The sequence below is a fragment of the Corvus cornix genome, unplaced genomic scaffold (assembly GCF_000738735.6).
Source record: "Corvus cornix cornix isolate S_Up_H32 unplaced genomic scaffold, ASM73873v5 scaffold17, whole genome shotgun sequence".
Lineage (NCBI taxonomy): Eukaryota > Metazoa > Chordata > Aves > Passeriformes > Corvidae > Corvus > Corvus cornix.
This window is the reverse complement of record NW_024108685.1, coordinates 56,151-124,291: the sequence shown is the minus strand read 5'-3', so window position 1 is coordinate 124,291 and position 68,141 is coordinate 56,151. Positions and strand designations below refer to the sequence as shown.

General features: G+C 56.7%; 5 protein-coding genes across 5 annotated transcripts; all 5 read right to left on the bottom strand.

Annotated features, from left to right (window-relative positions):
* Window positions 1–7,437: 7,437 nt before the first annotated feature.
* LOC120412184 (H-2 class II histocompatibility antigen, I-E beta chain-like) lies at window positions 7,438–9,962 on the bottom strand. The gene is made up of 3 exons (XM_039572518.1): window positions 8,958–9,962; window positions 8,168–8,437; window positions 7,438–7,848 (listed from the first exon to the last, which is right to left on the bottom strand). The coding sequence occupies exons 1-3, from the start codon at window positions 9,166–9,168 to the stop codon at window positions 7,625–7,627; spliced, it is 705 nt and encodes a 234-aa protein (XP_039428452.1). The 5' UTR covers window positions 9,169–9,962; the 3' UTR covers window positions 7,438–7,624.
* A 4,562-nt stretch (window positions 9,963–14,524) lies between these two features.
* LOC120412178 (zinc finger protein with KRAB and SCAN domains 7-like) lies at window positions 14,525–23,506 on the bottom strand. The gene is made up of 3 exons (XM_039572513.1): window positions 22,965–23,506; window positions 16,085–16,172; window positions 14,525–15,904 (listed from the first exon to the last, which is right to left on the bottom strand). Exons 2-3 carry the CDS (start codon window positions 16,134–16,136, stop codon window positions 14,982–14,984), a joined length of 975 nt encoding a protein of 324 aa, XP_039428447.1. The 5' UTR covers window positions 16,137–16,172; window positions 22,965–23,506; the 3' UTR covers window positions 14,525–14,981.
* Window positions 23,507–28,351: 4,845 nt separating this feature from the next.
* On the bottom strand, window positions 28,352–51,220 carry LOC120412169 (zinc finger protein 850-like). Its single transcript, XM_039572507.1, is given in 8 exon segments — window positions 28,352–30,018; window positions 30,505–30,957; window positions 31,630–31,745; window positions 32,339–32,582; window positions 32,922–33,431; window positions 44,897–44,917; window positions 45,426–46,838; window positions 50,999–51,220. Coding segments are annotated over 7 exon segments (4,125 nt in total). The 5' UTR covers window positions 46,812–46,838; window positions 50,999–51,220; the 3' UTR covers window positions 28,352–28,623.
* On the bottom strand, window positions 31,439–32,609 carry LOC120412182 (class II histocompatibility antigen, B-L beta chain-like). Its single transcript, XM_039572516.1, is given in 4 exon segments — window positions 31,439–31,530; window positions 31,630–31,736; window positions 32,271–32,336; window positions 32,339–32,609. Coding segments are annotated over 4 exon segments (438 nt in total). The 5' UTR covers window positions 32,595–32,609; the 3' UTR covers window positions 31,439–31,521.
* Window positions 51,221–59,328: 8,108 nt separating the features above from the next.
* LOC120412176 (class I histocompatibility antigen, F10 alpha chain-like) lies at window positions 59,329–66,666 on the bottom strand. Its single transcript, XM_039572512.1, has 8 exons — window positions 66,549–66,666; window positions 61,267–61,530; window positions 60,695–60,970; window positions 60,233–60,568; window positions 60,023–60,130; window positions 59,883–59,918; window positions 59,731–59,763; window positions 59,329–59,478 (listed from the first exon to the last, which is right to left on the bottom strand). The coding sequence occupies exons 1-8, from the start codon at window positions 66,631–66,633 to the stop codon at window positions 59,450–59,452; spliced, it is 1,167 nt and encodes a 388-aa protein (XP_039428446.1). The 5' UTR covers window positions 66,634–66,666; the 3' UTR covers window positions 59,329–59,449.
* Window positions 66,667–68,141: the final 1,475 nt, after the last annotated feature.

Here is a 68,141-nt window from a genome sequence, read left to right as displayed (position 1 = left end):
CTTGCTCCGGGGATTTCTTTACTTTGTCTGGTTCCCATACTGTGCCACCCCCTCCGGGTCGCCTGTATACTGTATAAGTTACTCTTTATAAATTTTCTTGTGCCTTCTGCCAAGCCTGCCTTGCTGCTGCTTGAAATCCCCTTTTTCCACACTCTCTCTCAGTTCTTTCCCAATTTCTTCCCGAAATTCCTAAATCTCAGGTACCAAATGCGACTTCCCACACACAGCCTTTAAAATCTCAGGCTCAAAATCAGCTTAATAGCACTGAGAACACAGGCTCTGCCGTCTGGCAGAAGAACAGTATCATCTCCTCGTACAAACTTCACACTGTATTAATACCCATGCAACCTGCCATCCTCCCGTTGAATAAAAGGTTCTGACACATCCACAAAAACAAGTTATTCCACGTACTCTTTCAAACTCTAAATTCTCTGCCACTAATCCTTCTGCAGAGGTTCTCCCAGCCACGATTCTAAATTCAACAAGCAAGCACTCCCCCAAACAAATGTCTCAATATTACACTCTCAAACGACACACGGCAACACGCACGCTCCCGATTTACAAACGAATAGGTGACCTAATACACATCTACACACATAAAAGCAGTCTGTCAACAACCAATATCCACACAGACATATAAGCAACACAACAACATTCAAACCAGCTACTAGTAGCAAAAATGTTCGCAACACTCGCTTGTAACAGTTTCAGGGTCCCGCTTGTATTTTCCAACACGGTAACAAGTTCCGGTGGGACCCCCCTGGAATCACCCGATCCATTCCCAGGATCGCTAGCGGCCGCCCTATCGGTCGGCGATTCCCCCTTGCCGGCTGCAGTAGCGGGTTGCTTGCAAGTCCCACCTTTACCCTCACAGGGACTGCGCTGAACGCGGGACGTCTCCTCGCGGCTTACCAGCAGCCCTGGCCACGCGTACGACTTACAGGCACCCTAAATGCAAAACATACCGTTTATCCGCAGTTCCAGGTCGTTGTCTGTCCGCCGCAGTGAGCGAGCCGAGGGGCGGAGATCCTCCAGGAAAGCCCTGGGGCGCGCCTAGGACGTCCGCTCCTCAGCCAATCCTGCAGCCGGACAGAGTTTCTCCTGGCTGCTCGCCAAATGAAGAGCGGCCAGAACTCCACTACTAAAGAAGTAGTAAAGTAGGTATGTTTATTTCCAGCTGGGACGCACGGGGGATCACTCCTCCAAAGCCATGCGTGCCGACAGCTGCATTCAGCTCGGTATTTATCGGGTTACAAGTTCCGTATTCATTAAGTTTCGCAACACGCCTATACATATTCATCACCTAGCCCCGCCCAGCCTTGCTTCGTATTATAATGAACCCAAAAGTCATTTACATCCGCGTTGCGCTTGCACAGTGTGGTTTGGTGGCTTTGGTAGGGGTCTTCCAAGGGTCTTTTTGATGAAGTCAGGAGTCTTCCTCATCCTGAACTTTTCACCTTTCTTCCCTACGCATGCTCTTTTGCACCCCTGGCCTGGGTTTAAGCTTCGAGACTGGTTTGAGCTAGTTTTGGGTTGAGCGCAGGATGTCTGTCTGAGACTCCCTGTGCCCTTATCAGTGGTCTCTTATCTTTTCTTCCTGCCCTGGTATGCTGACCAAGCTGGATGCATTGTTCCTAACAAACTAATTCTCCTGCTTCCCATCCCCCTGATTCAGAGGTATTTATTTGAAAGGCCTTCAAAGGTACCCCTTGGGGACTCTGAAGCTATTCTCAAAATGGACCCCAAGATGGACCCCAGGTCACGAGTTCTTCACTCTTTTATAGGTTTGGTTCATTTGCATAGTAGGGTTAGTTCTCCAATTAAAGCTTCAGTTTTCCCCTCAGCTTACCCCCAACCCTTAGCAGCTCTTTGGTTTATACTTTTGGCCTAGGACAGTCTTGGTGTCCTTGGAAAGCAGGCCTGGAAAGGCTTTGTTATGTCTACCTGGCATGAGAGAGCAGAAATTAACAGGCTACAAGAAACTTCAGAGTTACACACTAGGCAGGACACAATTTGAAAAATTTTGGGGAGGTCCGAGTGCTGGAGAGCTGGCCGGATAAACGACACGTACACCAATACAATTCGAGCATCATTCTCCCTTTATTGTTCAACTATGCAAGCTTATATTTACTTTTGCAAAGATTCATGCCCAGTCCCTCTAGACAGCCTCTAATCAGAGGGGGAGACAAACAGTGTATACCTTGTCAAGGACTCTCAGGGCTGCCTGCAGCCAGGGGCCTTCCAGGCCTGCCTGCAGCCAAGGGCCTGTTCAGGGGCTTTTCCTCAGCAACCCTGGGTTGTCCAATCTTTCCAGGGGTATCATATGCCCCTGTTCCACAAGGAATCCCTCTACACATCCCCCATTTTCTTTTTGGGCAACCCAGGCCTGGTCGATGATCTTTCGCAGCCCCGCTTTAATGCAAGAAAAAATGCACCCAAATACTATTAAGCCTATTATAACTACAAATAGCAATGGGCAGCATTCTACTACCAAGGTACGCAGCCATCCGGTGATACCCAGACCCTTAAGCCAATCTCCAATAGGGTCATCTGTCTCCCGAAGGTTGTGCAGACCTCTCTTCCCCACACTGGAAACAGGCTACTCCACCCGTCCGGGGACCAGGAGGTGGGCCAGCGGCCTTCGCCCCCTTTTTCCTTTGCGCCCCTCCCGTCAGAGCTGCGGTGATGATTTGTCCCTGTTGTTGCAGGACATTCTGCAGCGTTGCGGTAAATGCAGCTGTTTGAGACGACTGCTCCACACGGGTAGCACGCACGAGCATCTTGTCTACTCCTGCTCCCTGGGGCAGCGTGGTGAGAATTGTCTTAGTTTGCCTATTAGCATTTTCAAAGGCAAGTGTTCGGAACATTTGCTCTTGGAGCTCTTCAGAGAGCTCAGTTGTGTCCTTTAAGGCTGCTGACAGACGGTCAATGAACTGACCATATGGCTCTGACAGCCCCTGTCGGATTGCTGCATATGGGGGAGACTTCTTCTTTTCGGGTACTGACAACAAGGCTTTGTGGGCAAGAGTCTGTGACAACTGATGAATGATTGCGGGCATGGTCAGCTGTGCCACTGTCGCTCCAAAAGCCCCGCTCCCAGTTAGCATGTCGGCTTGGATCGCATACAGTGGGTCTTGTGTATCACCTTGGTATTTGCTAGCTTCTCCTTGTGCTAGCCGCTTCCACATTCGTTCCCAGAGCAGGAACTGTGAAGAGGTTAATAACAATTGTGCGATGCTGATGCAATCATTTGGACACAGGACATCTGCTGTAAAGATAAACTGCAGAATGCTTCGTGTAGTTTCAGACCGGAGGCCGTGCATGGTGACCGTTTGCTTGGCTTGCTGCAAGATCTTCCAGTCATGGGGTTCCCACTTTGCGGTGTCCCTGTATCAGTACAGGGCAGGCTAGGGCATCTATGGCTTGCCAATCTCCCTCAGTGATTGTGTTACAGACAGCTCTGGTCCATCTCCTTCGCAACGGGTCAGTCCTCCCTGTCAGGGCTGATGGAGGCAATGGCTGCACCTCCTCTTGTGGGAAGGGAGGGGCCGTAGGCCCTGTGCCCGGTTCTCCCAACAGGAACGGAGGAATTCTGGTGGTCATCTTGACCGGTGGGTCCACGGGACGCCATGGTGCTGATGGTGTGGTTTTGCAAGCCTTAGATTCTAGTACGTCCTGACGTATAGACAATTCAGCAAGCTTCTTGATTACTTCATGCATCATCTCTCAGTGCTTCTCCTCCTCTTGGGGCTGATCCCCGGCAGCCCTGGCTGGCTCTGGCTCTGCGGGCGACAAAGCCGTAGAGGCTGCTTCGCAGTTGGACGATGATCCGCTGTCCAGCCGGCGGCTAGGACCACTTGTTTCTCCTCTGCTCGTCTGCGCCCCGCCCCCAGAGTCGGGAGGCTCTGCTTCTGCCTTCGCTTCCAGTTCTCCCTCAGGCGTCTGCAGGGTAACTTCCTTCCCCGCCAGGTCCAGCAGCTCCTGCAGTGAGCATGCAGGCGCTGATGTCCCCTTCACTGGTCAGCCCGAAGAATCGCGCAACCCTGGACTCCACCCTGGCCTCCAGCTGCCGCTTCATGAGACCTCCCTCCCTCTCCTTTCCAGGGCTGCCACCCCCCAGCACCTCCATGGCTGCCGCAGCCACCTTCCTCTCTGCTTTCATTTCTGCGAGGGTATTAGTCACGTTAATCCATGTTAATCTGAGAGCTTTAGCTTCTTTACCTTCCTTTCCACCCTCAATCATGAACAGCCACAGTTTGTTTCCAATTTCTGACCACTCTTCGGTCGAGAACAAAAGCGAAATGCATTTCAAAAACCCTTGTTCCTGGGCCCACATTATTAGGGCATAGAGAGTCTCACCTCTCTTAGAGAGGATACTGGCTAGGAGACGAGTGCCAGCCTCATATTCCATAGCTTCTTACCTGCAGGGGCTCGCTCAGCCGCGCGAGCTCTGGTCTCCGGCTCCGCTCAACTTTTTTGCCGGGACACACCCGCTCCATCTCTCCAGGCTCCTCACCGCTGGTGCGATGATTCAGAGTCTTGCCACATTCAAGCGAAATGCATTTAAGTGAAAAATCACTTGAGTCCCTGCTCAGGCGCCAGGTTCAAGGGATCGAGGCTGGAGAGCTGGCCAGAGTAACAATACATACACCAATACGATTTGAACATCGTTCTCCGCTTTATTGTTTACCTATACAAGCTTATATCTACTTTGCAAAGATTCATGCCCAGTCCCTCTAGACGGCCTCTAATCCGTGGGGGAGCTGACCAGTGTATAACTTTGCCAAGGACTTTCAAGGCTGCCTGCAGCCAGGGGCCTGTTCAGGGGTTTTTCCTCAGCAACCCTGGGTTGTCCAATCTTTCCAGGGGTATCACAGGCCCCTGTTCCACAAGGAATCCCTCTATAGAAAAATATAAAAGTTAAAACCTAAGGCATCAATTGCTGTTCTGTTTGTTAGTAAACTGTTATTTTTTTCACTTTTACTTACGTGTATTTGTTTCTTACTGGTAGAAAGGGATTGGTTGAACTTATAAATGGAGGCAATTCGTTCAGGGGTGTTTTCCTTTAAATTGTCTTAAACCAAAACAAATTTGTAGCCCAATGTGGGTGTGAAAAAAATGACTGGGAGCCCTGTACACAGGTAACTGGGGGTACAATTAGAGGAAATAAGGAGTACTATTCGCACCCTAACAGGAGTTATAACAGTACGGAAATTATAGGGTAAACCACAATCACTGCTCCCTGGATGGAATGTGGTTGGCAGGACATGAAACCTATCCCAGGATGATTCCCCATCCACACACTCCTGCTGAGGGGGATGGAATGGAGGGGGGAACAGAGGAGATACTGTGGCTGGGCTCTGTGGGAATCTTTGCAGGGAAGGGAACTCGATGGTGCTTTCCAGATGATAAACAACATAGGACCTGTCAGCCACGGGAGATAAGGGCAGATATCCTGCTGCTGAGCCAGTAACTGGGGCAAAATCTGCCTCACCAGATGAACTAGGTTCATTGAAGCCTAATAATAATGTTAATTCATGCCTCCATCCCAAAGTTCCCTCCCCCCAAGTTATGCGCCCTCCCCCCCCAGGCACACGCTCTGTGTTCTTTTTGACTGTATCTGTAAAAGCAAGAGAATTTTACACACATCAGTAGCGAAGGTGTATCTGACTCAAGTCACTCAAGCTCCACCTAAACACAAAGAAACAGTAAAAAAAAAGTTGAGAATGGGGAAAAAGTCAAGGAGGACTCCATTGTAACTGCTGGGATCAGTCAAAGGGCTGAACCTGAATTCTCCCCCACAGCAACACCCATTGGGTAAGAATCACACTCTGTGTGTGAACATTTTATTGTGGATTAGAGCTGGTCTGTGCATTCCGTCAAGTTCAGTTTTGCAGTCAGAAACTGTCACCGACAACCTTCGAACCTGAACCTGTCACGATTTTATATTAATAACGAGGGTTATCCCATAAACTGCCGGTGTGAATCCTTCCCAGGCGCTGGCAGTCACCAGCAGTGGGGAACACACTCCAATAAAGGGGAAGAGCTGCTGAGGGCTCTCCCTATGCTGTTGGTGTTTCCCTGCCTGAGTCAGTGGAACACCCCTAATCCAGCAGGATGGCTCAGTGCAGGGTTCCCCTAAGGGGACCCTGACAGACTGGTCAGGCATGAAGGTCTTGGCTTTCCTGGGGCACTGACAGACAAATTAAACACCAAGGGTGGAGTAAATCTCCCCACACTAAGGGTCAAGGAAGCCTCCCCTTCTCATGTGACGCAGGGTAATCCCTGAGTCACGGATTTATCCAGGTTGGGAGAAGAGACCTTCAAATCCCTCAGTTTAGCACTGCCTCCTCAGCTGCTCCCACCACCTCCAGAAGCAGCACTTGGTTGGGCTTTCCCATACCCTTGCCCACTCTGTGGGGCCAGCAGGGCTGGCCAGAGGGGAGCACACGCAGCCTGTGCCTCTCCTCCACAGCCTCTGCGGGCAGTGTGTCCAGCTGCTGTGGGCAGGGAATGTCTTGCCCGTTTCTCCAGCCTGTCCACATCCCTCAGGATGGCAGCACAACCCTCTGGTGTGTCAGCCACATGACCCAGTTTTGTGTCCTAAGCAAACTCGCTGGAGGCACCCTCTGCCCCACCATCCAGAATGGGCATAACGGGATGAGAAGATGCTGCCATGGATGGGCCAAATGGGGAGTTTCCTTAGGGAAAGTGGGGCAGGAGAGACATTCAGGGGCCTGGTGAAGACACCAGGGTCAAACCCAGAGTTTTGATTGGTTTTCATACAACAAAAGGTTTTGCCTTCCCTCCGTGTTAGTGAGGGATTCTGTTTGCACACCAAGCAACAACTGCGAAGTGTCCTGGGAACAGCCCCACACACCTTTCCATGCAATAAAGAACCCTGTTCGTGTCACTGGTGGGCACTGGGGTTTGGCTACAAATGGGCCTGGCTTTCTTCCCAGAAAAGAAGGATTAGAGAATCTTTGTGTCCAGGAGACAGAGGCAGACTCACCTGGCTGGTGGCAGAATTACAAAGCCCAGAGAATAAAATTGCCACGCTGCCCCTCAATACCAAGTGAGCATTCCATGAAGGCAGCCCTTAATGTGACCCTTGGGGGTCTGGGATCAGCCTTCACATCCCTGTGGGAATAGCTGCAGAGATTACAAGACATTTTTCCCCCCCCCTTGCTTCCTGTGGAAGGGTGAACCCCAGCTGCCCTTTTCTTCTGGTGCCTCCTCATCTCCTCAGCTGAGGATGTCAAACTCAACAGGAGGAGGAAAATCCCCATTCTGTGTTTCCTTGTGTCTGCAGCCTGGAATATCCACTCAGAGAAGAGCATTTTCTGAAAACCCTGCTGAAAGATATCAAGAGAAGGTTTGCCACAAAAGGAGAAAATTGTATTTTTGTAGTAAATAAAAGTTTCAGAACTATTTCTTTCTGTCACATTCATTTTCAGTCAGTTCCGGTCTGGTTTCCAGAGTGCCACCTTCTCAGCTGGTTGTATTTGTGCCCTCCTTTCTCTTCTGCCTTCCTTTGCCTGCTCTGTTTCTCTCTCAGTGTCTCTCTGGACCCAGGGCAGCTCCCACCAAGGCCCCTCCCCTGATTTTGTTCCCAATCCATGAGCTAAGACAACCACAGATGAGGTGATGGAGGCTGGCAGTGAAATGTCACTGTAAGATCTTGCTCCACTTGGGTTTCAGCCCCTTCAGAGCTTTGCCTTGAAGGGCAGGAACATCTTTTCCTCACTGGGAACTGGAATTCCAGCTCATTGCAGTGTGTGCCATGGATCCCAGAGGGGCATTCCCGAGGCTCCCAGGCTGCTGGTCCTGCCGTGCCTCCCAAGGGAGCTGTGCAGGGCCAGGGGACAAGGTCCAGCAGCTGGGAGGGCTCCCAGAGCAGACAGCAAAGGTTGGTCTGACTGGGAAGAATACTTGGAGCAAGAGCTGGCCCGAGGATGGGATGTGAGAGACTGGGATGGACTGGGAGAGACTGGGATGGACTGGGAGGACTGGGAGAGGCACGGCAGTCACTGGGAGGGACGAGAGGCGACGGAGATGGGCTCAAGGAGGGCTGAGGGGTCTGGAGTGATTCCCAGGGAGGTTTTGAGGAGCTCCAGGGTCATTCCCAGGGCAGGAACTGATAGGACACGCTCTGCCCCATGCTCACCTCTGCGGCTCACAAGGAACCGGGCGACAATCTCGTAGTTGTAGTGGCAATGCATGTCCACCAGAGCCCATCTGTACTCCGGGTTTTCCAGCTGGCTGTTCCAGTACCAGGCCTGTTTCTCCCCATCTGGGGTGTCCCTGATGCAGACTCCCACATCGCTGTCGAAGTGCGTGTACTGCTCCCGGTTGTAGCTGTGCATCTGCACCAACCTCACCCGCTCGGTGCCCTTAATGAAGTGACACTCGGACTTCATCATCCCCTGGAACACCCCTGTGTGTGCGGGACACAGCTCAGGGGGTGCCCCCCTGCAGCCCCCAGCACGCCCAGAGCTCCGGGAGCCACCCCGGATCCCCGCTCCGCACCCCCTGTGCCCCACGGCCGCCATGGGACCCTCCTGCCCGTGCTCCCACTTCCTCTTTTCCACCCTTCTCCCTATTTCGCCTTTCAAATCACTATGCTGCCTCCCCACCCCCATTGCCAGCCACCCCCCAGACATTTTCACCTTTCTCATCACTTTTCACACAATCCTGCCATTCCCAGCCCCCTCACCCTCAGTTTTGTTGTCCCACCATCCCCTTTTCCCTGTTTTTCTATCCTCTCCAACCCCTTTCTCATCTTTCCCCAGTCCTCAGCCAGTCCTGCTCTTCATTTGGACATCCCACTCGGCTTCCAACCCAGTTTGGTGGGCCCAGCCCCCTCCTTTTCCCCGTTCTCCACGTCTTTTCTCTCTTCTCCCCCCCTTTCCCATCGCGTCCCGCCCGCCCCCCCCCCCCCCCCCCCCGCCGCTCACCCGAGAGCTCCGTGCCCGTAGCCGGGGGGGCTCCCAGCACCACCAGTGCCACCAGCACGGCCCCAGCTGCCGCCACTCGCCCCATGGCCAGCGCTGGGCAGGTGCCGCCAGCCCCAAAGCAGCCGCGCTGCACTGGGAGCTCCAGTCTGGACCAGTGCGGGGTCAGCAGCGCTGCCCGCTCTGATTGGCTGAGGGCATTTTGGGGACCCATTTTCGAAAGGGTCAGCCCGGCAACTGATAAGCCATCAACTCTTCACGCTCTGATTGGCTGTGGAGTGCTCTGGGTGTTTTTTGATTGCCTGAATCTTGTAAGGGTGGGAGGTTTTGAGGGTGTCCTTGGTGTGCTGGGTTAGTGGGAGCTCAGTTGTACCCAAAAATGGGTCCCCAAGTAGCCGGATGTTACAAAAGAGAGATCGCTTAAGAAATCAGTGGCCAGGGTATGAGTAAAAGTCAGATTTAACATTAAGCGACAAAGCACAACAAGTTCATTGTCAGGATTCACTCTACTACCTACAGGACAGCTAGGGCACAACAAGGGAGAACAAACCAACAACAAAACCAAACAAAATCCAGGCAATCAAAACAGAAATGAGCTGAGAACTCTCTAGGGGAGTGTGGGGATGTGGGGTGGGTGTTCAGGTGCATGGGACAAAAGACAGTGCGGGCAAGGATAAAAAGGAACACGGCCTAACCGCTTATAAACACTGAAACTTAACAGTATTTTAACTCATAACTCAACTTATAGCCTAGGCCTAACAATTCGACTAAGGAACAACACTGAACTTATACCTAATTTATAACTTCACCTTAACAATTCAACAGAGGAATAACCCTTAGCAGCATTTAACCTTACTTACAGCTGTAACGTCCAAGTTATACCTAGCAACTTAACAGAGGAACAACACTTAAAAACACTTAGCTTAGACCTTATGTTTCACATCTTAGCCAAAGAACAACACTTAGCAGCGTTTAAGTAAGGGTTGAAGGTTATGATTTTTGCTTTTTCTTTTCTTTTTTTCTTTTCTTTCTCTCAGGGAATTTTATCCCATTTGTTGCCTAAGAGATGGGAACGACTAGTACTTCAGAGACAAAAGATGCAGCTGGGAGGAGGAGGAGGGGGAAGGGTGCAGCTGGCTACTCTCTTGGCTGGGGGGCTTTCTCTTGGGAAGGGCAGAGATACCGCAAGATTTTGGCTGCGGGGTCAGGGGTTGGGGTCAGCTCCTCGCTCTCTCTTGCTCTCGGACCTGACGTGATACAGGCTACAGTTGCTGTGGGAAGAATTTGCTGCCACCACGGAGTTCTGTCCCTTACTGCTTCTCCTACCATGAGTGAGGCTTTGCTCGTAAGAGCGGCCGCTGGACCGGGACCTTATCAACACCCGATCTCACTGGAAAGGACCCTCAGCATCTGCTCGGGTGCCTCAGGGGAAAAACTCAGGACCCCGAATCCCTGCCGCTTCCCAGAGGACGCGTCTCCCAGCAGTGGGCGGCAGCTGCTTACAGAAGCCCGGCTGCCGCTGCCGCTGCCCCGCTGTTTTCTGCGGCTGCCTTGGGCTTTTTCGCTACCCTCTAACCCAGCACCCCGCGTCTGCCCGACCCCCTTGCAGCTCCGGCTGGGGCTGTAGAGTTTCTGTTACATTTTCTTTGCCACCCCCGGGGTGTGCCCGCCCTGCCCTTCCAGCGCTGCTCCGAGGTTCCCGCTGCAGCCCATTTCACCATCCGGAGGGACACCGGGCCCGCCTGCCCCGGGAGGTTGTAAAGGAAGCCCCTTTTCCATCCCTCCCGCCGGCCCGGCCGCCATTACCGCGTGCAGAGGCGGCCGAGCTTGCGCCACAGCGCCCCCTGCAGGCGCGGGGAATCCCCGCAGCCGCCCTGCCCGGCCGGGAGCCGCCAGCGTCACCGAGGGGAACGGGAGAGGCCGGCACTGGGTTTGTGCTTCTGTTTGCTGTTGTTGCTGTTGTGTTTGTCTGGTTGCCTTGGTATTCATTTACAGGCTGGTAAAGAGCTGTTATTCCTTTTCTCATACCTTTGCCTGAAAGCCCCTTAATTTCAAAGTTATAATAATTCAGAGGGAAGGGAGTCATATTCTCCATTCCAAGGGAGGTTCCTGCCTTCCTTGATAGACATCTCTCTTTCAAACCAAGACAGTAAGTTTATAACTACAGCTTAGCCTTACCTACAGGCCTAACGTGTCCAACGTACTTAAACACCTAAGAAAGCAGTATTTCTCCCAGATTTGCTATAGCATATGCACAGGGGCACGCACACAGACAGAAACAGTCAGAGCAAGCAAGGTTCCTGTGAAAAATTCCCCTCAGAGGTCAGTGAAATCCTCACTTTGGAACCTTTTTCCTCTCCCACTGGGCACAGGATCAGGCCTCGAGGACTGAGGGTATCGGCCCAGGACACGTCGTGGTTCGGCGAGCTCCAGGTATAGCAAACCTGAAGGTTTGCTGGCTCTGAGAGGCCCCCTCAGAGGGAGATTGCTGGTCACAGCCCATGGTGGCCCAGGAGAGCTCAAAGGGTCTCCTTTTGGGCCGCTGTTGAGAGGGTCACAAGAGAGTGGGCTTCAGTCATAATGATGTTTCATCCCGGCCACAGTTTGGGTTGGCACTTTCTCTGAAAGTGGGAGAACAGGAATGCTATGCCATTCGGGCAAGAGGAACCTTTTCCAGGGCTGGTCATAAGGAAAGCAGGAGCTCCTCAGCAGTTCCTGGGAGCAGACAGTATTTCTGACAAGCTCGGAAAGAGCTGAGCCCAGGTGCTGTTTTCAAGGCCAAGGCCTAACAAGCATTTCTCAGATCACAGTGCAGCCTGGAAAGGAGGAGAGGGGAATGCACCAGCACAGTGGGATCCCAGGGATGTCCATGGCCTGGGGTGATGCTGGAACAATGCCAGGCACCCACCAAAGCCACTCTGTCCCTGCCCCCTGCAGCCGCACAGGGGAGAGAAAATTTAACCAAGGGTTCTTGGGATGGGATAAGACTGGGAGAGATCCCTCAGCAAACACCAGCACGGGCACAACAGACTCAGCCTGGGCACAGGGAGGGAATTTATTACCAACCAAATCCCAGCAGCACAAGGAGAAGGCAAAGAAATCTCTCCAACACCTTCCCCCCACCCAGCGGGGATCACCCGGAACGGGGGTCACCCGGGCTCTGCCCAACGGGGGTCACTGGGGATCATCCAACGCTGATCCTCCCACGGGGGATGGAGCTGGAGCAGCGCACGAAGCTCTTCCCGCACTCGGGGCACTCGTAGGGCCTCTCCCCGGTGTGCATGCACCAATGGATGATGAGATGGGAGTTGCAATTAAAGAGCTTCCCACATTCAGGGCACTTGTAGGGCCATTCCCCGTGTGGATTCTCTGGTGGTGGAGCTCTGGTTGAAGCTTGGCTTCTACCTGCACACGAAGGTGAGGGGGGGGCCTGGGGGTCCTATCCCGCCTCCCCCGGAGCTCTGTGCTCCCCCAGGGCCCCCCAGCCCGGTGTCACCCCCTTTGCTCTGCCCACAGAGCTCCTGAGCCGCCGGCGGCTGTAGCCCCTCCCCGTGGCCTCGGGCCCGGCCAGGACTCCCCGCTCCATCCCCGCGCTGATTTTGGGGGGGTCGTGTGTCCCCCCCAGCCCCGCTGTCACTCTGTCCCCGCCCGGCTGCTCCCAGTGTTCCCAATAAAGCTTCCCAGCTCACCCTGGCCCATTTACTGGGGATCTGTGGGGAGGGACTCTGGGGAACCCCGCAGGGGAGCCGAGACTGGGGGGGCAAAACCGGCCCTGGGATGGATCAGGAATGGGGACCCCCGTGTGTCCCCCCCGTGTCACCCCGCTCTGGGTGCTGGGAGCCCCCGGCTGCGGGCGAGGAGCTCTTGGGTGAGTGGGGAGGGGCGCAGGGACGATGGGAAAGGTGTCTGAGAGGGGGATAAGGGCCGGGGGGACAGCGGGAAAGGGCTTCCCATGAGAGTCCCTTCGTTTCCCCATCACTTGATCTCTTGAGCTGTTCCCTGGGGCTCTCGGGGGAGCAGAACCTCACGGGGGGGTCCCCAAACCCCTGTCCCTCCCTGGGGGTCTCATGGGGGGTTCCTCCCCACCCAGCAGCTGGTGCTGAGGCGGCCGTGGGGCAGAGAGGGGTGGGAAAGGGGTGTCCAGGGGGGTCCCTTGAGCTCCCAACCTGCTGTGGGGTGCTGGGGGCTGCTGGAGGGGGGCACCCCCTGACCTGTCTCCCACACAGGTGTGTTCCATTCCTGGGGAAAAGCCCACTGGCACTTCCTTGATGACAACAACTGGGTGAAGTTCATGGACAGGAACATCTACAACTGGGAGCAGTTTGGGCACAGGGGATACCCCAAAATTTGGAGGTGGGATGGAGTTGTTTTGAGGTGGAATTGAGCCGTTTGCAGTGGGATGGAGTCGCTTTGAGGCGCCTTCGATCCCTCTCGGCTTTTGGGGTGCAGAGCTGTGAGGGACTGAAATGTTCCGGGTTAATGGCTCAAACCATTGGCCACCGGCAACAGCAGCGGGGCCTTTGCTGGCCGTGGGCACAGGGAGCGCCCGGGGGCACAGGGGGGGAGCACCCAGCCCGGAGGGGACGAGCCGGGCCTGGAGCCAGGGAAGGGCAGAGGCCGATGGGAAGCAGATCCGGCCAGGTGGGACAGGGCTTTGGAGCAGGGCAGCGCCCTCCCTTACACAGCTGGCCCAGCTCTGGGAACCCGCCCGGGGCAGGCCCGGGACATGCACACAGAGGGCCCAGCCCTGCCCTGCTGCTTCTGCAGTAGGTGAGTCTTTGCTCATGAGAGCAGCCACTGCACTGGGACCTTAACACCCTACCTCACTAAAGAGGGACCTCCACCATCCGCTTGGGTGCCTCAGGAGAAACCCTGGGATCGCGGAGCCCCATTCCTCTCCAGATGGGGCTCTCCCACCCGTGTTTGGGAGCCCGGCTGCCGCTACCCAGCCCCCTGCCATCCCTCTGCCACTGCTCAGGGGTTTCTTTTGCTACTCTGTAGCCAAGCACCCCCTGCCTGCCGGGAGGCCCCGGTTCCAGCTACAGCTGCAGAGTTTCTGCTGCCTCTTGCTTGCTGCCCCAGGGTGTGCCCGCCCTGCCCTTCCAGCGCTGCTCCGAGGTTCCCGCTGCAGCCCATTTCACCATCCGGAGGGACACCGGGCCCGCCTGCCCCGGGAGGTTGTAAAGGAAGCCCCTTTTCCATCCCTCCCGCCGGCCCGGCCGCCATTACCGCGTGCAGAGGCGGCCGAGCTTGCGCCACAGCGCCCCCTGCAGGCGCGGGGAATCCCCGCAGCCGCCCTGCCCGGCCGGGAGCCGCCAGCGTCACCGAGGGGAACGGGAGAGGCCGGCACTGGGTTTGTGCTTCTGTTTGCTGTTGTTGCTGTTGTGTTTGTCTGGTTGCCTTGGTATTCATTTACAGGCTGGTAAAGAGCTGTTATTCCTTTTCTCATACCTTTGCCTGAAAGCCCCTTAATTTCAAAGTTATAATAATTCAGAGGGAAGGGAGTCATATTCTCCATTCCAAGGGAGGTTCCTGCCTTCCTTGATAGACACCTGTCTTTACAAACAATATGCCCTTATACATTTCCTAAGTGTTACTTTTATGCTTTTAATATTACTGGAGATGGTAACCAAAAGGGCTCCAAACCCCCTTCACACAGCAACCAAACTGTTCTGAAATAAACCCTACAGAGATATATTTATAAACACAGATCTTTCACTGTTGTTTCACTCTAATCTGCCCCAGGGGAGCCATGAACCAGACCCTGGGTTACCCTCGCCTTCAGGGGCGGGGTGGAACAGGAGCCGGACACGGGGGAAGCTTCTGGAAGCTGCTGACGGAAGCCACCCCTGGAGGCCCCCTGTTTCCAAAGCCTGGCCATGCAAACCCAGGACACTGGATCCAAACATGAATCACCGAGAATGGGGATCACCAGGGCTCTGCCCAATGGAGGTCACTCCAATGGGTGATGAAGTTGGAGGAGGGGTTGAAGCCCTTCCCGCAGTTGGGGCACTCGCAGGGCTTCCCTTACCAGTGGGTCCGTTCATGTGAGGTCAAGGCAGAGCTGTAGGAGAAACTCTTCCCACACTCGGGACACTTGTAGGGCTTCTCCCCAGTGTGGGTGCGCCGGTGCATGACAAGGTGGGAGTTGCGTTTGTAGTTCTTCCCGCAGTCAGGGCAGCGGAAGGGCCTCTCCCCTGTGTGTGTTTGCTCATGCATGAGGAGATGGGAGGTGTTCCGAAACCTCTTCCCACACTCAGGACACTCGTAGGGCCGTTCCCCAGAGTGGATCTTCTGGTGGTGCTTCAGGTAGTAGCAGTCTTTAAACCTCTTTCCACAGTCAGGGCACTCATAGGGCCGCTCCCCAGAGTGGACAAGCTGGTGGGTGAGGAGGTGGGAGCTCCGGATGAAGCTTTTCCCACATTCCCCACACTCATAGGGCCTTTCCCCTGTGTGGACACGCTGGTGGACAATGAGGCTGCAGCCTTCAGTGAAGCCCTTCCCGCACTCCAAGCACTCATAGGGCTTTTCCCCAGTGTGGATCCTCTGGTGGCGGGTCAGGTGCTGCCTTTGCCTGAAGCTCTTCCCACACTCCAAGCACTCATAGGGACGTTCCCCAGTGTGGATCCTCTGGTGCTGGATCAGGTGGGAGCTCGCGCTGAAGCTCTTCCCACATTGCAAGCACTTGTGGGGCTTTTCCCCACTGTGAGGTTTCTCCACCAGCTCCAACCTCCACTCCCGCCTGGATCTCCGGCCGCCTTCCTGGCACAGGGTGGGTCTTTCCTCCTCACAGCTCCCTGGGCTGGGTTTGCAGCCCCTCCTCCTGTGGGATCTCCGGAGCTTTTCCTCCCCATTGGATTCCTGCACCGAGGAGCTGCTCAAAACGGCCTCTTCCACAACATTCTGATGCGGGCATTTGTCATCCCTGTTCTCTGTCTGCAGCTCAGTGCCTGGGGGAAGAAGGGCAAGGATCAGCTTTGCCTCCGTGCCACAGGGAAGGGGAAGGAGATCCCCCCAGTCCGTCCCCGGCAGGACGGCGTCGGCAGCGGGGTTGTCCTGCAGCCGGGGGCGATGCTGGGTTGGGAGATGGAGCAGGAGAGAGGGGAAAGGGGCGGTGACTTCCTCCTCACCTGCCTGGGGATCCCGGGACATCTTCCTCTTCTTCACAGCCTCCTCCTCCATCTGGCCACTTGAAGGATGTCTTGGGAATGACAAATCCTGGTTTGGGGGTAAAACAAGGGGTGAGTGCATTGGCTTGGGGGTTCCTCCTGCCCAAGTCCATCTCTAGAAGTCACAGGGCATCTTGTGTCCATAAAAACCATCAAAACACCAAGATTCAACCCAAAGTAATCCCTCTCTAGTATCTTCAGGTTTTGGTTCTGGGACTTCCACCTGTCTGGGCTGCTGGGGGCCCATCCCCTGGGGGTCTACCCTCTCTGCTGGGGGTCCTGGGAATCCCAGGGGTCACCCCTATCCGGGGTTCCCCCCTCCCCTAGCCCACCCTTCACTGAGGTCCTTGCTCTGGCTGTCAGAGGCTCCCTCTCTCCCAGCTCCTCCTTTCACTGTCCAGGTGTTCCATGGCTACACCTTTTCCAGACTGGTTGGAGTCCCTCAGTATTGTCTCTCTCCATTCTCCCCACTCAGGGGGTCAGGGGTCTCCCATCCCTGGACTCCCCGGGGGTCCCCAAAAGCTATGTTTCCCCCTCCCCCTCCCACACCGCCGATTGCCACGCGGTACCGGAGCCTGAGCCAGGAGGACAAACCCCCAGTGCAGGGGGAGGGGTTCCTGCATTCCCCTGCCCACCACCGGGGCTTGGCCAGCAGCCACCACCAAAACCCTCCAAAAAAACCCCTCCTAGGGGCTGCCCAATATTCCCCAAGGGGCATTTACAGCTCAGCTTTGGAATCCTGCAACATCCAAACATCCCTCCCAAAAAAAGAAAAACCCACAGAGCCTCCCCTCTCCCCAGGATACTTCAGGCGAGCTCCAAAGATCCACACCCGCACCGAAAAAAGCCCTCTCACGGATCCCTGAAGGTATTTGGGGTGAGCTCCCTCTCCCTGGTCACCTGCGGGATGAGGGGGGCGATGCTGCCGGGGCTGGGAGGGCTACTGAAAGGAGTAAGAGGAACGTCTCTTTGCAAACACACCCACAGACAGGGCCAGACACTGAGAGATGAGATAGCGAGATAGGAACGGGAGGAACCATTCACAAGAACATTTACTAATTGACATGGAACTAATTGACATGGAACACTGCTCAGCCAAGGCCAAGTTAAATTCCTGAACCTGGAGAAGAAGAACAAAGATACAAAGGGGAAGGGGATGCATATTAGAAGGGGACACGCAGCAGTGGATCGGGAAGTCTGTACCTTCCAAGTACCTCAGCCATGGGCGAAGGGAGAGGGAGAAGCAGCAGGGAAAATTAGGATAAAAAGGAGGCTGCATCCTCCAGCAATTCAAGAGGTGTAAGACACGGTCTGAAGATCCCTCATCTGCCTCACGATCATCGCCGAGGACAGAGGCTGAACACAGGAGTTCCAACCTGCCTAAGGTGGGATGTCTGCCAACTGCAGGTGTGCCCACTGGGAACTGGTACGCATTCCTGAGAAAATTAGTGCAGGTCACAATGGACTGCGCTGTTCTTGCTGCCCAGGCAGGAAGGACTGCGCTGAAGCGGAAAGGAATGACCTGTCCTGTACCTGCTTCCCAAAGCAACGGGCCCCATAACAACGGCTGGAGGTTTCCCCAGCTCTTGGCCAGTTGCCCCTTGCTTCTGAAAAGGGCTATAAAGGGACTTTATAAATTAACCAAGACAAGATCTCCCCACAGAAAGAAGATGAATCTATTGGCAGAAGACCACGAGGACTTCGTCTCATTCATTGGTAGCTATTACCCCTTCCTTCTTCCTCTCTACTCTTTTTACTTTGTTTTTTTTTTATCTCTCTCTCTCCCTTTCTCTCCTCTATCGCATTACTGTGTTGTGGGCACTTAATAAAGGTGCACTGTTCTGATTAAAACTGAAATCCCTTGTGTCCTTTTGCACTCTGAGATCGATAAACGAACCATCACGACCCTCGCTTGTATTAGCGGACCATGACACAGGGCCAGCAGTAGCCCCCGGCCCCCATGAGGCTGTGGGATGCCCCAGCCGCTGCCCAGCCCCATGGAGCTGCCAGCCCTGCCTGCCAGGGGGCTGCGTTTGGACACTGCGGCAGGATGGGGACCAGCTCTGGAATACAGGATGTGGAGGGGAGGGTGAGCACAAGGAGGAGAGGAAGGAACATCTAGGAAATGTGGATTGTACATGGAAGGATCAGGATTTTCTTTCATCGATCTTGTTTGGGTCACTGGAGAACACTCCTCTCCTGCCAGCCAAGAAACCCCATCATGGACACCAGAAGGAAAGCACAAGTTTCAAGGCTTCAAAAGCAGATTAACTGAGCCTCCTGCCCTGGCCCTCCCAGACAGGGAAAAACCATTTGAATTGCATGTGGATGTTAAACAGGGCCATGCCAAAGGAATTCTTGGGCTCAAATGTTTAAGCCAGTGGCCAGAGAGTGGCCTCATTGTCTGCAGAATTGTGCAGCCCCGGCTTTAATGGGAACTGAGGCCTGAAAACTGACAGCAGCACAATCTCTGATTGTTCAAGCCTGGCATCAAGTTAAAGCTTTGTTAACCAAAGGAGCCTCTAAATGGATGAGCAGCGCTCGGTTCTTACAGAATGAAACTTGTTGGATGGAACAGGAGGATTCAGAGTTGAGCACAGGGCAAGGGTTGAACCCAGCCTCCTGTTTGAACGGCCCTGGACAGGGGCTGGCAAGAAACCCATGGCTGCAGCCAAGTGACAGAGCTCCAGACCCGGGCTAGGAGAGATTTACCAGACATTCCCTGGCCTGAGGGAGAAAATGTGTTTAGGGATGGTCTTCAAGGGCAGCAGAAGGGAAATGGGTCACAGGATACGCTGCTGTTAAGAGAAGGGAATTAGAGGAAGCGGGGAGGTTACAGGTCAGCTCAGACAGAGGAGTTTGTGCCCTTGTGAGAGCCTGGGAATTATATCGGGAAAAGAGGGAACGTATTAACTGACTGAGTACACATAGGGGGTGGTCCATGGGTTTGGAAAACTGTGGGAGGGAAGAGCTTTGTTACCCTGCAGGAGAAAAACATTCGCTCATGGAAGTTTAATTACTCATCTATTGGAGGTGGTGAATTTACCAACACGGGTGGCAATAACCCACGTTAGGGAACACCAGGCAGTTTGCTCAGGGGAGCCAATAGGTCAGGGACTGGCAGAGGAAGAGGCTGGGAAAGCAGCACTTTTGCCAGAGGGCTCCAAGACCCTCCCTTTGCTCCCAGTGGCTCAACCGCTGCCAGACAAACTGTCTTTTCCCCCAGAGGATTTGGAGATAATTAAAAACAGTGGGGCAGAGGAAAGAGACGAGAACTGGTTTACAAAGGACATTAAACAATGGATAGCAAAAGCTTTGGCCCTCAAATATTAAAACAACTCCATGAAGGGAGTCACTGGAACTCTGGAGGATTGGCAGAAGCATTCCTCAAGATGTCCTGCCTTGGGTCTTTGTGTTCTGGCAAAACAAGCTGTTGAAGGCTGCATGATTTGTGCCAAGCCAATGACCAGGTTACAAAGAAACTTGCCAGGGAGGGAGGCCTTGGGTTGTACGTCCTTTCCAACAATGCCAGGTGGATTTTACTGAAATGCCCGAGTGGGAAGGCTTAAATATCTTCTGGAAACAGCATGGCAGCTCACAGCGGGGCAGAAGCATTGTCCGACCGCTTCAGCAATCCCTGCACCAGTTCTTAAGGTATGTTTGGAACAAACAATTCCAAGATATGGGATTGTGGAAGCAATAGACTCAGACAGGGGAACTCATTTTACAGGAAAGATCCTTCAGGCTGTTCTGGCTGCTTTAGGAACACAGTGGCACCTCCAAACGCCCTGGCACCCCAGAGTTTGGGTCGGGTAGAAAGAATGAATGGAGAAATAAAGAAACACCTTCTGAAGCTGCAGAGAGAAACCAAGATGCCACGGGTACGCTGCTGCCATTGGTTTTTGGCAAGAAGAAGAGCCAGACCCAGGGCAGATATTCAATTATCTCCCCTGGAATTGATGTTTCCATTCCTCACCCTGCTCATTCTCGACCTAGTGGGGGGTGGAGACCAGGGATGTCTGTTTCAAGCAGTCTGTGGCCACAATCCTGTCTCTTGTGAAATCTCTTCCACAGGAAGCTCGGCTGGCACAGACCCTGCCTTGGCACTTTGCTGCCCACAACATCCAACCAGGACATCGGGTCTGCCTGAGGAGCGCAAAGAAGCACCACTGGTGGCCAAGGGCGTGGCCCATTCCAAGTGTCCCCGAGCACAGAAACAGCCGCCAGCACAGCTGAACACGGGGGGACCCCTCACCCTCGCCTCAAGCTCTCTGAAGCCCGCGGATTTGCACTCCCCGGCTGCAGGAGGACCATGCGAGGCCGCCACTGACCCTGCACAGAAGGGGCCGCAGCAGCAGCCAGGGCTCCACAGCGGGGAAGCCCCGGGGGCTGCCCACAGATCCTCTGCTGGAATAGTCTGGCTGGGCACCTCCTCTGGCATCTCCAGGCACTGGGGGCCAATCCTCGCTGGCACCGGGCGACCTTCAGAGCTTTCTGTGCCTGCACTCACCACAGCTGCTGCGCGAGACAGCGGGAGAATTCCACTCTGGCTCTCAGTTACACTCACACTCTGGGCTGCCTGGGATCAGATTACACCATTGGAAGGCTTTTTCTTAATAATCCTACTTTGATATTGTCAGTTGGGTTTGGGCCAGGGGTGTGAGAATCAATTTTTAGTCTTAGGGGAAGAAGTAGCAAAAATCTTTATTGCTTTGGGGTTTTTTTGTGTATGTGTGTGCGTGGCTGTTAGTGATGGCAGAATTTTGGAATGGGTTTTTCGATGTTCACCTTTAGGTTGCATTTTGCAAAACTGGAAGAGCTTTAAAACTGACCCTTTAACTCATAAACAGTTAAAAAATTTTAAAAAAAAAAGGGGGGAAAAAAAGCCGCTTTTGGGGGGGGGGCCCTGTGAGTCACCTGGATGGCTGCCCTGGAAGAGAAGCTTCCTTCCAGGCAGCCAGCAGAGGAGCTTTAGAAATGCAAATTAACTCTGCTGCGGGAAGTGTGCACAATGTCCCAGGCTCTCCTTGCCTGCCACAGGAATTGGGCTGATTCCCTCTGCCCCTCACCCCAAGCTCTGCCTCCCTGCACTGACGGAATTTGCATCGCTAAAGGCAGAGCCCACACTGAGCATCTCTGACTCTGCAACAGAAATCCCTGAAGCTGCAAAGGAAAACAGCAAACGGAGAATGTTGGGAGAACTTCACTCAAAAAAGCGGGGGGGAATCATCCCTCTCCCCACTCCAACATCTGCTGGCACTCTCTGTGTTATACAGGGTGGGTTTGACCACTGGGCTGCTTTTGCTGACACAAGTTCAGCGAAATCACTTGGGAATGCAAGGATGTGATGATTTAATCAGAGAAAAGCGGTCAATTGATGCTTCCCTGGCTGGAGGGAACGCCCAAAAATGGGGAAAAGATGAACGGCCACCAGAACAAATCCTACAACACCATGGAGCAGCCCCTGGGAACCCAAACAAATTCATACCAGGTGCCAGAGAACCCACTGATCATTTCAATGCATCATTAGATTACAAGCTGTCCTCCAAATCATAACCAAGCACACAGCTCCAGCTCCTGACCTTCTCACCCACCAATCCACTCCCATGAGCAACGCCACATTTCACCCTGGGATGGCATCAGATTCTCTTCCAGCAGAAGGACCAGGAGGTTGTGGAAAATTAAATGACTCAAAGTGCTCTTGGCAAAGAGATGGCCAAGGAAAAGTGGTGAAACAGAGAACAAAGGAAATAAGAAAGCAGCTCATGTACCAGTCCAAATGTGGAAAGGATGGGAATAGGACACGTTTTCGTGGTTCCCTGGCAGACCATGGGTTAAACCAATGCTGTTTCTCCTCTCAGGTGCTGCAGCAACTCTCATCTTTTTACCATGCACCACACCTTGCTCAGGGCAGCTCATTCAGCAGGGGATCAAGGGCATGCAGGTGGCAGCCAGGCCTCCTGACCCAGAAACGGCTACAAAAGGACACAGAATGAGGTCACTGAGAATAATCCCAAAACCAAAGAAGGCCCAGGAAGAACAGATTAAGGCATTTTTAAAGTTTGTAAAGAGAAGTACTGAGAAAATAAGAAGAGGGGGATTAAAAGGAAAAAAATGAACGTGTCTTTACAAACAGATGGTGTGAATCCCATTGGAGATAGGGAAAGGAACTTGGAGATAAGGAAGTAACGAAAGAAAACAGAAAACCATCAGTTTTAGAAAATGTTACTAATTGACACGAACTGCTGCTCAGCCGAGGTCCTGCTAAATTCCTGAACTTCCCGAAGAAGAACAAAGACTTCACAGAGCCATGAATATCGGATGTTATACAAAGTGGGGTGCACATTAAGGGGCACATGCAGCAGGCGGATCGGGAAGTCTGTACCTTCCAAGGACCTCAGCCACTGCGGAAAGGGACACGGAGATGCGGCCGGGCAAATCGGCATAAAAAGGAGGCTGCGTCCTCCAACACTTGGACAGACCCCACGGGAAATGCCCCGTGGCCTCTCCCTTTGTCCACGAATAAAGTTACTTTTACAGGACTCCTCCGGCTCCTCTGGGGACACAAACCTCTGGCCACGGGAACTTTCCCGCACACTGCCGGCCACGGGGCAGCCACCTCTGTCCTACCCACAGCAGCCGGGACGAGCCAGCGCTGCTCCGGCACCGGCTCCTGCCGAGGCAGCAGCGGGAAGGAGACCGCGGGCAGCCGCTCCCGCAGCGCCCTCACGCCAGGGCGAACACGGCGCCCACACGGCACAACGAACCCGCCACAGCCCCCTGCCGCCCCCTCCGCCCGCAGCCAGCCCCGAGCCCCGCCAGAACCGAGCGCGGCTCCCACCTGCGCTGGGGCCGCCTCCGAGCTCCGCCGCCGCCTCACCGGGGCTCCGGCCGCCGCCGCCGCTCCCGGGCCCGCACCGACGCTCCGCCAATGGCGCCTCTGCTGCGCCACGGCCGCCCTGCCGGCGGCTCCGGGCCCGGGCTGCTCCCCGCTCCGACCAATCAGCGCGCCAGAACCACGACTGACGGCAGCACCGCCCAATCGGAGCGAGGGGCGGGCTCTGCACACGGCCCAGCCCCGCCCCGCGCTCCCAGCGCCCCCCGGGCTGCGTGAGGGGAAAGCCGCAGCTGAGGAGCAGCCCTGGAACGGGCCCGGCCCGAGCCGCCATTCAGCTGAGAAGAGAAACAAAGCTCTCCGCTGCTCCCGGCCCGACCTGCCCAGCCCTGCGTGTTGGCTGCCTCCGGCTCCTTGGGAAGCCCTGCAGCCTCGCTACTCCCGCCCCTAATTCGGAGCATCAGTGCATGGCTTTGATTTCCCCGAAAAAGGGAAAACCGCCCCAAGCCCCTTTGGCTGCGTGCACGAGGGGAGAGATTTGTGGCAGAAAACTCTAGAAAAGTCATTTTTCCCCGGCTTGGGAAGAACAGCCCAAGCCAAGCAGAGGTGGGACCCCCCAGCAGCGCCTCTCTGCCGCCCCAGCTGAAGCCCTCGCTGGCTGCTCCAGGCTGGATGGGCAGACTGGGAGCACTGGGAAGGGGCCCCGGCTCGGGGCGCAGCCCCCGGGGCAGCCCCACGGCCCCACGGCAGCTCCAAGGCTCCGCCAGCCGGGATGGAACGTGGGAGGGGGAGCAGGGCAAGGGCCGGGGCTGTCGGTGCCCAGGGGACACAAGGGACAGCGGGGGCACTTCACAAGCATTTAATGCAAAAGATAAAATCATAAGGAAGACAAAAGCAACAGCAACCGTGGCACCATAGCCCAGGGCCACAGAGGAACATGTCCCATTGGAGTGGGGGGACGCTGGCCCTGATGTCAGGCACCCCCCACAGCCGCTCTCTCCCTGCCCTCCACAGCCGGACAGGGGACAGAAAATTTAACCAAGGGCTCATGAGCTGAGATGAGGACCAACAGATTTCCCTTATCAAACACTGTCACAGGCAGAACAGGCTTGAAACTGGAGATACGAATTGAATTTATTGCTATCAAACTCAGAGCAGGATAAGGAGAATTAAAAGAAGACCCTTCAAAACTTCTTCCTCCCACCCCTCCCTCCTTCGAGCTCTACCTCCCACCCTGGCAGTGCAGGACACAGGGAATTGGGGCCATGCTCAGTTCATCCCCGGTGCCTTCTCCCGCTGCTCAGGGACAGGAGTCGTTCCCCTGCTGCACTCTGGGCTCCCTCCCACCAGACAGTTCTCCAGGAACTTCTCCAGCCTGAGTCCGTCCCACGGGCAGCAGTCCCCTCACACTGCTGCAGCCCCGGGGGTCGCTCTGCCCCGGGGTCAGTCCTGCAAGGACAGGCTGCTCCGGCAGGGCCCCTCTGTCCACGGGTCTCGCACGGGGTCACAGCCTCTCCTCAGGCATCCCCTGCTCCGGTGGGGGCTCCTCCAGGGGCTGTGGGGTATCTCTGCATCCCTGGGGTTCTCTGCATCTGGCACCTCCATCTTTGGAGCCACCATGGATTGGCACTGCTGGACATAGAGGAAGCTTCCAAACCTTCTCTCACAACCGAACCTGTAGCCTCCCTACTACCAAAACCAGGCGGCTCCGCGGGCGCGGGCACGGGCCGGCAGGCGAAGCAGCGGCGCTGAAGCCCCGGGCTGTTTTCTCTCCCGGCTCGGCCCGGCTCGCTGGGGCTTTGGGCTGCAGCGGCGCCGCTCCGCTCCCGCCGGCGCGGAGCCCCCGGGCTCCGACAGAGCAGCTGCTCAGCTCCCTGCGGGCACCCCGAGGCTCGCCGCTGCAGCGTCTCCGAACCGCGGCAAGGAAAAAAATCCTCTCTGCGCCTGGGCCAAAAAAGCTTTTCAGCCAAGCAAAAAGCCTCGGTGGACAGAGAGCGCCGGAAATCCTGCGCAGCGAGGCTTCAAAACGCCCGCGCAGCGAACGAGGAGCCTCTCCCCGCCCCGGCCCCACAACGGCCCGTCCCGGGCTCCCGGCGCTCAAAGACACAATAACCATGGTCTGGGCACAGAGCAGAGGATCACGGAAAGTACCATCACAGGAACTCACTCCAAGGCAATTGTGGATACAATAATCACATATATATATATATATCCATAAAAGCATGTACTGAACTCTGGACACAGCAATGTGCACGTCGGACAGGAGTGGAGAGGCTGAACGAACACCAGGGGAGATGTGGAGTGTATGGACAGAGCAAACCCTCCAAATGCTTTCACCTGATTCCCAGCTTTTCCGTGTTTCAAGGGCTCTGACTGCTGGATTTGAAGGAACTGAGATCTCACGGTGAAAAGCAGAGCAGTCTGGAACCAGACACTGCTCTAGGAGTCAAAGTCTGGAGTTGCCACATCTCACTTTTGAAAATATATTGAATAAAACCCTCATTGCCCACAATATTTCCCTCCCTGACCTTCCTAACACGTAACAAAAAGTGATTGATTTCTTTTTAAAGGGTGGGAAAAATGGAAAAAACCACTGAAAATGTTCCCTCGTAAAAAGTCACGTTGAGAAAATACAGAATAATGAAGAGTGTCTAGGAAAACCTGCTGTAACTTCTCAGGTTTTTGGCTTGGGGTGTCAGCTCAGAGCCCGGCTCTGTCTCCCAGGTGCCCAAGTCCCCGGGCCAGCTCCGAGCAGCCTCTCCCGGCTTTCCAGCCCGGCTTTCCCGGCTCTGTCCCGGGCAGGCACTCGGTGTTTCCGTGCTGCCCCCGCCCTGCTCAGCTCCCCGTGCCCTGCAAAGGCGCCGAGGCTGCGCTCGGTGCCCCCGGGTGCCACTGACCGAGGCAGTGACGAGCCCCGGTGCCCCGGCAGAGCCCTGAGGGACACCCTCGGCCCCGGCCCTCCCGCAGGACATGGAGCCACTGCCCACAGGGCCCTGGCACGTCCGTGCGGCCAATTCCTCCTGCCCTGAGCAGCCCGGGCTGCAGCCCCAGCGCTCCGCAGGGCCGGGCTGCGGCTGTCGGGTGCGAGCGTGGCCGAAGCCTCCCAGGGCTCGGGGCACGGCAGGGGCTACAAGGGCCACAAGTCCGGGGCTGCTCCGTGCCGGTTTCCAGTCTGTCCCTCTGTGGCTGGGGTGCCGGCTGTGGCCCTTTGTGACACGGGCGCGGGTCAGGCCCTCGGTGAGGGCGGACACTGTGGGTGCTGTCACGAATGAGAGTGTTTGAGATCGCTTGAAAAACCAGTGGCAAGGGTATGAGCAAAAGTCAGATTTAACATTAAGCAACAAAGCACAACAAGTTCATTGCAAGATTCACTCTACTACCTACAGGACAGCTAGGGCACAACAAGGGAGAAACAAACCAACAACAAAACCAAACAAAATCCAGGCAATCAAAACAGAAATGAGCTGAGAATCTCTAGGGGGGTGTGGGGATGTGGGGTGGGTGTTCAGGTGCATGGGACAAAAGACAGTGCGGGCAAGGATAAAAAGGAACACGGCCTAACCGCTTATAAACACTGAAACTTAACAGTATTTTAACTCATAACTCAACTTATAGCCTAGGCCTAACAATTCGACTAAGGAACAACACTGAACTTGTATCTAACTTCACCTTAACAACAGAGGAATAACCCTTAGCAGCATTTAACCTTACTAACAGCTGTAACGTCCAAGTTATACCTAGCAACTTAACAGAGGAACAACACTTAAAAACACTTAGCTTAGACCTTATGTTTCACATCTTAGCCAAAGAACAACACTTAGCAGAGTTTAAGTGAGTTTATAACGATAACTGAACCTTACCTACAGGCCTAACTTAGGTATCCAAGGTACTTAAACACCTAAGAAAGCAGTATTTCTCCCAGATTTGATATAGCATATGCACAGGGGCACGCACACAGACAGAAACAGTCAGAGCAAGCAAGGTTCCTGTGAAAAATTCCCCTCAGAGGTCAGTGAAATCCTCACTTTGGAAGCTTTTTCCTCTCCTGCTGGGCACAGGATCAGGCCTCGAGGAGTGAGGGTATCGGCCCAGGACACATCGTGGTTTGGCGATCTCCAGGTATAGCAAACCTGAAGGTTTGCTGGCTCTGAGAGGCCCCCTCAGAGGGAGATTGCTGGTCACAGCCCGCGGTGGCCCAGGAGAGCTCAAAGGGTCTCCTTTTGGGCCTCTGTTGAGAGGGTCACAAGAGAGTGGGCTTCAGCCATAACGATGTTTCATCCCGGCCACAGTTTGGGTCGGCACTTTCTCTGAAAGTGGGAGAACAGGAATGCTATGCCATTCAGGCAAGAGGAACCTTTTCCAGGGCTGGTCATAAGGAAAGCAGGAGCTCCTCAGCAATTCCTGGGAGCAGACAGTATTTCTGACAAGCTCGGAAAGAGCTGAGCCCAGGTGCTGTTTTCAAGGCCAAGGCCTAACAAGCGTTTCTCAGATCACGCTGCAGCCTGGAAAGGAGGAGGGGGGAATGCACCAGCACACTGGGATCCCAGGGATGCCCATGGCCTGGGGTGATGCTGGAGCAATGCCAGGCACCCACCAAAGCCACTCTGTCCCTGCCCCCTGCAGCCGCACAGGGGAGAGAAAATTTAACCAAGGGTTCCTGGGATGGGATAAGACTGGGAGAGATCCCTCAGCAAACACCGGCACGGGCACAACAGACCCAGCCTGGGCACAGGGAGGGTGTTTATTACCAACCAAATCACCAGCAGCACAAGGAGAAGGCAAAGAAATCTCTCCAACACTTTCCCCCCACCCAGCGGGGATCACCCGGAACGGGGGTCACCAGGGCTCTGCCCAACGGGGGTCACTGGGGATCATCCAACGCCGATCCTCCCACGGGGATGGAGCTGGAGCAGCGCACGAAGCTCTTCCCGCACTCGGGGCACTCGCGGGAAAATAGGAGAAGTGTCAACGAAGGATGTCTGGACTTCAGGCGGCTCTCTTGAAAGCTGTTTATTGCATAGGCAAAGTTACAGCATTTCAGGGAGTGGGTATCCAGAGCCAGCCCTACAGCTGCCATCTACAGCTGTAGGCATACCTGAAGCCACCTTCTGTTCAAGCTACAAAGCATTTTATACTTTGCTGAGTATCTTAATACATAACAACCAATAAGCACCATACACAATACTTTTACCTTTGCCTATAGCCTATCATAGCTGCTACCATGACCATATTATGGTCATTATTATCCAATCACTAGAGTAAGTTACAATTTAAGCTTACAATGGGAAATTCTCAGACCTTTCTTCTTCTTGCTACATCAACATTTCTTGTTTGCCTGCCATATCTCTCTTTTTGGTAAAAACATGTTTTCTATTTACTTATGCTCTTCTTGAGACTTATTTACTTGGTGAAAAACATGTCTTTGTTTGTAGTCACATACCTTTGTCCCTAATCATAAAAATCTCCTTTCAACTCATCTCCAGCCTTTTCCGTCTCAGTTATTCAGTGATCACTGGTTCAGCAAAACATCTTTTACTTTATATCCAAACTTGCTTTCATTTCTATCTCATCCTCAGTTTCTACATTCAAAGATCCTTCTGCCAAGCCTGCATATCTGTGAAACTTTCTTACCAAACTTTCATCCTCCCCAACAGCGGGGCTTCCCTTACTGGTGGCTCCGTTGGTGTTGGGTCAACTGAGAGCTCTGTGAGAAGCTCTTCCCACACTTGGGACACTCGTAGGGCCTCTCCCCAGTGTGAATGCGCCGGTGCCTGATGAGATGGGAGTTGCGGTTAAAGCCCTTCCCACATTCCAAGCACCTGTAGGGCCGTTCCCTGGTGTGGATTGTCTGGTGCCGGATGAGGTTGGAGCTCTGGCTGAAGCTCTTCCCACACTCCCCACACTCATAGGGTCGTTCCCCAGTGTGGATCCTCTGGTGCTTAATGAGGTCAGAGTTATTGCTGAAGCTCTTCCGACATTCCAAACACTTGTAGGGCCGTTCACGTTTGCTGGTGTGGATATTCTGGTGGCTGATGAGGTGGGACCTCCACCTGAACCTCTTCCCACATTCCACGCACTCATAGGGCCGTTCCCCAGTGTGAATCTTGAGGTGCTTGTTGAGGTTGGAGTTCCAGGTGAAGCTCTTCCCACATTCCCTACACTTATAGGGCCGTTCCCCAGTGTGGATGTTCTGGTGCTGGATCAGGTCAGAACTCGTGCTGAAGCTCTTCCCACACTCCAAGCACTCGTAGGGCTTCTCCCCGGTGTGCATGCGCCGATGGCTGACAAGGTGGGAGTTGCGGTTGAAGCCCTTCCCACAATCAGCGCAGCGGAAGGGCCTCTCCTCTGTGTGTGTTGGCTGATGTTGGAGGAGTTTCGTGGTGGTCTGAAACCTCTTCCCACACTCAGAACACTCGTAGGGCCTCTCGCCAGTGTGGCTGCGCCGGTGGACATTGAGGCTGGAGTTCCGTCTAAAGCTCTTCCCACATTCCAAGCACTTGTAGGGCCGTTCCCCAGTGTGGATTGTCTGGTGCCGGATAAGGTTGGAGCTCTGGCTGAAGCTTTTCCCACACTCCCCACACTCGTAGGGTCGTTTCCCACTGTGGATCTTGCGGTGCTTGTTGAGGTCGGAGTTGCAGCCGAAGCTCTTCCCACATTCCCCACACTCATAGGGCTTTTCCCCAGTGTGGGTCACCTCGTGCCGAACCAGGTGGGAGCTCTGGCTGAAGCTCTTCCCACATTCCAAGCAGGTGTAGGGCTTTTCCCCAGTATGGATAACCTGGTGCCGGATCAGGTTGGAGCTCTGGCTGAAGCTCTTCCCACATTCCAAGCACTTGTAGGGCTTCTCCCTGGCCTGAGGCTTCTCCCTGGCCTGAGGCTTCTCCCCCTGAGGCTTCTCCCCCAGCTCCGAGCTCCCCCTGGATCTCCGGCCGCCTTCCCGGCACAGGGGGGCTCTTTCCTCCTTGGATCTCTCTGGGCTGCGTTTGCAGCCCCTCCTCGTGCGGCATCTCCGGGGCTTTTCCTCCTCCTCCATCCGGCCACGCCTTGGGAATGACAAATCCTGGATTGGGGAAAAAACAAGGGGTGAGCGCCTTGGGCTGGGGGTTCCTCCTGCCCAGGTCCATCTCAGGAAGTCACCGGGCGTTTTGTGTCTGTAAAACTCTTCAAACCACCAACATTCAGCCAAAAAAAGCCTCTCAGGAGTTCCCCCTCTCTGATCGCCACACTTTGGTGTTTCGCGGGTTCCCCTTCCCTGGGCTGATGGGGGTCCCGTGGCTCCTGCAGTCCCCCCTCTCCAGGATCCCGCTTAGGGATGATCTGGGGATCCCACATCCCCCCATCCACTGCCCGGGCTCTGTCGGCAGCAACCATCTCCCCCTCCCTCCCCCCAGCAAAAACCCCAACCAGTCGTGGACCCCCGTTATCCGCCCAAGTGGCATTTGCGGCTCAGCTTTGGAGTCCTCTCGGCTCTAACTATCCACCCCCCAAAAAAAACCCACCGGGGACTCTCCGATATATTTGGGGCGAGCTCCCCTTCCCCGCTCACCTGCGGGATGCGGGATGAGGGCGATGATCCCAGGGCCGGAGCTGCTGCGGACGCAACGGACGCCGGAACCGAGAATTTCTTCCTGTTCCTCCTCCGTTTCCTGCTCCTCCTCTTCCCCTCTCCCACTTCTTCCTCCCGCTCCTCCCCTGGCTCCTCCTCCACTCCCTTCTCCCGCTCCTCCTCTTTCCTAATCCCGCCTCCTTCTGCTCTTTCCCCCGGCCTTTCTCCCGCTCCTTCCTTACCCCTCCTCCTCCTCTTCCTCCTCCCCCCCATCCCTTCTCCCTCCGGGCCCAGCGCCCACCCTTGGCCCCCCCCGTTTTCCGGACGCGGTCGCATCCCGCGGGAGGAGCCGGGATGGAGCCGGGGCAGGTCGGGCTGGGGCAGGGCTGGGCTGTGGGCCCGGCCTGGGAGCCCCCCACGCGCCCCCTCCCCAAATTCCCCTGGCGGGGGGCGCTGGGGGCGAGGGGGGGCGCAGGTGGGGTCCGGGTGGGGAGCGCTGGGCGCTGCGGGTCTGCCTGGCAACTGGTGAGTCACCAGCGCCGCGCGCTCTGATTGGCTGAAGGTTGTTCAGCGCCTTCTCTGATTGTCTGAATTTCGCCGGAGTTTTTTGGGGGAAATTTTTGTGGGGTCCTTGGTGGTCTGTGAGGAGGTTTGGGGGTTCGCTGGGTACCGTGTTGGAGTTCAGGGGCCTCCTAATGCTCCCCTAGAGCGGGATGACACGGGGGGGACACACGGGGGTCCCCATTCCCGATCCATCCCGGAGCAGGTTCTCCTCCCCCCCCCAGCAAATCTCGGCCCCCCTCGCGGGGTACCCCCAAATCCCTCCCCACCGCCCTCCAATAAACGGGACCGGGGTGAACTGGGAAGCTTTATTGGGAACACTGGGAGCAGCCGGGCAGGGGCAGAGTGACAGCGGGGCTGGGGGGGACACACGACCCCCCAAAATCAGCGCGGGGACGGAGCGGGGGGTCCCGGCCGGGCCCGAGGCCACGGGGAGGGGCTGCAGCCGCCGGCGGCTCAGGAGCTCTGTGGGCAGAGCAAAGGGGGTGACACCGGGCTGGGGGGCCCCGGGGGAGCACAGAGCTCCGGGGGAGGGGGGACACGAACGCCGGGCCCCCCCCTCACCTTCTTGCTCAGGTAGAAGCCGAGCCCCAGCGCCAGGAAGACGAAGCCCAACACGAAGCCCCCGATCCCCGTCAGCATCTTGCTGCGGGCGGCGTCTGGCGGCATCTCTGGGGGTTCTGCAGGGGTCAGGACCCCCAAAACCTCTCAGAGACACCTCGAGACTCTCCAAGCACCCTCCCAGTCGCCTCCAGCACACCCAGGGCCCCCTGAAACCTCTTCCCAGTCCCTCCCCAGCCTTCTCAGGACCCCCAAACCTTTTCCCAGTCGCTTCCCAGCCCCACCAGGACTCACCAAGACCCCTCCCGGTCTCTTCCCTGCACAACCAACCTCATCCCAACCCCTGTTTTTCTGTCCCCAGTCTTCTTCCAGCCCCTCCAGGCTCACTCAAACTCCCTCCCAGTTACACCCAGCACCCCCACACTCCCTCCCAGTGTCCATTAGGACCCCTGTAGCCCCATCCCAGCCTCCCCAACATCCTTCAAACCCCTTCCCAGCCCTTCCAGACCCTCATTCCCCTCTCCCAGTTTAAACCAGGCTCTGTCAAACTCCCTCCCAGTTACTCCCAGCACACCCCAATTCCCGTCCCAGCCCCTCCAGTCCTCTCCCCAGCTCCCCCCAGCGCTGTGGGGGCCGGGCCATACCCCAGTGCTGTCTCAGGGGGTGCTCCAGGCTGTCGTGCTCCACCTGGCAGGTGGAGGTGATCCCACACCAGGGGGAATTTCCAGCAGCACCAGGAGCTGGTGGGTCCAGTCCCCGTTGGGGACGATGTCGGTGGCCACCACGTGGCCCGAGAGCTCCTGCTGGCCCTGGAACCACCTCACCTGGATCTCGGCAGGGTAGAAATCCATCACGGAGCAGAGCACGTGTCTGGGGCTTGGCTGGGAGCTCAAAGGCACCAGCGAGATGGACATGCTGGGGGGCACTGGGAGAGAGCTGTGAGACACTGGGATCAGCTGGTGAGGCATGGAGAGAGGGAGGGTGTACGGCTGGTGCAGCACTGAGAGGGCCTGGAAATGCAGTGGGAGGCACTGGGAGAGAGGGTGCAGGTCTGGGAGTGGCCTGGGAATGGACTGAGAGCAAGTGGAAGGGATTGAGAGGGTCTGTGGTGGCACTGGGAGGGACTGGGAATGAAGTGTGCGGCACTGGGAGGCCGAGTCCAGTGCGGGGCACTCGGCGCTGAGGGTCTGCCTGGCAACTGATGAGTCCAATACCTCCCCCCCACCCAGCGGGGATCACCCGGAACGGGGGTCACCAGGGCTCTGCCCAACGGGGGTCACTGGGGATCATCCAACGCCGATCCTCCCACGGGGGATGGAGCTGGAGCAGCGCACGAAGCTCTTCCCGCACTCGGGGCACTCGCAGGGCCTCTCCCCGGTGCAGGTGTGCCGGTGCTTTCTCAGGATGGAGCTGCCCCCAAAGCTCTTCCCACATTCCGTGCAGGTGTAGAGCTGTTCCCCTGTGTGGATCACCTGGTGCTCGATCAGGACCATGCTCATGCTGAAGCTCTTTCCACATTCCCGACATTCACGGGGTCGTTCCCCACTGTGGATCTTGCAGGGATGGATAAGGCTGGAGCTCGTGCTGAAGCTCTTCCCACATTCTAAGCACTTGTGGGGCTTCTCCCCGCCCTGAGGCTTCTCCCCCAGCTCCGAGCTCCCCCTGGATCTCCGGCCGCCTTCCCGGCACAGGGGGGCTCTTTCCTCCTTGGATCTCTCTGGGCTGCGTTTGCAGCCCCTCCTCGTGCGGCATCTCCGGGGCTTTTCCTCCTCCTCCATCCGGCCACGCCTTGGGAATGACAAATCCTGGTTTGGGGGGAGAAACAAGGGGTGAGCGCCTTGGGCTGGGGGTTCCTCCTGCCCAGGTCCATCTCAGAAAGTCACTGGGGGTTTTGTGTCTGTAAAGATCTCCAAACGACCACGACTCAGCCCAGAAAACCCATCCCAGGATTTCCCCCTCTTTGGTCTCTCCACTTTGGGGTTCTGGGGGTCTCCCTTCCTCTGGGCTGATGGGGGTCCCGCGGATCCCGGGGTTCTCCCCTCTCTGGGCACCGCTCAGGGACCACCTGATATATTTGGGGCGAACTTCCCCTCCCCGCTCACCTGCGGGATGTAGGGGAGACGATGCTCCCGAGGCTGCGGCGGAGAGCGGGCAGCGAACGTCGTGCGTCTCCTTCGGCTCCTCGTCCTGCTCCTCCTCTTCCTGCTGCTCCTCCTCTTCTCTTCTTCCTCTTCCTCCCCCCGCTCCTCCTCTGTGCCCACCCGGTCCCTTATTTCTTACCCCCCCCCGCCCCCTGCAGCACTGGGTGTTGGGTGGGGGAATCCCCCATGAGCCCCCCAGGGATGGGCAGGGGGCTTGGGGACCCCTCCAGTGCGGATCCATCCCCCCTCCCCCGCAAGCTCCAAAAAATCGCTCCAGGGATTCAAGTGGTGGGGACACTTTCCCACTGTCCCCCCTCCTTTTATCCCCCCTCTCCCACCCCTTTCCCATAGTCGTCCCAAATCCCTGCTCCCCTTGGCTCAGTTTGGGGATGACCCACCCCCCTCACGCCACGTTTAGGGCTCCTAAACCTCCCCTTTTACCCCTTCTCTCCTCCTTTCCCATTGTTAGTGAAGCCTCCCATCCTCAGCCACAGAGCTCCCAGCCACCTTTTCCCCCAGAAGCTGAAGTTTCCATGACTGTTCCAGTTCCAAACTGTTGACCCTTTTTGGAGGCATAAGGTTCTCACCCCGTAATCTTCCAGTCACCCCCCAGCAGTCAAGTTAATCAAGTTCAGGTTTTGTGGACATTGCTGTGTCATTTCCTTGATATCCATGCGAGAGGGGACACAGTGATGGATGGGTTTGCACGGGAGCTGCAGAGCCCCGGAATGGAGAGCCTGAGTGTCCCAGCAGGATTTGCAGGAGTGTGGAGGGCAGCTGGAAAGAAGATCACGGGCAATATTCTCCTGCCTCCATCTTCCAAGGAAGCTTTGATTCGATCCCTGTCTGCACCGTGCCATGGGGCCCCCAGAGGCCCAGGGAGGTGTCTGGGTGGCCCCAGAAGGGGACCCTGGGGCACCAGGGAAGGGGCAGGAGCATCCCTGTGGTGCTGGGAGAGACACCCAGAGGGGGCCAGCCCTGGGGCCCGGGCAAGAGCTGCATTCAGGCAGCCAAATTCATGCAGGGTCTGCCCGGGCTCTGCCCAGGATCAGTCCAGAGAGCTCCACTCCTGTCTCACCTCTTTGTATTTTCTTTGTATTTATTTCTGTGTATTGATCCTGATGTCCCTCAAAATGCCATTAGAAATCATTTTCCCTCAAAATAAATACTGACTTATTTTGGTTTTAGGAATTAACCACGGGTAGTCCCTGCTTAAATGACTTCTCTGTGACTTCTTCTGCAGTTTGCTCCTTTACAGCACCATCAACCACCTCTCTTAAAATACAGATCCCTCACTGGAAGCAGGGAATTCACCTGGATCCCCTCCTGGGACCCCCCTGGATCCTCCTGGACCCCCCTAGGACCCTCCACACCCACGCCCTGTGGGACCCCTGTGCCGGGCTGGGCTGAACTCCCGGGCCCTGCGGCCAAACTCTGCCTGGAACCCGCTGGGTTCGGCCCAAAGCGGGGAAAGCTCCGGGAGCAGCAGATCCAATTTTTCCTGCAGTCCCCAACCCCAGCAGAGCGGAACTGGGTGCTGTGACTCCAATCCCTTATTCTGAATCTCCTTCTCCCTCTCCTCTCCCTTTCCTTTGGGTGATCACAAATCCCAGAGCGGCTGCAGAGCCCCATGCCCAGTTCGGGTTTCCCAGCAAAGAGAGGCCTGGGGCTGAGGTGCCCTGGGATAGCCGGGAATGGGGGGTCCAGGGGTCCCCAGGGTCAGGGAAAAGGGGGATCCAGGGGCTGGGAAAGGTGGATACCCGGAAAGGGGGGTCAGGGGGGTGTTGGTGCGGGGTCAGGGGGTGCAGGGGGGTCCCGGAGCTGGGGAAGGAGATGCAGGGGGGTCCCAGTGCCCAGGAATGGGGATTCCAGGGGGGCCCAAGGAAAAAGGGCCCCAAAGCCCCCTCCCAGGGGGGAGCACGAGCTGGGTCAGGAGCTCCGGGGGAAAGAAGGTGACCCCGGGGTTGGGGGAGGCCTGAGAGGGGCTCACAGGCTCCAAGAGGACATGGCCCCCCAGAGACCCCCCCTCACCTTCTCCCACAGGTGGAGGCTGAGCCCCAGCCTAGGAAAACAAAGTCCAGCACGAAGCCCCTGACCCCCGTCAGCATCCTGGGGGGATGTCCAGCGGCAGCTCCGGAGGTTGGAGGGCGCAGGATCCGGGAAATGGCAGCAGCTGCTGGGAAGGGACCAGGACAGAATGTGACAGACTGGGATGGACTGGGACAGACTGGAACTAGAACCCACTGGGACCAGAACTGGGGCAACAAGGGAGCAGCTGGGCCCATGCTGGGGTCATACTGGGATCATGCTGGGACTGACAGGGTCACACATGGAGTGACTGGCATAGTACTGGGAGTATCTGCGAGTTACTGGGATCATGCTTAGAGCAACTGGGACCATGATGGGACAAAAGGCATCACAGAGGGACTGACTGGGAGTGGCTGGGTTCATACTGGAAGTGACTGGGGCCCTACCTGACTCTACTGGGAGGGACTGAGAGTGAAAGGAACCATACAGGGCATGACTGGGAACAACTGGGACCATGTTGGGGGCAACTGGGATCTTATTGGGAGTGACTGGGAACATGAAAGCTTGAGTGGAGTTTTTATCCCGTGGCATTCCCAGGGAGCAGCGGCAGCTCCGCGCCCCCAGCCCGGGGGGTGGGAGCAGGGGAACCGCTGGCAGCACCTTCGGGCCACAGCCGAGGGCTGGGGGGCTCCTCCCCCACTTCATTTTCTCTGCCCAATTCAAATCATCCCCTCCCATTCAAATCCCCTCCGTTCACATTTTCTCCCCACCATTAAAGTTTCCTTGCCCCAATTCAACTTTTCTCCCCAATTAAGCCCTGAGGCCCCTCCCCGCCCCCGGCTCCTCCCGGCAGGACCCGGCCGGGACCTTCTGGAAACAGCAGCGGAAAGAGTTCAAAAATTCCTCATTACTTCCATCGATTTCCTTGGTGTTGTGGTTTGACACTGGCCAAACACCAGGCACCCACGAAAAACCATTCACTCGTTGTCCTCTGATACAGCTGAGCAGGGAAGGGGAAAAAAACGAAGGGCTTATGGGTTGAGATAAGGATTAAGAAAAAACACTCTAAGGGCTAAACAGGCTCAAACTTAAAGGGATAAAGTAAATTTATTATTAGCAGTCAGAGAAGGATAATGAGGAATAAAATAAGCCTTTAAAACACTTTTTTCCCCTCAACCCCTCCCTCCTTCCCACCAACAGTGCAGGGAAACAGGGCGTGGGGGCTTTGGTCAGTTCCTCACCCAAAATCTTTCTTCAGTTTGCTTAGGGAGGGGAGTCTCTTTCTTCTGCTGTGCTGTGGGGTCTTCCCACGGGAGACAGTTCTTAATGAACTTCTCCAGCGTGGTTCTAATTTCACGAGTAGCAGTCCTGCCCGACCTGCTGTAACGTGAGTCTCTCCCACAGGCAAAACAGTCTTCCCAAAACTGCATAGTGTGGATCATTTTAGTCCATGGGGTGTAGTCTTTAAGGATAAGCTGCTCTAGACTGGAACAAGGGCCCTCTTCCTCTATCTCTGGAAGAAAAGGCCCTCTCTCTCTGTTCGGGTCTCCCACTGGATTACAGCTTCCTCCGGCATCCACCTGCTCTGGTGCAAGCACCTGTTCTGCACATGGGCTGCAAGAGGATCTCTGCATCCCCCCATGGACTTCATGAATTATAGGGAGACAGTTTGTTTTATCCCAGTCCTCACCACGGCTTGCAGAGAGATCTCGACTCTGACACTTGGAGCACCTCCTGCCCCTCTTTCTTTCCACTGACCTTGGTGCCGCCACACTGTCTTCCACCACGTGTCCTCACTTCCTCCTCTTTCTCGAAGAAGGAAAAAACTGCTGCTCGTAAGTACCATTACCAACAAATTCCACCAGTTCAAAGACTTCTGCAGGACTTCACAGCGCCGAGAGGCCGATTTCGTCCGAATTCTGCGTTGGGGAATCGCTCGCCATGCCTCCGCTGTTGGCCACGTAGCCCCCTCCCCCCGCCGCTGCGCGTCCGGTGCCGGCCACCGCAGCACCGGCGCCATTCAATGTCTTTCTTCAAGCGGGGCACAAAAAAGAAGCCACTGCCGCTGCCCCTGCCCTTCTGCCCACAGCACAGCTGGCTAGAGGTGGCCAAGCAGGCAAAGCTTGCCGCTGGCCATGCTGAGATGGCAGTAGCCACGTGGCCGCTTGCGGAGCCGGGATGGCCCTGGCCACGGCGACTCGCCACCCCACGGGAGAGCTGCGCATGGTTTTGATTTCCTTCTTAAATACGTCATCACAGACACGTATAAAATAAAATATAACTATGAAAAAAAAGTGACGGCAGAGCATTTTCTTCTGGGACTTTGGGTTTCTTGTCCAAGCTCCGAGCTGGGTGTGAGCCAGAAACCAGTGGCTGGGAGAGACATTGCTGCTGAAGGGCTTCCTATTGCCAGAACTAAAGTGTCGAGTATCGAGTAACAGCTTGAGGTTACAGAAGTGCCAGCACCCACGTTCGATTCCTTCATTTCAGGATGACAGCTGAGCTCCACGTGGGGTCAGTCCCTGCCCTGGCCAGCGGGGGGTCCCTCCCCAGCCGTGCGGTCACTCCCCGGCCCGGCCCTGAGGCGCGGGGCAGTCGCGGGGCAGCCGCGCTCCGGCCCCGTCAGCGGCACCGCCGCTTCGTGCCGGGCAGGAGCGGCAGAAGGAGCCGGGCGGCGGCGGGGGCTGAATCCCGGCAGCAGCGAGGAGGAAGAAGAGGAAGAAGAGGAAGAAGAGGAAGAAGGGGCCGGGTCGGCCTGCGGTGTCCGATGGCCGGGGAGCAGCGGGGAGGCCTCGGGGAGCGGCGGCGGGCGGGGCTCTGCTGGAGCCGCCCCGAGGGGTTTGTGCCGCCCCGGGTCCCTGAAGGAGCCGCTCCGCGGGACGGGCGAGCTGGGAACGAAAGGAAATACAGAGAAGAGAATAAAATACAATCAAAGAGCCGCACCGAGAGGCGTCTGCCCCGCCCGCGTCTGAAGGAGCTGCACCGAGGGACGGGCGGGGGGTGAGTAGAATAAAATCCAGAGAACGGAGTAAAATAGAATAAAAAACTGCACCGGGATGTCCGCGGCGCCCGGTGTCACTGAAGGAGCCGCAGCGAGGGACGGGCGGGGCGCGGCCCGGATCGAGCCCCTCCAGCTGCGCCTCGAGCGGCGACCCCGCGGGACCGCGCCGGGGCCGGGCGGCGGCGGCAGCCGGAGCCGGGAAAGCGGCTTGGAGCGGCGGAGACGAGCGGGGTGTTCCCGAGCAGCTCCGCTCAGCCCTCGGGCACCGGGGCGTTCCGGGGGTTGTTCCCGACCAGCTCCGCTCAGCCCTCGGGCACCGCGCTGGGGTCGCCGCGCACTTTTCACCCCCGGCCGCCCCCACGGGCCGGGCCCCGCGGCTCCCGCTGCCGCCGCCTCGGTCCCGCCGAGCCCAGAAACCGCGGAAAATCGCTCCCATACATTAAAAACCTTTTTGGGCGGAGCGAGAGGCGCGGGGGGGTCCTTATGAACTCCCCTCCCCTCATTCGCTCCCGGGCACGGCCGGATGTGGATACAAAAATGCTGCTAGCGAGGATTTTCTTGCTATTTTCTAAGTCCGTGAGAGACTTTTCTCTCTCATAGAAGAGGTAGCAGAGCTATGTAAACAACCAAACACCTGCAGCCTTGAAAAGTCTTGTTTATGGTACAGTAGAAAAATATTTCGACAATGGATGTTTTAGGATTTTAGCCAATCACCCCCAAGGAGTGGCTGATCCTTGTCCAATTAGACTACGAAGAAAAAAGTTATAAAAGAGTTTGTAAAATAATTAAATAAATCAATCTCGCTGCACAATTCCTGCCTGTTGGATCTTCTCTCCTCCTCCACCCTACGGCTGCGGGACACGGTGATATACCGTAGGGTTGCAATAATAGCCGGGCATTAACGCAGCTCCCGGGGCCGTGTCCTGACAACGGCTGCTGCCACAGGGCACGGGGTTGCCGCACTTGGGTATTACAACCAACAAATCTGGGGGAAGGGGACAGCCCTAGAAACCAGGGCTTTGCCCTCGGCAGCTTGGAGCTGCACGAGGGGGATAAAGGATCCCCTGCACTCACTTATGCCCCCAGAAGCAGCTCTGCCCCCCTAAGAACGAGGCTGTATTTGGGAGAGGGAGGATGGCTGGGATGGGGTCTGGAATGAGACAGACACATGTTGGGATGAAGAGGTTTGGGGGATCCGGTTCCTGAGGAGGTTTTGGGGCACCCTCCAATCCTGAGGGATGTGTTACTGGGAGGGGGGACACACCTGGCTCTTGCACTTGGAGTGCGGCTCCACAGGGAAGGACATGGGGAACCCATTTTAGGGTAGATCCTGCTGCTTTCCACCAGTTTTGGGGGGTTATAAACGGATTTGGGTGATTTCCCGGTCATTTTAGGAGGCGGAGGTGACCCCTTTTTTGGGAGGATCCTGATGCTTTCCACCAGTTTGGGGGGTTCTAAATGGCTTGTGGTGGAACCACTTTCGTGGGTTCTGACACTGCCCACCCGTGCTCTGCACTGGTCCGGACTGGTGCTCCCAGTGCCACGTGGGGCAGGGCCATGGGGACCCCTCCACGGCACAGCGTGGCTGCTTTGGGGCTGGCGACACTTGCCCGGCACTGGCCATGGGGCGTGTGCTGGCAGCTGGGCTGTACTGGTGGTACTGGTGGTGCTGGGAGCTCCCGTGTCTGGGGGCAGTGGGACTCAGGTGAATGTGGGTGTCTCAGGGGTGTGGTGGGGACGACGGGAAAATATTGAGAGAGGTGGGAAAAAGGGAGGAAGAGAGCAGAAAATGGGAGCTGGAATGCCCAGACCAGGAGTCCAGCCCAGGGGTCTCCGGCCTGACTGCCCCCCAGGAAGCGGCTCCCACAACCCCTCACCCTGTCCCCAAAATCCCTTGGCATCCCACACCCATCTCTGTATTCCCCCTCCAAAATCTCCAGGCTCCTGCAGTGAGACCAAAGGGGTCCAAATCCCCATCTAGTGTGACCACAAGCACCAAACTTTTTTCTCCACACAACAATCTTCCCTCTTTTCCCCTTCCTGGCTTCCCCCACAGCAGCTGGGAGCAGCCAAGAGCCCAGCGCTGCCCCAGCCCGACCGGCCCCAGCTCCATCCCTGCTCCTCCCGTGGGATGCGATGGGTTTGGGGGGAGGGGGCCAAGGGTGGGCGCTGGGCCTGGGGGGAGGAGGAGCAGGGGTGGAGGAGGAGGGATGAAGGAGGAGGGGGAGAAGGGACGGAAGGAGAAGGAGGAAGTGCAGGAGGAGTGGGAGGAAGAGGAGGGATAGAGGAGGAGCAGGAACAGGAGGAGGAAGAGGAGGCAGCACGTGCGTCCATCGCTCCCCGTATCTGCAGCCCCCCTGCCCCGGGAGCATCGCCCCCCCCGCATTCCGCAGGGGACCGGGGAGGGGAAGCTTGCCCCAAATATCTTGGGTGGTCCCTGGGAGGGTTTTTTGGGGGGTTCCCACTGGTAGCTCACAGCAGAGCCCCGGCTGTGGGTGGGGGGATGTGGGGTCTCCCCCCACGTGTGGGTTGGTCTCCCTGGGTCAGGCTCTGGTACCACGTGGCGATCGCCCGGTGCCGGTGCGGCGTGAGGGGGACACCGGTTTCGGGGACTGCCTGGGAGAGCCAGGTTTGGGGGAAGAGCGGAGAGGGGCGATCCCGGAGCTGGGGGACCCCTGGCAGCCTGAAGGGAGGGGGAAGATGGAGAGCAGGGGAACCAGGGACCCCTGGACACCGAAGTGGGGAGCCTGGAAAGGGGGGACCCCTGGGATTCCCCGGACCCCTGGTAGCCCAGAGAAGGTGGGAACCCCGGATAGGGGGAACCTCAAAATACACAGGACCCCCAGAAGCCAAGAGAGAGGGAACTCTGGGGAGGGTATTTTTTGCTGAATCTCGGAGTTTTTGGTTTGAATCTGCATTATTTGGGCTGAACCTTGAGTTTTGGAGGGGAGGAGTGAACCTTGGTGTTTCTGAGGTTTGTTGAGCTAAATGTTGGTGGTTTGGTTATTGTGGGGGGTAGAATCTTCATATTTTGGAAGGGCTTTTTCCTGGATATTGAGATTTTTGGAGTTTTGGGGCCTTGTCTTCGTGTTTGGGGTTTTTTTTGGCTGGATTTTAGTATCTTGGAGGTTTTCATTGACACAAGATGCCCAGAGACTTCTGGAGATGGATTTGGGCAGAAGGAACCCCCAAGCCACTGCACTCACCCCTTGTTTCTCCCCCCAAACCAGGATTTGTCATTCCCAAGGTGTGGCCGGATGGAGGAGGAGGAAAAGCCCCGGAGATGCCGCACGAGGAGGGGCTGCAAACACAGCCCAGAGAGATCCAAGGAGGAAAGAGCCCCCCTGTGCCGGGAAGGCGGCCGGAGATCCAGGGGGAGCTCGGAGGTGGGGGAGAAGGCTCAGGGCGGGGAGAAGCCCCACAAGTGCTTGGAATGTGGGAAGGGCTTCAGGTGGAACTCCAACCTGAGGGAACACCAGAGGATCCACACTGGGGAAAAGCCCTATGAGTGTGGGGAATGTGGGAAGGGCTTCAGCCAGAGCTCCCACCTGATCCAGCACCAGGTGATCCACACCGGGGAACGGCCCTATGAGTGCTTGGAATGTGGGAAGAGCTTCGGCTGGAGCTCTGCCCTGAGAAAGCACCAGCACACCCACACTGGTGAGAGGCCCTATGAGTGTGGTGAGTGTGGGAAGAGGTTTCAGACCAGCTTCAATCTCCTCGTACATTAGCGAACTCAAGAGAGGAGAGTCCCTTCCGCTGCCCTGAGTGTGGGAAGGGCTTCAAGCAAAATTCCCACCTCGTCACCCAGCGGCGAATCCACACTGGGGAGAGGCCCTACGAATGTCCTGAGTGTGGGAAGAGCTTCTTCAGGAGCTCTGCCTTGACTGAACACCAATGCATCCACCACTAAGGGAAGCCCTGCGAGTTTCTTAAGTGCGGGAAGAGCTTCGTGTGCTGCTCCAGCTCCATCCCCCGTGGGAGGATCGGCGTTGGATGATCCCCAGTGACCCCCGTTGGGCAGAGCCCTGGTGATCCATGGTCCTGGTGATCCGTGTTGGGAAGACACCTGGCTGAGGGGCTCCACATCTTCCTGGCTCCCCGCGGGCACATGAATGAACCCGGGGCAGGGACATCCATCAGGACACAGACCAATGCTCTAAGTCCACTGCGGAAAGCAGATTTGTTGACTTTCTACCCCAAAAAAATCTCCCCTGTTGCGTTCAATCTTTTTTTCAGGTGACATCAATCAACTCTGGATGGTGCTGGAGGTTTGTTCCAACCTCACTGATTCCATTATTCTGATTTTCTCTGGCCCAAGGGTGTCTTCTGCAGCCAAATGGTGATGGACTGGGGCAAAGACCAAGATTCTGGAGACAGTGGGGTGAAACCCTCCAGAAGAAAGTTCTTCACTCCAATCCAAGCACGAGGATCCTCAGCTGGAACAGACACGGAAATCCTTCTCTTTTGGCCTTGGTTTTCTTTTCCTTTCTTTTCATCTTCTAAAAACACCTGAAACTGGGGTAAAAATGAAGACAATGAACTAAGACATGGGTGGGGACATGAGGGCACACGGGCATGGATGGAGATGTGGAGGGACAGACAATGGCATGGATGGAAACGTGGTGGGGACACAGCCATGGGTGAGGAGACGGTGGGACAGGGCCAGGGACATGTGGGGACATGGCCATGGCCGGTGCCATGGGGGGAACTTGCAGGGGATGTGGGGGATGCTGGGTTTGAGGGAGTTGAGGGTTCCTGGGAGGGACTTGGGGCTTGCTGAGGGCTTTGGGGCCCCCAGGCCGAGCGGCTCCGGCTGCGCTGGGAGACCCTGGCGGAGGTTCTGGGGCAGCTGCTCAAGGACCCCGAGCTGGACCCCCAGCCAGCATTGGGCTCCTGGAAGGGAATGAACGTCCTTGTCCCAAGGAAGGAAATCCCAGCACCCCCAGAGTGTCAGGGGCAGCTGAGGCCACAAGAGGGAGGGGAGGGCCAGACACAGCTGTCCCCTGCCAAAACTGCACCCCAAAACCACCAAAACTCAGGGATTCCTCCCAGAACGAAGCTGCCAGGAGCTGCCTGAATTGAGGGAAAGGGGGAATGGGACCCCCAAATTGAGTTGGGAGGGGTCCCGCTCCTCCTCCTTCCTCATCCCACCTGCTTCTTCTCTCTGTTCCTTCTCCTGCTCCTTCCTCTTAGGGGGGTCCCGGCGCCTTTTGGGATTTGCTGAGTGCGGTCTTGGGGTTCAGGTGCTTCCCAAAACCCCCTAGGGCAGGGTGACATGAGAGGGGAACACACGGGGGTCCCCATTCCCAATCCATCCCCAGATTCTGCCCCCCCCCAGTCTCAGCCCCCCAGTCCCTCCCCACCGCCCCCTAACAAACGGGACCGGGGTGAGCTGGGAAGCTTTATTGGGAACACTGGGAGCAGCCAGGCAGGGGCAGAGTGACAGCGGGGCTGGGGGGACACACGACCCCCCCAAAATCAGCGCGGGGACGGAGCGGGGGGTCCCGGCCAGGCCCAAGGCCACGGGGAGGGGCTGCGGCTGCCGGCGGCTCAGGAGCTCTGTGGGCAGAGCAAAGGGGGTGACACCCCCACATAGGGTGAGGTTTCCTCCGGCCAGCGGTGGTCGGATTCAAAAAGGGCTCTGGGGAGCGCGGGGAACAGGAGCGGGCAAACAGGGCTGTGGCAGTCTCCGAGGGCAGGGCTGCGGGTGTTCTCCTGCCCGTGGGGGTTTGAGTTTGTTTTTGTGTTGAGATTTGGTTGGTTGGGTTTTTCAGCAATGGTCCTCACACGATCAAAAGCTCCAGCCACTAAAAGAGTACCCAGGCAAACAGAACCCTCCCAGAAGGACGCGTCTGTCCAGCCCCCTTCCTGTGAGGAGTGTTTGAGCCTGGCAGTAGCACCAGGGGATGCTGTCAAAGACACCTGCCTGAGGTGCGAACAGGTGAACGATCTCCTTTCCCTGGTGGCCGAGCTTAAGGAGGAAGTGCAAAGACTAAGGAGCATTAGAGAAAGGGAAAGGGAAATAGACTGGTGGAGTTTCACCCTTCCATCCCTGAGAGAAGCCCCCCAGCAGTCAGAGCACTCCCATGCTTCTCACCATCAGGCTGAGGGAGGAGACCTGGGGGATGAAGGGGAGTGGAAATGGGTTCCTACTCGGGGAGGTAATAAAAATTCCTCCTAACCCCCATCACCCCCCAGCTGCCACAATCTTCCTCCCTTTGCACTTTCTCTTTGCACCTTTCTCCCCTAGGCATGCACAGGCTCTCCTTGGCTGCTTCAGCAGTTTCTCGACTGCTCTCAGCAAGCTTTGTTCATCATTTCTGTGACGTTTGTTCCCCGTTTCTTGCCAAGTTACATTCTGTGCCTTAAGCTTGTGGCCAATATTTGCTAACTTTTACCCTGTATCTTATACTCGCACAGGTACAATGATTTGAACCCTTTCAACTGGCACGGGCACAACAGACCCAGCCTGGGCACAGGGAGGGAATTTATTACCAACCAAATCACAGCAGCACAAGGAGAAGGCAAAGAAATCTCTCCAACACCTTCCCCCCACCCAGCGGGGATCACCCGGAACGGGGGTCACCAGGGCTCTGCCCAACGGGGGTCACTGGGGATCATCCAACGCCGATCCTCCCACGGGGGATGGAGCTGGAGCAGCGCACGAAGCTCTTCCCGCACTCGGGGCACTCGCAGGGCTTCCCTTAGCGGTGCCTCCGTTGGTGTTGGGTCAAGTGAGAGCTGCTGGAGAAGCTCTTCCCACACTGGGGACACTCGTAGGGCCTCTCCCCAGTGTGGATGCGCCGGTGGCTGATGAGGGTGGAGTTGCGTTTGAAGCCCTTCCCACAGTCGGGGCAGCGGAAGGGCCTCTCATCCGTGTGAATGCGCTGATGTCTGAGGAGATCGGAGCTCCTTGGAAACCTCTTCCCACACTCAGAACACTCGTAGGGCCTCTCCCCAGTGTGGGTGCGCTGGTGTGCCCTCAGGCTGGAGCTCTGGCTGAAGCTCTTCCCACATTCCCCACACTCGTAGGGCCGTTCCCCGGTGTGGATCACCTGGTGGTGGATCAGGTGGGGCCTCTCCCCGGTGTGGATGCGCCTGTGCCTGACGAGGTTGGAGCTGTCGTTGAAGCCCTTCCCGCAGTCGGGGCAGCGGAAGGGCCTCTCCCCTGTGTGTATTGGCTGATGTTTGTTGAGATCCGAGCTCCTCACAAACCTCTTCCCACACTCAGGACACTCGTAGGGCCTCTCCCCGGTGTGGATACGCCGGTGTAGGACAAGGGCGAAGTTTTGCTTGAAGCCCTTCCCGCAGTCAGGGCAGCAGAAGGGCTTCTCCTCTGTGTGAATTCGCTGATGTACAAGGAGATCGCAGCTCCTCCGAAATCTCTTCTCACATTTGGGACACTCGTAGGGCCTCTCCCCAGTGTGGATGCGCTGGTGTTCCCTCAGGTTGAAGTTCCGGCTGAAGCTCTTCCCACATTCCCCACACTCGTAGGGGCGTTCCCCAGTGTGAATAAACTGGTGGCGGATAAGGAGGGTGCTCGTTCTGAAGCCCTTCCCACACTCCCCACACGCATAGGGCCGTTTCCCCGTATGGACCTTGAAGTGATTGATGAGGCTGGACCTCCAGCTGAAGCACTTCCTACATTCCCCACACTCATGTGGCCGTTCCCCAGTGTGGATGTTCTGGTGCTCCCTCAGGTGGGAGCTCCACCTGAAGCTCTTCCCACATTCCCCACACTCGTAGGGCTTTGCCCCACTGTGGATCTTGTGGTGACTGAGGAAGCTGGAGCTTTGGCTGAAGCTCTTCCCACACTTCCCACACTCATAGGGCTGTTCCCCAGTGTGGATCCTCTGGTGCTGGATCAGGTTGGATCTCTGGCTGAAACTCTTCCCCCTGGATCTCCGGCCGCCTTCCCGGCACAGGAGGGCTCTTTCCTGCTTGGATCTCTCTGGGCTGCTTTTGCAGCCCCTCCTCATGCGGCATCTCCGGGGCTTTTCCTCCTCCTCCATCCAGCAACACCTTGGGAATGACAAATCCTGGTTTGGGGGGAAAAACAAGGGGTGAGCGCCTTGGGTTGGGGGTTCCTCCTGCCCAAGTCCATATCAGGAAGTCACTGGATGTTTTGTGTCCATAAAAATCCCCGAAGCACCAAGATCAGGCCCCAAAAAACCCTCATACGAGATCTGCCTCTCTTGTCTCTCCACTCCTGGGTTTTGGGGGTTTCCCTTCCCTGGGCTGATGGGGGTCCTGTGGCCCCTCTGGAGTCCCCCCATTCTGGGGTCTTGTTTACAGATGATCCAGGGGATTTTGAGGGTCCCAGTGATCCCTTCTCCCCTGACTCTCCTAGGTTCCATGGATCCCAGGGGTCCCCCCACTCCAGGCTCTTCCCCTCCCCCCTTTAGGCTGCCAGGGGGCCCCCAGCTCTGGTATTGTCCCTCTCTGCTCTCCCCACTTGAGGGTCCCGGGGTTCCTCTCCACCGTTCTCCTCTGGGTCCCCAAGACTGATGTCCCCCCCCCACCAGTAAATGCTGATCATCATGTGGACCCCCAAATACCCACCCAAGGGGGATCTGTGACTCAGCTTTGGGGTTCTGCAAGATCCAAACATCCTGCCCCAAAAACCCAAGCCCTCCCAGTGACCCACAAAGGTATTTGGGTCTCGATTCTGGAATCTGCAAATTCCAAACACTCCCCCCAGAAAAAACACTCTTCAGGACTCCCTGATATATTTGGGGCAAGTTCCCCCTCCCCTGTCCCCTGTGGGATGGAACCTCGTGCTTCTCCTTCTACCCCTCTTCCTGCTCCTCCTCCTCCTCTCTCCCTCCTCTCCCTCCCACTCCTCCTCCGTGCCCACCCTGGACCCCCCTTTCCTACCCCTCTCTGCCCCTCAGCTCCCGCAGCACCAGATGCTAGGTGGGGGGAACCCCCCTGAGCCCCCCCACGGATGGACAGGGAAGTCAGGGATCCCCCAGTGTGGATCCATCCCCTCCCAGAGCCCTGGGGAATCACTCCAGGGATCAAGAGATGGAGACACTAAGGGACCCCCAGAGGATCCCCTTTCCCACTGTCTCCCCTCTCCTTATCCCCCTCTCCCACCCCTTTTCCATCGTCCCCCCAAATCCCAGCTCCCCCGGCTTAGTTTGGGGATGACCTCCCCCCTCTCTCTTGCTAACTTTGGATGTCCTAAATGCCCTTTTATGCTTTGTCCCTCCCTTCTCCATCGTGTTGAAAGGAATAAGAGGAATGTGTCTTTACAAACACATGCTCTGAATCTGCTCATAGACAGGGACACGGACTTGGACACAAGCAAGTGACACCAGAAACCATCAGCTCCACAAAATGGTACTGATTGACACACACTGCTGCTCAGCCAAGCTCCTGCTCAATTCCTCAACTTCCAGAACAACAACAAAGCCGGAACACAACCATGGACATCGTTTCCTATACAAAAGGGGACAATGCTGAGGTAGTTTGCACATTCTCCCAGAGGTAATTAAGGACATGGACACCCAGGGGGGACAGTAAGGGAAGCTGAGAAGGGGTCTCAACAATGGATGGTGTTGGTGTGCTGGGAAGGGGTTGGTTGAAGGGAGTGTGCAGGAATATGGTTAAAGCAAACAGCAGCAGGAGGAATCCATGTCGTAAGAAAAAGGAAGATGAAAAGGGGAGGAAGAGAGAAATAGTGCAGATTGGGATGTTCTACAGCACCTTCCCCCATCTCATGCTCAAAATTTGCCAGCTGCAGGTCCTCTCTATCACTGGCTTCCAGGACAGGGAAACAAGGAGGTCAGGATTTCAAGGGGTTTCTCCTTGGTGGGGGGTGGCAGGACCACTCTGAACCCACTCAGAATCTCAGACCTAAGGGGGGAAATTGTCAAGAAGTTCCTTGATTATTCAGGCAATAACTGGGAAAGAGGAGCAGGGGTGTTTTATTCAACCACTATTAGTAGATGTGGGAGATGGGTTTGAAATGCATCAATTTCTGTTTGTTCCTAATTGTGATTGTAATTTACTGGGAAGGGATTTGGTGGCTGAAGTGGGAATGCAAATTCATATTGTCAAAGGAGATACAGAGGCTAATGCTGCTGTACCTTGGTGTCAAATGTCTGGGAAGGCCTCTGCTGAAGTGAACCCAGAAGTGTGGGCAGCCCCAGGGAAATAGGGAAAATCAGATATGGAGCCTCTCCAAATTCCTCTGAAGCATCCAGGACAAGTGGTGTCTAAAAGCAATACCCTGTTCCAAGGGAGGCAAGGAAGGGGTTACAGCCTCTTACTGAGGCCCTGCTAAAGGCAGCGCTTCTGGAGCCAGGCATCTCTCCCTACAACACTCCTCTCCTGCCAGCCAAGAAACCCCATCATGGACACCAGAAGGAAAGCACAAGTTTCAAGGCTTCAAAAGCAGATTAACTGAGCCTCCTGCCCTGGCCCTCCCAGACAGGGAAAAACCATTTGAATTGCATGGGGATGTTAATCAGGGCCATGCCAAAGGAATTCCTGGGCTCAAATGTTTAACCCAGTGGCCAGAGAGTGGCCTCATTGTCTGCAGAATTGTGCAGCCCCGGCTTTAATGGGAACTGAGGCCTGAAAACTGACAGCAGCAGAATCTCTGATTGTTCAAGCCTGGCATCAAGGTAAAGCTTTGTTAACCAAAGGAGCCTCTAAATGGATGAGCAGCGCTCAGTTCTTACAGAATGAAACTTGTTGGATGGAACAGGAGGATTCAGAGTTGAGGACAGGGCAAGGGTTGAACCCAGCCTCCTGTTTGAACGGCCCTGCACAGGGGGCTGGCAAGAAACCCATGGCTGCAGTCAAGTGACAGAGCTCCAGACCCGGGCTAGGAGTGATTTACCAGACATTCCCTGGCCTGAGGGAGAAAATGTGTTTAGGGATGGGTCTGCAAGGGCAGCAGAAGGGAAAAGAGTGACAAGACACGCTGCTCTGAAGGAAAGGGAATGAGACAAAGCGCAGCTCAGCGCCCGCATTTCACCCTGGGATGGCATCAGATTCTCTTCCAGCAGAAGGACCAGGAGGTTGTGGAAAATTAAATGACTCAAAGTGCTCTCGGCAAAGAGATGGCCAAGGAAAAGTGGTGAAACAGAGAACAAAGGAAAGAAGAAAGCAGCTCATGTACCGCTCCAAACGTGGAAAGGATGGGAATGGGACAGGTTTTCGTGGTTCCCTGGCAGACCATGGGTTAAACCAATGCTGTTTCTCCTCTCAGGTGCTGCAGCAACTCTCATCTTTTTACCATGCACCACACCTTGCTCAGTGCAGCTCATTCAGCAGGGGATCAAGGGCATGCAGGTGGCAGCCAGGCCTCCTGACCCAGAAACGGCTACAAAAGGACACAGAATGAGGTCACTGAGAATAATCCCAAAACCAAAGAAGGCCCACGAAGAACAGATTAAGGCATTTTTAAAGTTTGTAAAGAGAAGTACTGAGAAAATAAGAAGACAAGGGATTAAAAGGGAAAAAAATGAACGTGTCTTTACAAACAGATGGTGTGAATCCCATTGGAGATAGGGCCAGGGACTTGGAGATAAGGAAGTAATGGGAGAAACCATAAATTTCAGAAAATGTTACTAATTGACACGAACTGCTGCTCAGCCAAGGTCCCGCTAAATTCCTGAAGTTCCAGAAGAAGAACAAAGCCTTAACAGAGCCATGAATATCGGATGTTATACAAAGTGGGGGTGCACATTAAGGGGCACATGCAGCAGGCGGATCGGGAAGTCTGTACCTTCCAAGGACCTCAGCCACTGGGCAAAGGGACACGGAGATGCGGCTGGGCAAATCGGCATAAAAAGGAGGCTGCGTCCTCCAACACTTGGACAGACCCCACGGGAAATGCCCCGTGGCCTCTCCCTTTGTCCACGAATAAAGTTACTTTTACACGACTCCTCCGCCTCCTCTGGGGACACAAACCTCTGGCCACGGGAACTTTCCCGCACACTGCCGGCCACGGGGCAGCCACCTCTGTCCTACCCACAGCAGCCGGGACGAGCCAGCGCTGCTCCGGCACCGGCTCCTGCCGAGGCAGCAGCGGGAAGGAGACCGCGGGCAGCCGCTCCCGCAGCGCCCTCACGCCAGGGCGAACACGGCGCCCACACGGCACAACGAACCCGCCACAGCCCCCTGCCGCCCCCTCCGCCCGCAGCCAGCCCCGAGCCCCGCCAGAACCGAGCGCGGCTCCCACCTGCGCTGGGGCCGCCTCCGAGCTCCGCCGCCGCCTCACCGGGCTCCGGCCGCCGCCGCCGCTCCCGGGCCCGCACAGACGCTCCGCCAATGGCGCCTCTGCTGCGCCACGGCCGCCCTGCCGGCGGCTCCGGGCCCGGGCTGCTCCCCGCTCCGACCAATCAGCGCGCCAGAACCACGACTGACGGCAGCACCGCCCAATCGGAGCGAGGGGCGGGCTCTGCACACGGCACGGAACCCCCGCCTTTCCTCTCACTCCGCCATTCCGCGGAAACCTTGGCTGAGGAGCGTTCTTGGCGCTGGGCCCGGCCCGGGCTGGAGGCCTCGGAACCGCTGCAGCCCTGAACCGCCCGGATCTCGGTGTGACCGGGAGCTGAAGGCGCTGGGAACTGCGGGTGAGTCCGGCATGGAGCAGGGACCCACCTGCAGCCCCGGCAGGAGCCCGGGCCGGAGCAGGGGATGCCTGAGAGAGGCCCTGAGCCCGTGGGAAGCCCGTGCAGAGCCGTGGAAGTGGCTCCTGGCGGGACTCGTGAGCCCGTGGGGGATCCCCGCTGGAGCAGCCTGCTCCTGAGGGACTGTGTCCGCGGCAGGGACCCCAGGCTGGAGCAGGACAAGGATTCCTGTCCCCGAGGGGGAGGCAGTGACATGACCTGACTGCGACCCCCATCCCCTGTGCCCCTGGGTGGGGAGGAGGGAGGGAATGGGGGATAAAGAGAAGCTCGGGAAGGAGGGAAGGGTGGGGGGAAGATGTTTTCGTAGGAATTATTTTACTTCTCATTCTCGTGCTCTGATTTGTTTGACAATAAATTCAATTCATTTCCCCAAGTCAGGTCTGTTGTTTCTGTAACCAGTGAGTGAACTCTCCCTGCCCTTATCCCGACCCTGCCGCCTTTCCTGGTGTGTTCTGTTCCCTGCCCAGGTTGAGGGGGGCAGTGACAGAGCGGGTTTGGTGGCCCCGGGCACCCAGCCAGGCCCAGCCCAGCCCAATAATCGCTGCAAGAATTCACTCCAGCATTAAGCAGCACCAGGGCGGGTCCGGCTGCGCTCGCAGGCAGCCGTTTGGGAGAAATGGGACACAATGAGAGGAGGGACGTGATGCCAGTGGGTGCAATTGCCTTCCTCCGAGCTGGCAGGGAGAGGAGGAGGGAGAAACTGGTGCAAAGTAAACGGGAGAGCGAGAGGGACAAGGCTGGAGCTGCAGAAGGTGGGCCGCCAGGGATTCTGCTTTCCAGCTCTGTGGGGTGAAAGGAAGTGATGTAAAATCCATCAAGGAAAAGAGAGGAGAAAGAGCAGGTGGTGGAAACCGCCGACAGTTTGGATTCACTTTATCTGTCGGGTCTGCAAACTCCAAGCAGTGACTGATGCCCGACACTGACAGCGCTGCGATGTGTGCTGTGCCGCTCCTCTGGCTGCAGCCCGGCTGGGTGAGACCCCCACGAGCAGCTTCCCGGGAGGCTGCTTCGCTTTTTGGGGCCATTTGTGGCAATTTTGCAGGTATTTTTACCTTGGCACTGTTTTTTGGGGATACGAGGGACCCCGGCACAGGGCCGGCCCCGGCGCTGGCGCCTCTGGGCTGTTTTGAGGCGGGGGGGAACCCGCTGGGGCCGTGCGGGAAAAGCGGGTGCGGGGTTTCTAAAGGGGCGCGGTGGGAGCTCCGCGGGCCAGACCGGATCGGGCCCAGCAGCGCCCCGGGGCCGCCGCCGTGTGGGGCCGAAGCCGCCCCACACCGGGATCGGTGCCTGGGGGCGGATTCGAGTGAAGGGACTCAGCAGGACCGGTGCGGGAGTGTTTACGTAAGGCACCGAGCTTTGTGGCCGGGGAGACACAATTTTGGGAGGTTTTCCTCCCTGTTCGTGCCGTGGTTTGAACACAGCAGGGAGCAGAGCCAGGAAACATCAGCGCCCATTCATGCGGGCGGCTGTTGCAGCGACGGCAGAACCGGCTCCCGCATCCCCCACCTGGCTCCCGCATCCCCCACCTGGCTCCCGCATCCCCCACCTGGCTCCCACATCCCCCGCCTGGCTCCCGCATCCCTCACCTGGCTCCCGCGTCTCCCTCCTGGCTCCCGTGTCTCCCTCCTGGCTCCCACATCCCTCCCGAGCGTCTGTCCCGACCCCCAGGTCAGAGTTTGGTGGCTTCTCTCTGGCATATCCACTGTGAGTCCAAGTCGCAGTTCTCAGGGGTGATGGTGCTGCCTCTGATCGTCCCACAGAGTCCAGGTCTCTCCCTGAGGTCCAGCTGGAACCTGCAGGGTCAGGAATGAGCCCGGGTCACCCCCGGGGGTCCCTCAGGTGACAGCGGGGTGCCCCCCTTGGCCCCCAGCGCTGCCCCTGGCACTCCCCGATCCCGGTCCTGCTGGGAGCCGTTCACCCACGTCCAGCCCATCCCGGCCGCGGGCACCCAGAGCCCGACCCACAAGGAGAGCGCGGGTTTCTGCAGGGTTTCATGTAGGAATTCCTGCCTCGGGGAAGGAGAAGTGGTGACACTCACAGGCCATGGTTGCTCATCCCAAAACAGGCTCTGTCCTCATCCCAGGACTGAGCCCCACCCGCGTTCCCCACGCTCTGCCACAGGCACCCGGAGGTGCTTGGACACGGGGGGAAGGGGGAGGCTGATCCCGGGATTCTGGGAGCCCCCTCACCCTTCCCGTGCACCACAAGCCCCCCGGTGCAGCCCCGGGTCCATCCCACGTTCCCGACCCCATCATTGCCCCCGATCCCCACAGTCCTCCTGGCTCCTGCTCCAAGGGCTGTATCCAGGGGAGACCCAGTAGCTCTTGGTCCTGCCCAGCGTCCAGCCCTGGGGGACCAAACCAAACCAAACCGAGCGGAGGTGGGACCCCCCAGCAGCGCCTCTCTGCCGCCCCAGCTGAAGCCCTCGCTGGCTGCTCCAGGCATGATGAGCAGACTGGGAGCACTGGGAAGGGGCCCCGGCTTGGGGCGCAAGCCCCCGGGGCAGCCCCACGGCTCCGCCAGCTGGGATGGAACGTGGGAGGGGGAGCAGGGCAAGGGAGGGGGGCTGTCAGTTCCCAGGGGATACAAGGGACAGTGGGGGCACTGCACAAGCATTTCATGCAAAAGTAACAAAATAATGAGGAAAATAACAACAACAGCAACACTGGCACTGTCAATGCTGACAGAGGTCATGCCAGGCCATTTCACAGAATGTTCCAAGTTAGGAGGGACCCAGAAGGATTGAGTCCAACTCTTAATAGTGTGGCCCGTGTGGGGTCAAATCACAACCTTGGCATTATTAGTACCCTGCTCTAAGCCAGGTCGCAATAATTTAGCAGCAAATGTTTCAGGGCTTTATGCGCAGGTTATGTCAATGTCTGTATTCAGGTTCAGGGGATAAATATGTGGTGTTACAGAAACAGGATGAGTTCTGGGATGGTTGTAGAAGGAGCAAGAAACCCCCAGCCCCAGCACAGGCAGCCACACATCAGCTTCCACATCATCTCCTCTTCCTGCAGCTTCATCTCCTGGAGACCAGGCACCAAGGGGACCCTGTAAAGTGGCACTGAGGTCACCCTGACAGTCAGTGCACGGCAGACGCTGCGGCTGAGGAAGGACATCCCCGTGCTGGGGGGGGAAGAGGTGAAGCTGAGCCTGCCCAGCAGGGAGAAGGTCCTCTCTGCATCCCCTGTTACAGGGGAGTTTGTGCCTGTCTTGGTTTGAAAGACGGGTGTCTGCCAAGGAAGGCAAAAACCTCCCTTGGAATGGAAAATGCAACCCCCTTCCCTCCGAGTTATTATAAATTTGAAATCAAGGGGCTTTCTGGCAAAGATATGGGAAATAGGAATAACAGTTCTTTACTATTATATATCGGTATGTGTATAACAAGGCAAACAAACAGCAATAACTCTGGCAGTAACAGCAAACAATCACAAACCCAGTGCCAGCCTTCTCGGCTGTTGGGCCCTTTCCCCTCGGGTGCAGTTCCGCTCGCAGCCGGCAGGGGCGCTGGCGGCTCCCGGTGAGCAGGGCAGGTGCGATGGTTCCCCCGCGGCTGCAGGGGGCGCTCCGGAGCGAGCTCGGGGAGCGCGCGGCACTGGCGGCCTGGGATCCCGGGAAGGGATGGAACAAAGGCTTCACAAACCCCTGGGCAGCCGATCCCGGTGTCAGGCTGGACCCTTGGAACAGCAGGCTGGAACAGCAGGGACGGAGCACAAATCCCAGGGGGCAGACGAGGAACTCCAGAGCTGCGGTGGGAACCCTGGGAGATCTGGGCAGGCAGGGCATGCGGGGCTACAGAGCAGCGAAGGCTCGAAGCAATGGTGGGGGCAGGGCAGCCGCAGCCTGGCTCCCAGCGGGGCAGGGAAAGGTGGGCTTGGGAATCTGGGGTTTCTCCCTGAGGCGCCCAAGAAGATGGTGAAAAGGTCCCTTTTTTAGTGAGGTGGGGTATTAGGGTCCTGGTGCAACAGCTGAGGCTCCAGTTAGCAGGCTCCACTCATGGTAGAAGAAAGGCAGCTGAAAGCAGAAGCCTGCAGTGCTGATGAAGTCCCTCCACAACGATGGCAGCCTCTCTCCATCCCAATGCTGACAACAGCAGCCTGCCCAGGGTGTACCCAACCCCCAGGTGAAAGAGAGTAGCAAGCTGGACCCCTCCCTCTGTGGCCAGGTCTTTTGTTTTTCTTAAGCACCCAGTAATTTTTGCCCTGGCAACATATATGGGAAAAGTTCTTTAAGAGGAAAAGAAAACAGGAGAATTCCTAAAAACCCCGACATATGCTCATGGTCATCTCATGGTCATGGTTCTGTCCTGGTCACAGTCATGGACATCTCACAGTCACAGTCATTTCCTGATCACCATCATCTCATGCTTATTGTCATCTCACTGTAATGGTCATCTCATGGTCATGGTTGTGTCATGGTCACAGTCATGATCATCTCAGGTCACAAACATCACATGCTCATAGTAATCTCAGTCATGGTCATCTCATTGTAAGGGTCATCTCATGGTCGTGGTCATGTCATGGTCACAGTCATGGTCATTGCATGGTCATGGTCATCTCATGATTGTTTTGTGGTCAACTCATGGCCACAATCATATCATGGTCATCTCACAGCTGTGCTTGTGTCACGGTCATTTCATGGTCACAGTCATTTCCTGATCACCATCGTCTCATGGTCATGGTCCTCTCATGGTCATCTCACATTCACCTCATGTCATGATCGTCTCATAACCATGGTCATGTCATGGTCTTGATCACCACATGGCCATGGTGTGTTGTGGTCATCTCTTGGTCATGGTCATCGCATTGTTATGGTCATCTTAGGGCCATGATCATGTCATGGTCATCTCTTGCTCGTCTCATTGTCTTGATGACCTCATGGCTATGGTTTTGTCATGGTCATCTCATGGTCACAGTAATTTCATGGTCATGATCATCTCATGGTCATCTCACATCATGGTCATGGTCATCTTATGGCCATCTCACCATCATGGTCATTTCACTGTAATGGTCATCTCATGGTCATGATCACGTCATGGTCACAGTCATGGTCATCTTGTGGTCATGGTCATTTCCTGGTCACCATCATCTCATGTTCATTGTCATCTCACTGTAATGGCCATCTCATGATCATCTCACAGTCACCTCATGATCGTGATAATTTCACAGCCATGGTCATGTCATGATCATCTCATGGTCTTGATCACCACATGGCCATGGTGTGTTGTGATCATCTCATGGTCTTGATCACCTCATAGCCATGGCAGTATCATGATCATGTCACGGTCATGGTCATCTTATGGTCACCGTCATCTCAAGGTCATGGTTGTGCCATGGTCATTGCATGGCCATGGTCATCTCATGGTCACAATCATGCCCTGGTCTCGATCATGTCACAGTCATGTTGTGGTTAACTCACAGTCATGGTCATCTCATGGTCATGGTCGTCTTCTGATCCCCATCATCTCATGCTTACAATCATCTCACTGTAATGGTCATCTCGTGGTCACACTCATCTCATGGTCATGGTATTCTCCTGGTCATGGTCATTTCCTGACCACCATCATCTCATGCTTGTGGTCATCTCATTGTAATGGTCATCTCGTGGCCACAATAATGTCATGGCCGTGGTCATCTCTTGCTCATCTCATGGTCTTTATGACTCCATGGCCATGGTTCTGTCATGGTCATCTCATGGTCACAGTCATGTCATGGTCACAGTCATGGTCATCTCATGTTCATGGTCATCTCTTGATCACAATCATCTCATGCTCATGGTCATGGTCAGCTCATGTTCACCTCAGGCCTGTGTTGTGGTCGTCTCATGGTCATGATCATCTCATGGTCATCTCATGGCCACAATCATATCGTGGCCGTCTCATGGTTATGGTCATTTCCTGACCACCATCATCTTATGCTCATGGTCATCTCACAGTCACCTCATGGTCACAATCATTTCACAGCCGTGGTCATGTCATGATCTACTCATGGTCTTGATCACCACATAGCCATGGTGTGTTGTGGTCATCTCATGGTCATCTCTTGGTCAAGACTGTGTCATGGTCACAGTCCTGGTCATCTCATGGTCATGGTCATTTCCTGGTCACCATCATCTCATGCTCATGGTCATCTCATTGCAATGGCCATCTCATGGTCACCACCATATCATTGTCACCTCATGATCACCTCATGCTCACAATTATGTCACGATCACCTCAAAGCCGTGGTTGCGCCATGGCCAACCCATGGTCATCTCTTGGTCCCAGTCATCTCATGGTCAGGGTTGGGGTTGTGTCATGGTCATCTCATGGTGATGGTCACTGTCATGGTCATCCCGTCTGTGGTCATGGTCACCTCACAGTTGTATTTTGGTCATCTCATGGTCACTTTCGTCCCATGTCCATCTCCCTGCTGTGCTCATGCCATGGTCATGCTCATGCTCCAAGATCCCGAACCCCGAGTTTGGGACACTCAAGGACCGCTGGGGACAATGAGGCTTGGTCTGACCCCTCCCGCCCCCACTGCCCCTCCAGGAGACCAACACGGCCAAACTCTCCTGGGGACACGGCCAAACTCTCCTGGGGACACCTCAGATATGGGACACGGAGCGGGAAATGAATCCCAGGGGATGGAGCCGGGCATGGGCGGCAAGTCCCCATCCTGCTTCTGGTGTCCCCAACCTGCTCCTGGTGTCCCCATCCTGATCCTGGTTCTGGTGTCTCCAACCTGCTACCAGTGTCCCCATCCCAGTCATGGTGTTCCCATTCCCAATCCTTGGTGTCCCCAGCCTGGTCCCAGTGTCCCCATCCCAGTCCCCAGTGTCCCCATTGCCATTCCTGGCTCCCAGAGAGGAACTGCCGGACACCGGAGGAGGGAACCCAGATTTATTGCCCAAAGCAGAGGAATTTCATACAAAATTTGAATCATCAGGAATAATCATGGTTCTTGGCTTTAAAACACGGGAAAATGGGAAATTGATCTGTCGGGGAGAGCTGTGGGGTGGGTGGGAGCAGCAGGATGGACAGGGCTGAGATGGGAGAGGCTGGGATTGGGTGGGAGCAGCGGGATGGGCAGGGCTGGGATGGGAGAGGCCAGGATGGGCAGAGCTGGGATGGGCGGAAGCAGCGGGATGGGCAGGGCTGGGATGGGAGAGGCCGGGATGGGCAGAGCTGGGATGGGCGGGAGCAGTGGGATGGGCAGGGCTGGGATGGGAGAGGCCGGGATGGGCAAGCTTGGGATGGGCGGGAGCAGTGGGATGGGCAGGGCTGGGATGGGAGAGGCCGGGAATGGGCAGGGCGCGGGATGGGCGGGAGCAGCGGGGATGAGCAGGGTCGGGATGGGAGAGGCCGGGATGGGGCAGGGCCGGGGATGGGCAGGAGCAGTGTGGATGAGCTGGCTGAATCTGAAGAGGGGAAGGGGGGCTGCTCTGGTCCCGCTCTGTGGATCGCTCAGAGGGCGATTCCTGTCAGGATGAGAGAGGGTCACAGTGTCTCCCTGTCCCCATTCCACAGGATGGACCTGGCTGTGGAGCCCATGGAGAGCGGAAGCTGCTCTGGAATCCCACCTGATCCTGCTCCAATCCTGCCTGTACTAGTTTGAAAACAAACCAATGGGAGGCACCAAGTCAGAATAACAATTTAACAGGGATATCAAAAAAATAAAGGCAGAAAACACTTGGCTAAACTGACAGAGTCAGGATACAACCTGACACCCTGTTAGTCAGGGTGGCGGTAGCAGTCCGATAAGATGGTGGCTGCAGTCCTCCTGAAGTGGTAGATGTGGTTCTGTCGAAGCAATGATCCTGTAGAAGGGGCTGCTCTTCCTCAGAAGGTCCAGTGGTGGCTATGTAGCTCCTGTCCACTGGAAATCCAGTGGAAACAGTGTCTCTGGTGCTCAGAGTCTCAGATTATATCCAGGATGGAATGCTTGGTTCCTCACTCTGGGTGGAGCATCTCGAAATGGGATGATGCGTCTTGAGGCCAGATGTTGATGGGCTCATTAACAGAAGATGGTCCGGAGGGAGTTATCTATGAGTCGTGGCAGGACAATGATGGGCCATTAACAGAAAGATAGTCTGGGGGGAGGAGGCAACGAAACACCGCCCCACCTGATTTCAACAGCTCCTGAGGATGGTAATAGAATACACTGCAACCCAGAACACTGCCGCAATCCTGCTCCATCCATCCCACCTAATCCTGCTCCATCCATCCCACCTGATCCTGCTCCATCCATCCTGACCCGGTCCCCTTCTGGAATCCCACCCCAATCCCGCTCCGTACCTGCAGATGAGCCGTTGGTTCCCATGTCTTTTCCTGCAGAAAGAGAAGATCCATGAGATTCCAGCACGGATCATACACCGGGATTACCCCCAGGATCCATCCTGGGATCCGCATGGAAGGGATCCAGAGCCGGATCCACCGCTGGTACTCACCGGCTGGCGGGCTGTATCCATGGTTCTGCCTCCTCCCTATGGAAATAAAGTGGGATCAGCACCCGTGGTGGGGGATTCCTGGAACGGTGCCGGGCGGATCCGTGCCCCTTCCCGACCCCCATCCTGTGTCAACCCCGTACCGGATTGGAGCTTCCAGACGATGAATCCGACAAGGAGAATGAGGATGACAATGGCAGCAATGACGAACGCAGCAACCACCAGGATGAGATTCCTGCCAGATTCCGGCTCTGGGAAATGCAGGACAGTGAGGGGGGGGGAGGGGAATCCCCAGTTGGGAATTCCCAAATTCCCAATTCCCACATTCCCAATTCCCACACTCCCAGCCTCACCCCAGGTGAAGATCCCAGGCTCCGGCATTCCGGAATGCTCCACCCGGCACCGGTACTGCTCCCGCTCCTCCGGCCGCGCCTCGATCCTGGCCCAGGTGTGGAAGGTGCCGTCGCTGTTGGGAACAATCCCACCCCACTCCGTCTCCTGATCCCGGATTTCATCCCCCTTCATCCAGCTGACTGCGATGGGCCTGGGGTAGAATCCGTACACGTGGCAGGACAAGATCAGCGTCCCGAATTCCTCTTTTCCGGACACATGGACATCAGGGGGTTCTGGAATGGGGTAACGGTGAGATGCATCCATGGAATTCCACAGGAACGGGATGGGGATGAGATCTAGTCATGGAATTCCACGGGAATGGGATGGGGGTGAGATCCACCCATGGAATTCCCACAGGAATTCCCATGTTCCCAAGTCCTCCATTCCCAAATCCCAGATTCCCACAGGAATTTTGCTCCCACCTTTGCGCTCCAGCGCCTCCTGCCCGTATTCAACGTATTTCTGGAGCCCTTCTGTGCAGATGTGCTCCAGGTAATTCGTCCAATGCTCCACCGTGACCCCGTCACTATTCCAGCTCCTTGTGGTGACCTGGGCAGCGCTGTTGGCTGCCACGAAGCTCTGGGATCTCGGCTCGAAGGAGAGGAAATCCTGCCCGTCATAGCCGAGCCGATAGGATCCACGGACACGCCCGTCGGACAGGAGATCACAGCCACAATCCCGCTGCAGTGTGTGGAGACCTGGGGGGGGATCAGACCCACAGAGACCCATGGAATTGTGTCCCAGCCCCACGGAGCCCCAGAGTCCGATGGAAACCCACAGATCCCATCCCAGCCCCTTGGAGCCCCATGGATCCACATCCCAAACCCATGGATCACAAGAGATCCCATCCCAGCCTCATGGATCTGCATCCCAGCCCCCTGGAGCCCTGTGAATCCACATCCCAGCCCCACAGATCCCATCCCAGCCCCACAGACCCCATGGATCCCATCCCAGCCCCATGGATCCCATCTCAGCCCCGGCTCCGCCCACTCACCCCCGCTCTGGTTGTACCGGCCCCGCGCTGTCTCCAGGTTCACAGCATCCATCTGCTGGCTCCTCTTAGAAGTCTCAGTCTCGCTATCCCAATATCCCGGCTCGGGTCCCTTCTCCATCCACGGCGTCAGCGGCTCCACCCGGCCCCGCTCGCTGTCGTAGCGCCAGAAGGGGATCCCATCCAGGAACCCCATGGACGTGAACTGGGGGATCCCCGGGCCGGGCTCCGACACCGCCACAGACAGGTACCGCAGGGAGTGGAGAACTGGGGGGACACGGAGATTTGGGGGGTCTAGGAGGGTCATGGATCAATGAAAGGGGAACTGGGAGAGCTGGGAAGGGGTTGGGGATCTCATGACCCAGGAAAAGGGGGTGCAGGGAGTCCCTGTGCCCAGGAAAGGGGTGCAGGGGTCCCCAGTGTCAGGGAAAGAGGAGTCATGAGGTGGGGAGACCTGGGATAGCCGGAATGGGGGGCTTGGGGTCCTTGACGCAGAGGAAAGGGGGAGATGGGGGATGAGAAAAGCAGGAATGGGTGTCCAGGGTGTCTCAGGGTCAAGGAAAAGGGGGAAGTCTGGGGACTGGGGAAGGTAAGATGGCTGGGAAGGAGGTATCGGGTGGGACTGGTGCAGGATAAAGGAGTGCAGGGAGGTCCCAGTGCCTGGGACTGGAAATTTGGGGGGACCCCCAGGGACCCTCCCAGACCCCGGGACCCCCATCAGAAAGTGCAGGGGGTGCAGAGCTGGGGGGACACAGAGACTGGAGGGGTCTGGGGGTGTCCAAGCATCGTCAGGAAGCGGAATGGGGAGAGCCGGGAAGGGTCCGAGGCTCAAGGAAGGGACTGGGAAAGGCAGGAATGGGGGTGCAGGGGGTCTCTTAGGTTTTAACTTTTATATTTTTCAAATCCTGTACTGCTTAGTGTGTAACTCTGAAGTTTCTTGTAGCCTGTTAAATTATGTTCTCTCATGCCAGGTAGACATAACAAAGCCTCTCTGGGCCTGCTCTTCAAGGACACCCAGACCGTCCTAGGCCCAAAAAGTATAAACCAAAAGCCTTTGAGAGGGGGGCAAGTGGAGGGGAAATTACATCATTAAACTGAAACTTTAATTGGAGAATTAACCCTGATATGCAAATGAACCAAACCTATAAAAGTGTGAAGAACTCATGACCAGGGGTCCATCTTGGCAAAAGCCTCTGGCTCCCCAGGGGTACCTTGGAAGGCCTTTCAAATAAACACCTGCTTTATTCTCTTACTCCTGTCTAGTCTCTCTTTCTAGGAGGCCTCTTAAGGCATCACCTGGGTCACAGGAAAGGGGGGGCTGGGGCTGGGAGAGGCAGGCGGATCCCAGGGGCACAGTTTGGGAGACCCGAAAGTGAAAGAGACCGAGGGAGTGCGGGGGGAGGGGAGGGGAGGGGATGGGGAAAAAGGGGAATTCCAGAGAATTCAGCTGGATCCCACTGGATCCCGCTGCCGCGACGCCCTTGGAGACCCCTGGGAAGCCCGGGACCCTCCAGGACGCCCTTTCGGGAAGCAGCAGGAGTGGAAAACGGGGGACACAGAAATTTGGGAGATCTAGGGGGTGCAAAAGCCAAGGAAAAGGGTGGGACTGGGGTCCAGGAAGGGTGGGATGCCCGGGAAGGGGTGCAGGGGGGTCCCAGTCCCGGATAAGGGGGTGCAGGGGATCCCGGTGCCCAGGAATGGGAGTTCAGGGGAATTCCCATGTTGGGGAATGCGGGTTCAGGGAAGTTTCCTTCCCAGCTTTTGGGATTCAGGGGAGTCCCGGTGCCACATAAGGTGGTCTGGGGCTTTCTGGTGCTGGGGAAGGGGTTACAGGGGAGTCCCGGTGCCAGGAAATGAATGTTCAAGGGGGTCCCTGTGCCCAGGAATGGCGGTTCAGGGGGGCTCCGGTGCCAGATAAGGGGGTACAGGGGGGTCCCGGTGCTGGGGAAGGGGATGGAAGGAGATCACAGGACCAAAAATGGGGGTTCAGGGGGCTTCCAGTGGCCGGAAATGGAAACTTTGGGCGGGGTCCCGGTGCCGGGGGTCCCACTCACCTTTCTTCACCCTCCCCAGGGCCCCCAGGAGCCCCAAGAGCACCCCGAGAGCCGGCGCTGGAGCCATCACACTGCTCCACTATGGCCCCACTTGGTCCCATTCCAGCCCTGGCCCCCCATTGGAGCCGCTATTTCCCGCTTGCCAGTGGCAACCCGATTATTTTGTCAGTGGGGGGATCCCGGTCTCAGAGGTTGGGACTCAGAAGCAGAAGAACCCGAGGGAGCGTGGGGGGGGTGGGAGGGGAGGGGCTGGGGAAAGGGGAATTCCCGGGAATTCTTCTGGATCCCTCTGGATCCCCACTGCAACCCTCCTGGAGCCCTCTGGGAAGCACCTGGGACACCCTGGGACCCCCCCTTAAGAAAGCCATGGGAGTGGAGAACTGGGGGGATACGGAAATTTGGGAGACCTGGGCGGGGTCCAAAGGTCAAAGAAAAGGGTGGGTCTGGGGTCTGGGAAGGGCAGGATGCCCAGGAAGGGGTGCAGGGGGTCCCAGTGCCAGATAAGGGGGTGCAGGGGGTGCCAGAACATGTAAAGGGGATCCAGGAGGGGGTCCCCATGCCCAGGAATGGGGTTTCAGGGGGTCCCAGGTCAAGGAAAGGGGGATGAGGGCACTGGGAGAGGCGGGATGGGGGGTCCGGGGGTGCCCCTGTGCCCAGGAAAGGGGGTCCAGGGGTCTCTGGTGTTGAGGAAAAAGGAGGCTGGGGGCTGGGAAAGGCAGGAATGGGGGTGCAGGGGGTTCCTGGATCAAGGAAAAGCAGGGGCTAAGGTCTCGGAGAGGGGGAGGGCCGGGAAAGCGGGTGCGGGGGGGCATTGGTGCAGGATAAGGGAGTTCAGGGGGGTCCCCGTGCCCAGGAATTGGGGATTCAGGGGGATTCCAATCCTGGATATGGGGGTTCAGGGGGTCCCCGAGATGGGGAAATGGTCTCAGTTCCCCCAAAATGGAGATCCAGGGGAGTCCCTGTGCCCAGGATTGGGGGTTCAGGGGGTCCTGATGCCGAATAAGGGGGTGCAGAGGGGTCCAAGTACCCTGAAATGGGGGTTCAGGGGAGTTCCCTTCCCAGAAATCAGGGTTCAGGGGGGTCCCAGTGCCAGATAAGGGGGTGGTGGGCATCTGATGCTGGGGAAGGGGTGGAGGGGGGTCCCCGCTCACAGGAATGGGGGTTCAGGGGGTCCTGGTGCTGGATGAGGAGGTGAAGTGGGTCCCGGTGCCTAAGAAATGGGCTTCAGGGGGGTTCCCTTCTCGGGTTTTGGAGTTCAGGGGGGTCCTGGTGCCGGGAGATGGGGGTTCAGAGGGGTCCCTGTACCCAGGAATGGGGGGCCAGGGGGGTCCCGGTGCCAGATAAGGAGGTGCAGGGGTTCCCGGTGCTGGGGAAGGGGGTACAGGGGGGGTCCCAGTGCCCGGAAATGAACGTTCAAGGGGGTCACCGTGCCCAGGAAGGGGGGTTCAGAGGGGTCCCGGTGCCGGGGGCAATCAGCAGTCACGGGCAGATTCCGGTGGCACAGCGTGGGAGAGGTGACAGTGACAGGGAGTGCGGGGGAAGAGGAGGGGACAGAGAAAACCCTAGGAATTGCCCTGAATCCCCCCTGGGAACCCCTGTGTTATAAATATATATTATAATATTGGCTTCTCGCAAAGTATTAAGGTAGATATTATATAATGTTAGAAATGCTTTTTGCTGTGTAGATGTAGTTTTCTCTCTTTTTAGCAAGAATGTTAGCAAATGAGCAAGTAAGAGAACCTCCAAGCAAACACAGGATGAGGCCCGAGAAGCTGCTGATCAACACTTTGTCCAGAGAACAAAAGGGCCCAAAGGCTGCTCCGCCCGGAGAACGGGCGGCCAGGAGAGTCCGAGAGCCGCTATCACCGCTCTGGCCCGGGGGCAAAGAGGCCCAAAGCTGCAATCAGCCCTGACTGTCTAGAGAATTAAGAGATCCACCCTACCATCGACTCTTACCTAGTGAGCCCAACCCCAAGAATCAAAAGAAATAAAACCGCAAGGCAGAAGAGTACGCATGCTTTAAAAAGGCGGAACCAAGGAGTGGCCATGCAGAACAGTTCCTGGAAAAGTTTGAATATGAATAGAGAACAGACAGTAAAAATGGTATAAAAAGGATTCACCTCGGGCATCAGGTGTGCTCTTGGCAGAGCGCCAAGGCACCCGGTCGTTATCCCTTTGCTTTATTTTATGTGTCTCTTATTGTCTTTATATTAAACTCTTTAAATTCTAACAGGAGAGTGAACCTCGTTTTTCACACCTGGCACCCCCCCACAGGAAACGCAGGGGTGGAGAGCTGGGGGACTCAGAGACTGGAGGGGTCTGGGGGTGTCCAAGGGTCAGGAGGCGGAACTGGGAGAGCCGGGAAGGGTCCGAGGTTCAAGGAAGGGACTGGGAGAGGCGGGATGGGGGGTCCAGGGGGTCCCTGTGCCCACGAAAGGGGGTCCAGGGGTCCCCGGTGTGGAGGGAAGCGGGGTCTGGGTGCTGGGAAAGGCAGGAATGGGGGTGCAGGGGGTCCCTGGGACACGGGAAAGGGGGGCTGGGGCTGGGAGAGGCGGGCGGAGCCCGGGGGCGAAGTTTGGGAAACGCGAAAGCGAAAGAGACCGAGGGAGCGCGGAGGAAGGGGAGGGGGGGAAAGGGGGAATTCCAGGGAATTCAGCTGGATCCCACTGGATCCCCGCTGCCGCGACTCCCCTGGAGACCCCTGAGACGCCCGGGACCCTCTGGGACCTCCTTTTGGGAAGCGGTGGGAGTGGAAAACAGGGGGGACACGAAAATTTGGGAGATCTGGGGGGTCCAAAAGCCGAGGAAAAGGGCGGGACTGGGGTCTGAGAAGGGCGGGATGCCCGGGAAGGGGTGTAGGGGGTCCCAGTCCCGGATAAGGGGATGCAGGGGAGTTTCCTTCCCGGAATTCGGGGTTCAGGGGGGTCCCAGTACACGAAAATGGAGATTCAGGGGGGTTCTGGCGGCAGATAAGGGCGTACAGGGGTTCTCGAGTCTAGGGAAGGGGGTGCAGGGGGGTCCCAGTGCCAGGAAATGAACGTACAAGGAGGTCCCGGTGCCCGGGAATGGGGGTTCAGGGGGGTCCCGGTGCTGGGAAGGGGATGGAGGGCGGTCACAGGACCAAAAATGGGACTTCCGGGGGATTCCCGTGCCCGGGAATGGGGGTTTAGGGGTTCCCGGTGGGCGGAAATGGAGGTTCAGGGGGGTCCCGGTGCCGGGGGTCCCACTCACCTTTCGTCGCCCCCCCCGGGGCCCCCAGGAGCCCCAGGAGCCCCAAAAGCACCCCCAGATCCGGCGCTAGAGCCATCGCAGCCATCACCGAGCGGAGCTGTGGCGCAGCTTGTGAAACGCGAAAGCGAAAGGGACCGGGGGAGCGCGGCGGGGGCGGGGGAGGGGAAAGGGGGGAACTCCAGGGAATTCACCTGGATCCCCTCCCCGGACCCTTCCCTGGACCCTCCCCGACCACGCAGTGCGGGACCCCCGGGCCGGGCTGGGCTGAACTCCCGAGCCCTGTGGCCAAACTCTGCCTGTAAATCATGCCACAACCGGGCCAGGAGACACTTCAGAGACAGAGCCAGAGAAGTGGGTATTTGCTTTATTCGGCGCGCCGGGTGTGTGGGGATCGCTCCTCCACACACACCGGTGTCTTGTTGACTCCGGCGAGGGAAGACATGCAGTCAGTCAATGTGATTGATAATGCAAGCTTCAATTTATTGAAATTCAAACTTTGCTTTTATACACTCAAATATGCATACTTGTCACTTCTCTATTGATGCTGGGTAAAAAGCTACATTTTACACGTATTGCTAATGTTGCGATTCAGGGTTCCTCCTCATCTCTCATGGTCAGTACATCTTGTCAGCACGTCCTGTTGTTTATCTATAACAGGATTGTCAAGAACACTGCGTTTGTGTCTTTGTCTTCTTTCTTTATTCTCATGATTTCTGTTCTCACTATTTCCTTATTCTGCAGCTAGCAAGAGGCTTACAAAGGCCTGCTGATTTCTGCAGTTAGCAAGAGGCCTACTTATGTCAAGCTAAAAAGGTGTTTGCTTGTACAGCTCTTCCAGGGACCCATGTCCCTGATCCTCCAATCATTCCTCAACACCGGTGCTCACTACAACACACTATTAAGGGTTAAATTATGAATATTCATCGCATTCCTTGGGACAGGTGTGGTTATACAAATTGTTTCTCAGAAGTCATTAATATCATTAGCATACGGGTCACGCATGCGCTGTGTGTCCTGGTGGTCGTGCTGAGGAAGACCTCTCCTCTTCCTCAGAGGTCTTTCTGATGAAGACCAGTAGTCATCCTCACAGTGCACTTTTCACCTTTCTCCCTGGGCATGGGTAGTCCTTTGAGGAATGATTCAGCGGTCTCTGAGATAATTCTTGAGCCCTCTATCTGGACAACCCAAAGCGGGGAAAGCTCCGGGACCCGCGCATCCATTTTGTCCTGCGCCTGCGGGGCCCCACCCCTGAGAGAGCAGGACTGGGCCCTGGGACTCCGATCCCTGATTCCCAATCTTCCTCTCTTCTCCTCTCCCTCTCCCTCTCCCTCCCTCTCCCTCTCCCTCTCCCTCTCCCTCTCCCTCTCCTCTCCCCCTCCCCGTGCCCAGTTCGGGTTTCCCAGCAAAGAGAGGCCTGGGGCTGAGGTGCCCCAGGATGGCCGGGAATGGGGGTCCGGGGGTCCCCGGGGTCAGGGAAAAGGGAGATCCAGGGGCTGGGAGAGATGGATACCTGGAAAGGGGGTGCAGGGGGGTGTTGGTGCGGGGTCAGGGGGTGCAGGGGGGTCCCGGAGCTGGGGAAGGAGATGCAGGGGG

What these genes read in the sequence shown, in the direction of transcription:
- LOC120412184 (XM_039572518.1), bottom strand. Translation starts at nt 9,168, where the DNA reads ATGGGTCCCCAAAATGCCCTCAGCCAATCAGAGCGGGCAGCGCTGCTG. An exon ending in TACGGGCACGGAGCTCTCGG is followed by an intron (nt 8,438 to 8,957) that starts GTGAGCGGCGGG and finishes CCGCACACACAG; the next exon opens with GGGTGTTCCAGGGGATGATG. An exon ending in GTTCCTTGTGAGCCGCAGAG is followed by an intron (nt 7,849 to 8,167) that starts GTGAGCATGGGG and finishes GGCCCTGCACAG; the next exon opens with CTCCCTTGGGAGGCACGGCA.
- LOC120412178 (XM_039572513.1), bottom strand. Translation starts at nt 16,136, where the DNA reads ATGGAGGAGGAGGCTGTGAAGAAGAGGAAGATGTCCCGGGATCCCCAG. An exon ending in GTCCCGGGATCCCCAGGCAG is followed by an intron (nt 15,905 to 16,084) that starts GTGAGGAGGAAG and finishes TTCTTCCCCCAG; the next exon opens with GCACTGAGCTGCAGACAGAG.
- LOC120412176 (XM_039572512.1), bottom strand. Translation starts at nt 66,633, where the DNA reads ATGGCTGCGATGGCTCTAGCGCCGGATCTGGGGGTGCTTTTGGGGCTC. An exon ending in CCCGGGGGGGGCGACGAAAG is followed by an intron (nt 61,531 to 66,548) that starts GTGAGTGGGACC and finishes GTGTCCCCCCAG; the next exon opens with TTCTCCACTCCCTGCGGTAC. An exon ending in AACCAACGGCTCATCTGCAG is followed by an intron (nt 59,479 to 59,730) that starts GTACGGAGCGGG and finishes CACGACTCATAG; the next exon opens with ATAACTCCCTCCGGACCATC.